This window comes from Malaya genurostris, chromosome 2, assembly GCF_030247185.1.
Source record: "Malaya genurostris strain Urasoe2022 chromosome 2, Malgen_1.1, whole genome shotgun sequence".
NCBI classification, from domain to species: Eukaryota; Metazoa; Arthropoda; class Insecta; order Diptera; family Culicidae; genus Malaya; species Malaya genurostris.
Window position 1 is genome coordinate 195,488,105 of NC_080571.1, and position 72,089 is coordinate 195,560,193.

The window sequence follows — 72,089 nt, forward strand, 5'->3', positions numbered from 1 at the left end:
TGAAAGAAAAACTGTTGTGTCTGCCACCGTTCGGGCTATAATCAATTTGTCTGGGTCACGCATATATGAGTGACTATTGGGAAAACGCATACACAGCTTGCATTTGTTTCTCTTTTAACTTTTATTTTATCGTGTAGAGCGCTAATCGCTGTTTCCGTGGTACGTATACGAATCGTACCCATGTTCCACACCAAGGCCCGTCTATGAAATAAAGTCCCATCACTGCCAAAAAATATCGCAATTCTTCATTCATCGATTAGCTGGAGTGTATCTTTTTTTTTTTTTTTTTTTTTTCTTTGCTATGTCTTATCGACGGCTGAGACCGATTGCGGTCCATCTCGCCATTGTAGTCTGTGTTTGTTCGGTTTAGGTTTTGGATGCTGTGTTGGTCATTCAGAAGCTAGCTCTTATAGCCTTATATATGTACACCGATTTTTTTTAGAAAATGTACCATTTGTTTAAGTTCCATTTCGGCATTTTCTTGCAGTATATTTTTTAGAGGTTTGCAGTATTCTAGCGTTGGATAGTTTACTCGTATGTTGTTATATTTTACACAGAAATATAACAGATGTTCTACGTTTTCTGTTTCTTCGCAAATGTCGCACATTTCGTTGTTTTCCCATCCCCATTTGTATAAGCGGTCCTTTGTTAGGGTATGTCCGGTTCTGATACGGTTAATTTGAATTTTTTCTGCGTTATTTAATGTCAGGCCGTGACTCCAAATCTTACTTCCTGGAGTGGACATGATGCCCAGGTGCCAATTTCCCTTTTGTTCCGAGAGATGTTTGTATTCTCTGGCCCAACTATCTCTTATTTCGAATTTAGCTAGATTTAGGGTGTCCGCTAGTGTGAGTGATGTGAAATCGTTTTGAGCTTCCATGCAAATGTTCCTCGCTTCGATGTCTGCTCGTTCGTTACCAGTAATTCCTTTGTGACTCGGTATCCATTGGATAATTATTCTTTTTTTCTGTGCCAACTTCATGTTTTTGAATATGTTCCATGCGATGAAGTGTTCTCTGATAATGGTGCTGTTTAATAACATATTACACGAGCTTCGTGAGTCGGTAAAAATGATGGCTTTGCTGTAGTTATTCTCGATGATAATATCTACGGCTTTGGCTATTGCAAGCAATTCTGCATTAGTCGTTGAGTAGTTCTCGTTGATTTTGTACGACCATGCTTTGTCGCAGGTTTCGTCGTATATTGCAATCCCGGTTCCGCCGTTCAGTTTTGACGCGTCTGTATAGAGAAAACGGAAATTATGGTATTTGGCTTTAGTCATCTTGAAGTACTGTTGCCAAATTGTTGAACTGAGGTCGTGTTTGGATGATTGCCCCTCGAACAATGATGATTTGATGTTTCGCTCCAAGTTTGGTTCTAGATATTTTCTTCTGTTAAGCCAGGCAATATTTTTATCTTTAGGGTGAATTTGCATCACGACATCAATGTGTTTCGAGGCAATGCTGGTAATAAATGAACCGTTTCCTTTTTCGTTGAGTATTGCTTTTTCGATAAACGGTTGAATTTGATTTGAGTGGAAAGTGCTTTTAGCTACATCCTTCATTGTTAGCCATTCAATTCTATGCCTGATTGGCATTTGCCCTGTTTCTGCGTATACGACATGTACAGGCGTTGTCTTCAAGTAGCGCATTGCGGTTCGTAGTAATGTGTTTTGGAGGGTTTTTAGCTTTTGAATATTGGAATCCGCGGCTCCACCGTAAATTTGGGCCCCGTATTCGAGTCTGCTTCTGACAATTGCATTTCCCACTCTGACCAACGTTTCGGGGCTTGCGTTGTTGTTCCTTTTTCCGAGTAATTTAATGATTTTTAATTTATCTGCACCTTTTTCTCGAACATACTCGATGTGTTTGCGAAAAGTAAGCTGTCTGTCCAAGATGAAACCCAGAAGTTTGTGTGTGTTATTGATTTGTATGATTTTACTTTCTAATCGTAATTTCAAACCATCTGCAGTTCGGTTGGAAAACAGTATTGCTGCACTCTTGCTTGCGTTGGTAGTCAGATTTAGTGCCTTTAGCCGTGCGTTCAGTTTTGACAGAAAGCTGTTCGTTTTTTCTTCAATGTCTTCTAAATTTCTGCCTTCGACTAGCAGTGTGAAATCGTCTGCGAATTGAATGAGTTCGCAATCCTCCTCTACAATGTCATGTAGCGCGCTTGTGTAAAGATTGAATAAGATTGGAGAAAGCGGGCAGCCTTGGGGTAGGCCTTCACTGACCTCGATTTTCACGTCACCTTCTTTTATTTTTAGTTTCATAATTCTGCTGTGCAAGTACGTATGAAGCCATGATAGAATTTTGTTTGGTATCATCAGAGCTCTTAGGCGGAGAAGCAATGTGTAAAGATCGACTGAGTCGAAGGCCTGCGAAACATCTAGGAAGACAGCAAGAGTTAAGTGTCCTTGCTCCTTTACTTTTTTGATTTTGCTTACTACGTAGTTTACGCATGTTACAGATGAGCAGTTTTTCTGGAACCCGAATGATAGTTTGGGAATTAGACCGCGAATTTCTGCGATCTCGGTCAATCGGTCTTTGACCACCGCGTTTATCAGTTTCAGATTAATGTTTTGTAATGAAATAGGTCTTTTCGACGTGGGTTCCGAGGGGTTACCTGTTCGCTTTGGAATCGGTCGCACATCTGAGATACGCCATCTGTCAGGGATGATTTCGGTGACGAACACTTTGCTTAGCATCTCGCAGATTTTGAGCTGCATTCCTCCGTTGAGCGCTTTGAGGATTTGGTAGGACATACCATCCTCCCCTGGTGCAGAATGTTTTTTTTCTTTTCTGGAGTTGCTTTATTAATTCAGAGTCTGTGGGTGCCATTTCGTAGCCTTCAAATTCAGGATCTGTTTCGCCGTTTACTATCGGGACCCTCTTCATTTTGTTTTTGTAGTAGTGCTGCATGAAGTTATTACCTTCTTCCATACTCATGTCATTGTGTTTGGAGTGTATCTTTGAATTTGTTGCAATACAACAACGGAAAACATAAACAAACAAACTTGTTTTGCGCCGTAGCAACTAGCATAAAGCGTTGCCAGAAACGATCTCTTTCCACATTTTCAAACTATCGCAACGAAAGGGAGTAATTAGAGTGACTATAATCAGGGTGGCGACAGCTGTTCGTTTGGAATGACAGCTCCCAGTTCCAAACGAGCAAACGACCTGTCAATTCAATGTAAAGCTAATGGAATGTTTTGAATTGTTGCCAAACTTACGGATGAGATGTCGTCACTCTGGTTATAGGCACTCTAGGAGTAATTTGCTAGGCTTACTTGTTCAGGCTGTGAACCAAACATTGGCGGTTCGTTTGTATGGGACTTAGGGGTATTATTATTTGTATTTGGTCATAGTACAATACTTGTTTTTTTTCTGGAGACCCTTCGAATATATGCGCGGGGTCAAGTTTTTACGCATCAAATTTTACCATATCTATTAGGTACTTTATGGAAAATACGCCATGGGTAAACATACTTTATTTTATATAGAATGCATGAATGCATTGGTAAACAATATAATAAATATGTAGACTATCGAAAACATGACTAAATTGTCGTTTATGTCACACATACCATTATATCACCAAAACCAGAAGTGATAGATGTTTGATATTCAACCTTGATCAATAGCCCAATAGTAGCTTTCAAACGAGCATAAGACTGTTGAAATCGGTTCAGCCATTCGGCAAAATGAGCGGTAAAAAAAGGCCTTTTGTAAGTTACGTAACTTATACCGTTATATCTTCAGAGCCTTAAGTGTCATCTATTTGAACTTCGAACTTGATTAATGATTTAACATAATAGTAGCTTTCAAGCATACTTGAGCTTATTTAAATCGGTTCAGCTATCTCCGCGAAAGTCGAGCGGTAAAACAAGACGGGTGAGTAATGTCACAGACATAACTGGAGGACGTGAATACGAATAAAAATGATAATCGTTCGTATTAGTTGATTGTGTTAATTTCGCAACTTTTTCTGCTTCCAAGATTTCAACACAACAGCACAATTAACATGATATGTTAAATGTGTTGCCATGCGATGGTGTTACTGAACTGAAGTTTGCTTTCGCTTCAATCTGACAGGGTCTGGTAACAAATATTTTCTACCACACAATTAAATAACGCGGAACAAATTAAAGTAAAAAAATAGTAACATACATAATTTTGATGTCGATTATTTCATTTCGGATTCGTTCATGGCATTCAGAAGGGCCAAGGGACTCATTTCTGGCATTCAGATGGGCCAAATTGTGAAATTCTCTACGATATTAAACACTGTTCGGAGCATTTTTCTAGAACGCAAAGCAGTCAAATGCTGGCTTTATTCGCACTCGTTTGGTGCGAATTTCGTATTGCGAAAAGTGCACAAAGCTAATCAAATTATTCCAGATTTGCACTAAATGGATGATTTTTATCTTCGATTTGCAAGGAAGCAATCTTTATAGTTCTAGTTAGAATGAACGAAATATATTATGTGTTAACCTTTTATACCTACCCAGGTACGAGATAGGCGTCATGAGTTTTCTTCTTTGATACATTTCAGAAAACGTTGATTTTGAATTATTTGTGATTATGTCATACAACTGAAAATGTTATCATAAATTGATGATCATATATCCGATGGCATGTGTCAAAAATTATTTTGATACGCTAAATACAACAAGAGATATTCACGATAAAAAATTATCACTCTTACTCTTTCAGTCGTAGACCACGCGGGTCTCTGCTGTATACAGGTAGCTGCGAAGGGTCCGCAGGTCATCCTCAATTTGATCGATCCATTATGCCCGCTGCGCACCTCTTCTTATTCCGGTCGGATCATTTTAACCGGGTTGTTCTCCGACATTCTAACAACATGCCCGGCTTACCATAACCGCCCGACCTTGGCCGTTTGGACGAGGGTTGGTCCTCCCAGCAACTGGCGCATGGTTCATTCGCCTTCTCCACGTACCGTCTTCCATCCGCACTCCGCCAATGATGATTCGCAACACCTTCCATTTGAAAACACCCAGTGCGCGTTTATCCTCCGCAAGCATTGTCCAGGACTCGTCATTATAGGCCAAGTACACGAACTCGTCGACCATTTCGATTTCATCACCGTCAATCAAAACTCGTAATGGGTGGCTAACATTATCTTCTCTCGAGCCCCTGTTTTTCATGTACTTTGTCTTTGACACATTGATGTCTAGTCCGATCCGCTTGGACTCAACTTTTAGTCCGATGTACGTATCTTCCATCTTCTGGACTGATTTTCTGAAAATCGTACCACTCGTGTCTATCCTCGCTCTCCTTATCACATCGTTCAAAGCAATGTTGAATAGCAGACACGAAAGGTCATCACCTTGCCGTAACCCTCTGCGAGTTTCGAAGGGATTCGAGTTTATTCCCGATACTCGAACAACGCACATCACTCGATCCATCGTAGCCTCGACCAATCGTATCAGTTTGTCTGAGAATCCGTAGTCGTGCATGATTTTCCATAGCTAATCTCGATCGATTGTGAGGCTGATTTGAAATCGATGAATAAGTGATATGTGGGCACATTGTATTCATAGGCGGCGTTCAGCAGAGTGATCGCGCGCAATCCAGCTTGTCGCCCTTTTTGTAGATGGGACACACGATTCCTTCCATCCATTCCTCCGGTAAAATCTCGTCCTCCCAGATCTTGGTAACGATCCAGTGCAGTGCTTTCACAGTGCATTACCTCGCTTGGTAGTTGGTCAACGCCAGCGGCCTTATTTTTTTCAACCGGCTCACCTCCTCCTCGACTTCTTGGAGGTCTGGGGCCGGCAGTCTATCGTCCTCCGCACGCGTTCCCAAGTTCGTTACCGCGCCACCACTTTCGTGTTCGGCCACATCGCCTTTAAGGTGCTCGTCGAAATACTGCCGCCACCTCTTGATCACAGTCGTTCGTTAGAAAATTCCCGTTGGTGTCCTTGCAAATATCGGCCTGTCGCACATGGCCTCTGCACTTCCTTGTGTCATTAGCACGGAACAACTGTTCCATTGTTTCGCGATCTCGGTCTTCCTCTTGACGCTTTTTTCTACGAGATACTGAGTTTAATCTGTTCCGTGCCTGTCTGTATCGTTCCTTGTTTACTCTCGTCCCGTGTTGCAGCTTGCTAGCCCAAGGTACTTATCACTCTCTCAGAGGGTAAATTTTGAAAAGGCGAATTTTGAAAAGGCGCACCATAGTAAAGTAAGTCATATTCACGACAAAAACGGGCGTTGTGTCGATTACGTCACTTACGTTCAAAAATCGAATTTTCCAGCAATTCTATTATTCCATAGAGAAAGTCAAATCCCTTAAACAACGAAATCAATTCGTCTCAATCAAAGCTCACTTTGATTGAGCTTAAGTTTTTTTTATTTTTTTTATTCAATAATATAATATATTTTTAGGCACACTGCTTAAGCTCTAAGATGCCAAGGGTATTTTCTCATCTTAATTAACGACTAACTTAACTTAGAATAGTATCATTAGATTATGTCGTCTCGGATTTTCGAAAATCCAGCTTTCAGCTGGCGATCGGCAGTGGTCGGTGAATTGAATATTGCATGAGTCTTCCAGATGGCGTTGTTAAATATCTATGGCCGCATCCTTCGGTTCCTGTGGGTCCGCGGGAAACACTTCCATGCTACGAAGGCCCGCATGCTGGTCTTCGAATGGAACGGTCTTCCGTGGGCGGTGATGGTGATGTTACGGAAGAGAATGAAAAAAAGTAAATATTTTGTAAAGTGAGGTAAAAAGGGGGTATCGAAACAACATGTCTGAAAACTACAGAGATCAATAATCGAAGCTAAAAAACCCTCTCATTCGATTATTGTGTTATTCTGATTTTCGTGAAATTCACAGTATTGATCACCTGATAATTCTTATTCAGCCAACCGCTCTTCCTTACATCTAATAAATAAGTGAAACAAAAAATTTGCCGAAAAGTTCACAGTTCGTTCGATAATTTTATATGAGATTGGGTTTTATTTCATTTAACAGCCGAGAAATTAAACTTACCAAGTATGAAGGTACATTATTTACATGTTTAGTAGATAAGTACCACGATTACCATTGATAACGTTTTAACATTCATGTTTAAGAGTAAAGGCAGTGATATTTCTGTGTCATGAAAAAAACTGGTTATATTTTAATAGCAGGAAAAAATTATATTACAACTCGATAACAATTTTTCTAGAAACATTAAACTAACAAAATAATCTCTTATTAAAATAATTAAAAAATCATCAATTTATCGAAATATAATTTTCTAGTAATTATGCAGAAAACGTATCCATCGCAAATTATACCACAGAAATTCGGGGTCAAGTAAGAGTAAAGGTATCACATTCTATTTTGTCTGAATTATTGGAAAAGTGTTTCATTTGGTGTAATGTAAATCATCATCCAATGATATTGTTCTGGTGTGTGGTGATTTCAATCAGCCTCGCATCGTGTGGACGGAGGGAAGTGATGGAAATATTTACTCTAGCTCCTCTCAGCTCACCGCCGCTAGCACCGCTTTGATCGACGGTATGGATTATTTAAACCTTTTTCAAGCAAACCAACAAAGAAATCACAACGGACGTGTTCTAGATTTAGTGTTTGGTCCTCTCGAGCCACCATTAAGTGTAAAGAATAGCACCGCTCCACTACTACCCGTTGACCTTCATCACCCGCCCTTAACAATATCATTTACAATTGATCATGGTAAAGAGGTTTGCCGAACTGCTGTTTTGAATGAACCTCGAGAGTTGAATTATAGGCAAATAGATTTTGATGCCTTGATAGAATTTCTTCTAAATACGAATTGGGAACCTTTAAAGGTGCTCGACCATGTGGATGATATGGCTGTGCAGTTTATAAACCTATTGTTGGAGTGGTTCAATTCTAATTTGCCTTTCGTGAAGCGTCCCATTTCTCCTCCGTGGGCGAATTCTCGTCTCCGTGCATTGAAACGAGAGCGCAATCATTGGCAGCGAAAACACCGTCGATGGCGTTCTTCTGTAACTAAGCAAAACTTCAAGAAATCCAGTGATGAATATAGGTTATTGAATGCTGGTTTATATAAAACCTATGTAATGCGCATCCAGTTTGATCTACGGCGGAATCCTAAAAAGTTTTGGAGCTTCGTCAATTCGAAACGAAAATGTTCATCAATCCCTCCAAACGTTCGTCTTGATGGGGTAGAATCAACGGGTACATCAGATTCTTGTGAATTGTTCGCGAGATTTTTCGCTTCTGTCTTTGCTGATAGCACCGCATCTGCCAGCCAGGCAGAGACCGCCGCGCTGGATGTTCCTGACAGTTTAGTGGATATAAGTACATTTACAATTACTCCTGATATGATCGTTACCGCCGCAAAAAAGCTAAAAAAGTCATACTCTGTGGGACCTGACGGTATTCCAGCAGTAGTTTATAGCCGTTGCGCCCACGTCCTGACCGATCCTTTATGTGCAATTTTTAATAAGTCGTTTGAGCATGGTATATTCCCGACAATCTGGAAACAGTCTTTTATGTTTCCAGTTTTTAAAAGTGGTGATCGCCTGAATGTTCGAAGCTATCGTGGTATAACTAGTTTGCCAGCAGCGTCGAAATTATTTGAGCTAGTAGTTAGCGCTTCAATATTATCTCAAACGAAGACATACATATCCACCGACCAGCATGGTTTTATGCCTGGACGATCAGTGAATACGAACCTACTGGATTTTACATCGACATGTATTACGCGGATCGAAGAAAAGTCACAAGTTGATGCCATCTACACCGATCTAAAAGCTGCATTTGATCGAATAGATCATGGAATACTAATAGCAAAATTGTCTCGATTAGGCGCTTCGAGAACGTTTGTAAAATGGTTGAGCTCTTATCTATGCGACAGAGTACTACGTGTGCAGCTTGGCTCTTGTACTTCTTCTCCGTTCACGAATAAATCGGGTGTTCCTCAGGGCAGTAACCTTGGTCCACTACTGTTTGTGCTGTTCTTCAACGATGCTGCTTTACTACTTGGCGTCGGATGCAGATTGGTTTACGCTGATGACTTAAAGCTGTACCTGGCAGTCCGTGCTGTTGAAGATTGTGTCCATCTTCAGGAGCTCCTAGATATTTTCGTAGACTGGTGTCGACGAAACTTTTTAATAATCAGTACCGTGAAATGTCAAGTTATAACTTTTCATCGCAAAATAAATCCAATAGTATTTGACTATCAAATTGATGGACAAACGCTTGATAGAGTCGAATTTGTCAATGATCTCGGAGTTTTGTTGGATGCTAAACTCACCTTTAATCTACACCGATCAACTTTAATTTCCAAAGCAACACGGCAACTCGGATTTATTGCAAAAATTAGTCGGGACTTCAAGGATCCGTATTGTTTGAAAGCGTTGTATTGCTCATTGGTGCGTCCACTAGTTGAAAATGCGTGTTTAATTTGGAGTCCTTACCAACTGGTTTGGAATTTACGGATAGAACGTGTACAAAAGAGATTTATTCGATTTGCTTTGCGGGACCTTCCCTGGCGGAACCCACTGGATCTCCCACCGTATCCTGACCGTTGTCGCCTGATTGGACTGGAAACACTAGAGCGACGTAGAAAAATACAGCAAGCGTTACTTGTGGCTAAAGTGATCAATGGCGATATTGATTCACCAAAATTATTATCTCTCCTTGACTTCCGTGCTTCTCAGCGATCTCTACGCTCGACGAGTCTACTTCAACCAAGATTTCATCGTACTACTTTCGGACTACATGAACCAATGACAGAATGTATACGTGCATTTTCCAAAGTTGAGCATCTGTTCGAATTTGGGGAACCATCGCATAAGTTTGCACAAAAGTTATCAAGTGTTTCTTTTTTATAAATTGACCGTTTGTACCTTTTTCCTTTCATTTAGACTATTATTTGTCAGATGAATTATTTTAACAAATAAACAAATAAACAAATAAACAAATAGGCATTTCAATGGTAGGATATTTAACAGTAACGAATTTCATCATATAAAATAGTATAATTACGCGAATCTTATGGAGTTATCGTACTTTAGATCAATTTCTGAAATATACAAAAACTACGTGTCTTTAGTTCCGTCCAGAATTCTAGGCCTCATCAAATGAACTGAACTAGTCATTGGAACCACAGTGGCAAGCTTAACTAAAATCCACTAGATATTGTCATTTAGGTCTACTTGAACATTTGAAAATAATGTAATCTCTTTAAGGATAACTATGTTATCTCATTCCAATCGTAATTCTTTACCTACTTTACCTATAGGCCAAGTACACGAACTCGTCGACCATTTCGATTTCATCACCGTCAATCAAAACTCGTAATGGGTGGCTAACATTATCTTCTCTCGAGCCCCTGTTTTTCATGTACTTTGTCTTTGACACATTGATGTCTAGTCCGATCCGCTTGGACTCAACTTTTAGTCCGATGTACGTATCTTCCATCTTCTGGACTGATTTTCTGAAAATCGTACCACTCGTGTCTATCCTCGCTCTCCTTATCACATCGTTCAAAGCAATGTTGAATAGCAGACACGAAAGGTCATCACCTTGCCGTAACCCTCTGCGAGTTTCGAAGGGATTCGAGTTTATTCCCGATACTCGAACAACGCACATCACTCGATCCATCGTAGCCTCGACCAATCGTATCAGTTTGTCTGAGAATCCGTAGTCGTGCATGATTTTCCATAGCTAATCTCGATCGATTGTGAGGCTGATTTGAAATCGATGAATAAGTGATATGTGGGCACATTGTATTCATAGGCGGCGTTCAGCAGAGTGATCGCGCGCAATCCAGCTTGTCGCCCTTTTTGTAGATGGGACACACGATTCCTTCCATCCATTCCTCCGGTAAAATCTCGTCCTCCCAGATCTTGGTAACGATCCAGTGCAGTGCTTTCACAGTGCATTACCTCGCTTGGTAGTTGGTCAACGCCAGCGGCCTTATTTTTTTCAACCGGCTCACCTCCTCCTCGATCTCGATTAGGCGCTTCGAGAACGTTTGTAAAATGGTTGAGCTCTTATCTATGCGACAGAGTACTACGTGTGCAGCTTGGCTCTTGTACTTCTTCTCCGTTCACGAATAAATCGGGTGTTCCTCAGGGCAGTAACCTTGGTCCACTACTGTTTGTGCTGTTCTTCAACGATGCTGCTTTACTACTTGGCGTCGGATGCAGATTGGTTTACGCTGATGACTTAAAGCTGTACCTGGCAGTCCGTGCTGTTGAAGATTGTGTCCATCTTCAGGAGCTCCTAGATATTTTCGTAGACTGGTGTCGACGAAACTTTTTAATAATCAGTACCGTGAAATGTCAAGTTATAACTTTTCATCGCAAAATAAATCCAATAGTATTTGACTATCAAATTGATGGACAAACGCTTGATAGAGTCGAATTTGTCAATGATCTCGGAGTTTTGTTGGATGCTAAACTCACCTTTAATCTACACCGATCAACTTTAATTTCCAAAGCAACACGGCAACTCGGATTTATTGCAAAAATTAGTCGGGACTTCAAGGATCCGTATTGTTTGAAAGCGTTGTATTGCTCATTGGTGCGTCCACTAGTTGAAAATGCGTGTTTAATTTGGAGTCCTTACCAACTGGTTTGGAATTTACGGATAGAACGTGTACAAAAGAGATTTATTCGATTTGCTTTGCGGGACCTTCCCTGGCGGAACCCACTGGATCTCCCACCGTATCCTGACCGTTGTCGCCTGATTGGACTGGAAACACTAGAGCGACGTAGAAAAATACAGCAAGCGTTACTTGTGGCTAAAGTGATCAATGGCGATATTGATTCACCAAAATTATTATCTCTCCTTGACTTCCGTGCTTCTCAGCGATCTCTACGCTCGACGAGTCTACTTCAACCAAGATTTCATCGTACTACTTTCGGACTACATGAACCAATGACAGAATGTATACGTGCATTTTCCAAAGTTGAGCATCTGTTCGAATTTGGGGAACCATCGCATAAGTTTGCACAAAAGTTATCAAGTGTTTCTTTTTTATAAATTGACCGTTTGTACCTTTTTCCTTTCATTTAGACTATTATTTGTCAGATGAATTATTTTAACAAATAAACAAATAAACAAATAAACAAATAGGCATTTCAATGGTAGGATATTTAACAGTAACGAATTTCATCATATAAAATAGTATAATTACGCGAATCTTATGGAGTTATCGTACTTTAGATCAATTTCTGAAATATACAAAAACTACGTGTCTTTAGTTCCGTCCAGAATTCTAGGCCTCATCAAATGAACTGAACTAGTCATTGGAACCACAGTGGCAAGCTTAACTAAAATCCACTAGATATTGTCATTTAGGTCTACTTGAACATTTGAAAATAATGTAATCTCTTTAAGGATAACTATGTTATCTCATTCCAATCGTAATTCTTTACCTACTTTACCTATAGGCCAAGTACACGAACTCGTCGACCATTTCGATTTCATCACCGTCAATCAAAACTCGTAATGGGTGGCTAACATTATCTTCTCTCGAGCCCCTGTTTTTCATGTACTTTGTCTTTGACACATTGATGTCTAGTCCGATCCGCTTGGACTCAACTTTTAGTCCGATGTACGTATCTTCCATCTTCTGGACTGATTTTCTGAAAATCGTACCACTCGTGTCTATCCTCGCTCTCCTTATCACATCGTTCAAAGCAATGTTGAATAGCAGACACGAAAGGTCATCACCTTGCCGTAACCCTCTGCGAGTTTCGAAGGGATTCGAGTTTATTCCCGATACTCGAACAACGCACATCACTCGATCCATCGTAGCCTCGACCAATCGTATCAGTTTGTCTGAGAATCCGTAGTCGTGCATGATTTTCCATAGCTAATCTCGATCGATTGTGAGGCTGATTTGAAATCGATGAATAAGTGATATGTGGGCACATTGTATTCATAGGCGGCGTTCAGCAGAGTGATCGCGCGCAATCCAGCTTGTCGCCCTTTTTGTAGATGGGACACACGATTCCTTCCATCCATTCCTCCGGTAAAATCTCGTCCTCCCAGATCTTGGTAACGATCCAGTGCAGTGCTTTCACAGTGCATTACCTCGCTTGGTAGTTGGTCAACGCCAGCGGCCTTATTTTTTTCAACCGGCTCACCTCCTCCTCGACTTCTTGGAGGTCTGGGGCCGGCAGTCTATCGTCCTCCGCACGCGTTCCCAAGTTCGTTACCGCGCCACCACTTTCGTGTTCGGCCACATCGCCTTTAAGGTGCTCGTCGAAATACTGCCGCCACCTCTTGATCACAGTCGTTCGTTAGAAAATTCCCGTTGGTGTCCTTGCAAATATCGGCCTGTCGCACATGGCCTCTGCACTTCCTTGTGTCATTAGCACGGAACAACTGTTCCATTGTTTCGCGATCTCGGTCTTCCTCTTGACGCTTTTTTCTACGAGATACTGAGTTTAATCTGTTCCGCGCCTGTCTGTATCGTTCCTTGTTTACTCTCGTCCCGTGTTGCAGCTTGCTAGCCCAAGGTACTTATCACTCTCTCAGAGGGTAAATTTTGAAAAGGCGAATTTTGAAAAGGCGCACCATAGTAAAGTAAGTCATATTCACGACAAAAACGGGCGTTGTGTCGATTACGTCACTTACGTTCAAAAATCGAATTTTCCAGCAATTCTATTATTCCATAGAGAAAGTCAAATCCCTTAAACAACGAAATCAATTCGTCTCAATCAAAGCTCACTTTGATTGAGCTTAAGTTTTTTTTATTTTTTTTATTCAATAATATAATATATTTTTAGGCACACTGCTTAAGCTCTAAGATGCCAAGGGTATTTTCTCATCTTAATTAACGACTAACTTAACTTAGAATAGTATCATTAGATTATGTCGTCTCGGATTTTCGAAAATCCAGCTTTCAGCTGGCGATCGGCAGTGGTCGGTGAATTGAATATTGCATGAGTCTTCCAGATGGCGTTGTTAAATATCTATGGCCGCATCCTTCGGTTCCTGTGGGTCCGCGGGAAACACTTCCATGCTACGAAGGCCCGCATGCTGGTCTTCGAATGGAACGGTCTTCCGTGGGCGGTGATGGTGATGTTACGGAAGAGAATGAAAAAAAGTAAATATTTTGTAAAGTGAGGTAAAAAGGGGGTATCGAAACAACATGTCTGAAAACTACAGAGATCAATAATCGAAGCTAAAAAACCCTCTCATTCGATTATTGTGTTATTCTGATTTTCGTGAAATTCACAGTATTGATCACCTGACAATTCTTATTCAGCCAACTGCTCTTCCTTACATCTAATAAATAAGTGAAACAAAAAATTTGCCGAAAAGTTCACAGTTCGTTCGATAATTTTATATGAGATTGGGTTTTATTTCATTTAACAGCCGAGAAATTAAACTTACCAAGTATGAAGGTACATTATTTACATGTTTAGTAGATAAGTACCACGATTACCATTGATAACGTTTTAACATTCATGTTTAAGAGTAAAGGCAGTGATATTTCTGTGTCATGAAAAAAACTGGTTATATTTTAATAGCAGGAAAAAATTATATTACAACTCGATAACAATTTTTCTAGAAACATTAAACTAACAAAATAATCTCTTATTAAAATAATTAAAAAATCATCAATTTATCGAAATATAATTTTCTAGTAATTATGCAGAAAACGTATCCATCGCAAATTATACCACAGAAATTCGGGGTCAAGTAAGAGTAAAGGTATCACATTCTATTTTGTCTGAATTATTGGAAAAGTGTTTCATTTGGTGTAATGTAAATCATCATCCAATGATATTGTTCTGGTGTGTGGTGATTTCAATCAGCCTCGCATCGTGTGGACGGAGGGAAGTGATGGAAATATTTACTCTAGCTCCTCTCAGCTCACCGCCGCTAGCACCGCTTTGATCGACGGTATGGATTATTTAAACCTTTTTCAAGCAAACCAACAAAGAAATCACAACGGACGTGTTCTAGATTTAGTGTTTGGTCCTCTCGAGCCACCATTAAGTGTAAAGAATAGCACCGCTCCACTACTACCCGTTGACCTTCATCACCCGCCCTTAACAATATCATTTACAATTGATCATGGTAAAGAGGTTTGCCGAACTGCTGTTTTGAATGAACCTCGAGAGTTGAATTATAGGCAAATAGATTTTGATGCCTTGATAGAATTTCTTCTAAATACGAATTGGGAACCTTTAAAGGTGCTCGACCATGTGGATGATATGGCTGTGCAGTTTATAAACCTATTGTTGGAGTGGTTCAATTCTAATTTGCCTTTCGTGAAGCGTCCCATTTCTCCTCCGTGGGCGAATTCTCGTCTCCGTGCATTGAAACGAGAGCGCAATCATTGGCAGCGAAAACACCGTCGATGGCGTTCTTCTGTAACTAAGCAAAACTTCAAGAAATCCAGTGATGAATATAGGTTATTGAATGCTGGTTTATATAAAACCTATGTAATGCGCATCCAGTTTGATCTACGGCGGAATCCTAAAAAGTTTTGGAGCTTCGTCAATTCGAAACGAAAATGTTCATCAATCCCTCCAAACGTTCGTCTTGATGGGGTAGAATCAACGGGTACATCAGATTCTTGTGAATTGTTCGCGAGATTTTTCGCTTCTGTCTTTGCTGATAGCACCGCATCTGCCAGCCAGGCAGAGACCGCCGCGCTGGATGTTCCTGACAGTTTAGTGGATATAAGTACATTTACAATTACTCCTGATATGATCGTTACCGCCGCAAAAAAGCTAAAAAAGTCATACTCTGTGGGACCTGACGGTATTCCAGCAGTAGTTTATAGCCGTTGCGCCCACGTCCTGACCGATCCTTTATGTGCAATTTTTAATAAGTCGTTTGAGCATGGTATATTCCCGACAATCTGGAAACAGTCTTTTATGTTTCCAGTTTTTAAAAGTGGTGATCGCCTGAATGTTCGAAGCTATCGTGGTATAACTAGTTTGCCAGCAGCGTCGAAATTATTTGAGCTAGTAGTTAGCGCTTCAATATTATCTCAAACGAAGACATACATATCCACCGACCAGCATGGTTTTATGCCTGGACGATCAGTGAATACGAACCTACTGGATTTTACATCGACATGTATTACGCGGATCGAAGAAAAGTCACAAGTTGATGCCATCTACACCGATCTAAAAGCTGCATTTGATCGAATAGATCATGGAATACTAATAGCAAAATTGTCTCGATTAGGCGCTTCGAGAACGTTTGTAAAATGGTTGAGCTCTTATCTATGCGACAGAGTACTACGTGTGCAGCTTGGCTCTTGTACTTCTTCTCCGTTCACGAATAAATCGGGTGTTCCTCAGGGCAGTAACCTTGGTCCACTACTGTTTGTGCTGTTCTTCAACGATGCTGCTTTACTACTTGGCGTCGGATGCAGATTGGTTTACGCTGATGACTTAAAGCTGTACCTGGCAGTCCGTGCTGTTGAAGATTGTGTCCATCTTCAGGAGCTCCTAGATATTTTCGTAGACTGGTGTCGACGAAACTTTTTAATAATCAGTACCGTGAAATGTCAAGTTATAACTTTTCATCGCAAAATAAATCCAATAGTATTTGACTATCAAATTGATGGACAAACGCTTGATAGAGTCGAATTTGTCAATGATCTCGGAGTTTTGTTGGATGCTAAACTCACCTTTAATCTACACCGATCAACTTTAATTTCCAAAGCAACACGGCAACTCGGATTTATTGCAAAAATTAGTCGGGACTTCAAGGATCCGTATTGTTTGAAAGCGTTGTATTGCTCATTGGTGCGTCCACTAGTTGAAAATGCGTGTTTAATTTGGAGTCCTTACCAACTGGTTTGGAATTTACGGATAGAACGTGTACAAAAGAGATTTATTCGATTTGCTTTGCGGGACCTTCCCTGGCGGAACCCACTGGATCTCCCACCGTATCCTGACCGTTGTCGCCTGATTGGACTGGAAACACTAGAGCGACGTAGAAAAATACAGCAAGCGTTACTTGTGGCTAAAGTGATCAATGGCGATATTGATTCACCAAAATTATTATCTCTCCTTGACTTCCGTGCTTCTCAGCGATCTCTACGCTCGACGAGTCTACTTCAACCAAGATTTCATCGTACTACTTTCGGACTACATGAACCAATGACAGAATGTATACGTGCATTTTCCAAAGTTGAGCATCTGTTCGAATTTGGGGAACCATCGCATAAGTTTGCACAAAAGTTATCAAGTGTTTCTTTTTTATAAATTGACCGTTTGTACCTTTTTCCTTTCATTTAGACTATTATTTGTCAGATGAATTATTTTAACAAATAAACAAATAAACAAATAGGCATTTCAATGGTAGGATATTTAACAGTAACGAATTTCATCATATAAAATAGTATAATTACGCGAATCTTATGGAGTTATCGTACTTTAGATCAATTTCTGAAATATACAAAAACTACGTGTCTTTAGTTCCGTCCAGAATTCTAGGCCTCATCAAATGAACTGAACTAGTCATTGGAACCACAGTGGCAAGCTTAACTAAAATCCACTAGATATTGTCATTTAGGTCTACTTGAACATTTGAAAATAATGTAATCTCTTTAAGGATAACTATGTTATCTCATTCCAATCGTAATTCTTTACCTACTTCACCGTTATTCGTTGTTAAATTCGCTGTTGACGAGCAAGCTGCATCATTACAATTACCTTTTGCTAAGGTCGAGTTTTGACCAAGAAACTCGTGATGGTTAGTTTGATCAAAACGATTTTCTATGTCGATCTGCTGCAAAACTGCTGCTTGTGATTCGCGAGCGCCCACTAAAAATACACTTTCCTGAAAAGAAGGACAAATTTTGATATATAGCAAGTATATGAATACAAAATAAGAATAACAAGACTACGGAAAAACTCTCATCTAACTAACAAACAACAAAGAAAGGACTGAAGTATCGACATTCGATTGTCATTTTTCGAATTTTCCAGAAACAGTGGAACACAAAAGATTTAAAAAAATCTACCCCTTTTTCGCTTGTCCTCCACAACAAAATCAGGATAATTACGACATATACAACATCAACCGGCACATATATTTGAAATCAGTTGGATTGCTGTCCGGTAATTGCGGTATCACCCTCCACCTGAAATAGCCATTCGTTAAAGAAAGAAAAAAGAAAAGAAAAAATTCGCAAGAAAAAATTTAATTTTTTTTAGTATTTGTTTGTTCAATGATCAACAAATTTCAAAAACTATCTAGTCAATTCAATATATGATATTGAAGAAAAAAAAACGAGTCGGCTTGTGAAAACGTGAATGCTTTTTGATAAAACCAAGCAAAAGAACGGTGATTTTTTTTCACTGATAGATTTATTTTATGTATTCATGCGGGCAGTCAAAACAATAATTCGCTCTATTTCTATGAAATATGACAAATTTTCTATTGCGTACGCAAAGGAAGTGAAAAAATGTAGTGCTCAGGCTATTGCGACTTTGAGATTTCAGCATAACAACTGATGTTCGTCTCAAATTTATCTTTGAAATGTTATGAATATGTCTTTGCAACAGAAATTGGATAACTGATTTCTAAGAGTTGTTCACAGCAATGCGGATAGGAGAAACAGGATGCTGGTGAGATCGTTCCTTAGAGATATTTCACATTTTTTTCTTATTTACAATGTCTTATTAGATTTCTCTTTACTAAAAATCGGGCTAGACTAAACTCTGTCGGTTATTCGGGGAACGTTCGATCAATGGATCTATTTTTATTAGAGTTAAAGGATAAGTTTGAGACGCGCGCGTCAATTTTACAACCGTGCAGATCTTTCTTGTGCTTAACTAGGACGTATATAAATAAAGTTTAGACTGCAAGTAGGATCTATTTGGTATTTCATTATTTTGGTTAGAGAGTAGGCACTACTTCATATCGCGTTGTTGTTCGATTGATTATGATCGAGTGATATCTTGCCAGTATTACGGCTGTCTATTGAAAAAAAAAAACAGAACTCAATGAATTAAAAGTATGAATTGATAGCGAACCTCCCGACAGCCGGCTGTCCGAAGTTTTACGAGTTTCGAAAGAAATTTCGTATTTTAGTACAAAGCTAATATTTATACATAACGTGATAAAATTGCAACGTATTCTCGGTAGCCGGTTACCTAGAGCAATAATCACATGATAATATTATAACTAATAAGTAGATCACATTATCTACCAAGATAAATCCTGATCATTTCCTCGCCCTATTAACACCACTTTTTTCCTGTGACACTTGTAGTGATGCAGAGAATTCCTTGATCACCAGAAGCAACAAGTGTTGAACTAACATTCCTTCCCTTCCCATATTGACCTGCATGGGCGTGGCCATCTACTTTATTGATCAGTCCATGTTCTAAGTCAGTTTAGGTTGTACGTTAAGTATGATTTACGACTTCCCAAGTATCGTGCATTTGGTTCAATATGCAATTTCAACCGATTTCTGACCAATCGCGGGAAACTCACGGGCGACAGACTCTGTCAGCTTGGAGCGAAACCAATCTTCAGTTCAGCAACGCCATCGCACGGCATCACATTCAACATATCATGTCAATTGGATGGGTGCGCAGTGCCGCTATTTCGGCGCGCAGAAAAATTCTCCTCCCTACTTCTATGTACAAGATTCGATGCGGACTCGCCTGAGGGCGCCATGCTCGCAAAAAAGGATGTTGCCAATGATTTGTTATGGAAATGTGAGAGCTGGATATCTTGTTAATATGGTGTCTTTGCGGGTGGTCAACTGAGCTAAACTGTTCCGACATCTCGACATATGATACACATTTTTGATTGAATTAGTATTGTTTATCTGTCTATTGTAGGTCGAAGCTACGAATGGCTTGTTAGCATTCAAAAATATAAGTTACATGATTAAAAGAATGATTTATCCGCTGAATGAAAAGTTCCAAGCCAGATGAAAAATTCAATCTCGTTTGTCAGAGAACAGTTTGTATTACTTGTACTAAAATCTAACGAAGTATTGGTGTTTTTTTTCCGTTGGAGAATTCAGCAAAATAATTTGGAGCCTTGACTAATATGACGACTATTGGTTTAAAATATTAACTATCTTCAATAACTACATGGTGAGATAACTATGTGTCTATGATGACATTTGGTCAACAGAATGGTGTCGACTGAGTGCTATCGTCTTCTGCATTAGTAACGGAGTAAGAGGGTGCGAATTGGGTAGAACGTAACAACTCATTTGAAATGCGAAAATTATTAGAAATACTTCGAATAGGGCGAGTGTTTCGACTTGATGTCCTATTCCTGAAGTGTATGTAAACCCTTAAAAACTGTTTATAATATTCCTTGCATTATTTATAGATTATCATTTTTCATTTATACGTCTTATAAGTACGAATAATTGTTTGGGTATAAATAATCTTTCTATTCTTATCCATAGGGTTTACTATGTTGCAAGGGTGTGATTTGCTGCTTCCGAAGACTAAAGATTTTTCAACGTTGATTCAAACATTGTTCAATGATGATTGAATGAAAATATGAATTAGAACTTCAACAATAGAGTTAGTTGTTTCGAACTATGACTTCGTTGGATTAAATCATATAACAAGTCAACTACCGACAGTTTGTTTTACAATTTGAAAACTTTGAAGAAAAATTTCAATCCGGGGTAAAATTAACGATGTAGTATTTTTTTCAATCTAGGCCTCTAAAACAGATGAATTAGCTGAATGACGAAAGCCAATACAACACTTATCATTGGTGATTGAAATCCATTAAAAAATCGTATGAATAGCAACTATCTATATCGCAAGTTGAATTGTGGCGTTATGTGCGAAACGTGCTTGAAGATGAAAACAAACACAGATATACCAAAACTATGCGAACAGAACAACAAGCAATTCAACATAATTACACGAATGTAGATAACACAAACATTTGAATACTTGAACGTCTTACCTTGACAGCTTTATCAGAATAAATGTCCATCTTGTCGTAGATAATGGCATGGATACCAAGGCTTTTCAAATGTTTTATTGTATCTTTACAATTGTTATCGTCACCCCAACAGAAAACAATCAATCCTTTCTCTGTTGCTAGATTCACCTGTGAAACAAACGTGTTGAGAAATATAAACTCGAAAATCAAAACGGAAACAAACCTGAGTTTGATCTCGCAGTAGATCTTCGGTGTGTGCCACGATGCCCAGCAATTCGGTAGCACATGCATTTTTTACTGCCATCTCAATAGAGTTACAACGCGGATCGTGGTAGCTTGGATATTTACTGGTCACGCCTAGTGTAAGGAACATCACTGGATAAAGATTCTGTTTGAAACGCAGCATTGTGCAAATATCAGCGTCGAAACAGGAGAACACAATCCGACGACTGCCAGCCTTCTCTAGAACGACTTTCAAAATACAATCAACGTATAAGTTCGGATCAAAATGTAATTCTGATTCCATCCTGCCGTCTTTCAGTCTTTGAGACCACTTAATTTCAATATTGAAACCACAGTTAGGATCGATTACTTCCAGCACGTCGGCTAGTTGTGGAAATGGCTGGTGTTCATCAAGATCCTCATCGAAAAATTTTGCTTCTCGATTTCTACCCTCAACGACATGGTACACCTGCACTCGAGGGAGCGTTAATGTTACATGTGTATGCAATACGGTTGATATGAATGCTTTTGGTTTTGGTTTTTTAGAAGTCAAATGATAATCAAGTAATTACCTTCAAATTCTTCAATTGTTCTAGCGTCAATTCGTGCATGGGCAGCTCTAGCATATCGTTTGTCTCTAGATTGGTTTTTCGTTTAAGAGATACATAAATATCGAAATCGTGATAGATAACAGGTACTAGATCTTTGCTAAGCTGCACATCGAATTCAACCATATCAGCACCATGCGCAACGGCTTTCTTCAAAGAAGCTATTGTATTTTCGCGAATCACATTGCCTTCACTGGTTTTAAAACTAGTGCCAGAGCCACGATGACCAACATCCAATCCTGTCCACTGTTTATCCCAATAGCGAACGAACGATCTTTCCAAGTTGCATTTGGATGGCAGTAATGGAGTTACCTTTAAGTAGTCAATGCGCATCATACCTAAAGGTCGATGTTTGCTCGCACATGTTACTGGAAGTTCTAAAGTTCCTTCAGATTTCTTAAGAAAATTTGGCAAAATGTAGTGATAGCCCAGGTGATACGGTGGTTCGTTCTCTTTAAACCGAGAACTGTAAGCATAAAGATCCACTAGATAGGCAACATTCTCTGGTTCGCCAACAGTCACGTTAAAAACAATAAAATCGTCTGGATAATAAGGGCATCCAAACTGGGATTGCTGTTCAAATGTAACGTTCTGATTTCGTAATGAAAGTACTTCTGTAAAGGCATATGCTTGATGATCGGTTCCATTTTCTCGTGTATCATTCGACAGCGATTCCTCAAAGGAACTTGTCACATTTTGGGATTCGGCATTTATGCGCAGGTTCATTGGTGTAATCTACAATTAAATGATAATGTAATAATTTTGAATTAATTAATTCCAATTTTATGATTAGCACTTACCTTTACATGCAACAATCGATTTTTTATGCGTTCTTTCACCAAAAACGGATTATCAAAAAATTTAAACTGTATTATCGTTTCTGTTGTAAGCCACCCTTTATCTAGTTTGATCAATCCATCAATATCTCCCAATGTATCGAATTTCGTACCTTGTTCACTCGTGCTAATAGGACCATCCATAGGAAGGGTCCGTGGAGTGATGTGTGTTTCGAAGCGACGTACATGTACATTCTCACTGCTGGGATCGATTGAACAGATCAAATAACGATAGGAGATAGTAAGGTTCTGAGGTAGATAAATCTCCAACCACCAAACGTTGTTGCTATCTATAAACGAAGAAATGTATATACTAACTAAATTAGAGATTTTGGTTTTGATAATTTGGAAATTTTTTATCAAAATTCGTGCTTTGTGACAAATATGTATAGTAAGTTTATTTTCGGGTCGTCATAATCGCTCAATCGAACAGACTTTTTTTTGCTAATTTTGACAAAATTTGGCAGCAGTTTCATTCTGTTGTTTGTAACAAAGTAAAAATGCATCAACCGAGAGGCGAATTTATCAAGAAAATGCCAAAACGACACTAAATCAGTGAAATTCAAGACATAAATACGAAATTAGAAACAAAACAAACCAAGTACTGTAACAAAGCTGAAATATGTAACTATAGAATCACTTAAAATGTAAATTATATAGAGATGTAAAGAGTAGGAAAATAAAGAAAAAAAACGTGTTTAAACCACCTAATAGTGAGATGATACCTTTTTTAAACAATTCGTCTGTTTTTTTTTGCATGAATATTCTTCGGTGTTTAATTCTCATGGCATTATTTGAAGGCCATCGTCCAAGTACCATTCGCGCGGGTGGTTTTAGGAAATTATCGATGGAAATTTGCTGAAGCGCATCGAATGCTCTCAGAAACTTACGGTGATGCTGTTCTGAGTAAAAGAACGTGTCGGGAGTGGTTTCAACGTTTTAAAAATGGTGATTTCGATGTCGAAGACAAATATGGTGGTGGAAGAGAAAAAACCTTCAAAGATGAACAACTAGAAGCATTGCTTGATGAAGATTCATGCCAAACCCAAGAAGAGCTTGTCGAATCGTTAGGATTGAGTCAGCAAGCTATTTTAATTTTGATAAGACTCGGAAAATCCTCCGAATTTTTCAGCCATTTTTGCCCCGCAGATAGATAAATGCTTTTCGAAAGTCTGTATGTTTTTGGTTTTGGCAAATTTTCCAAAATTTCCATCGAAAATTTCCTAAAACCTCCCGCGCGCATGGTACTTGGACGATGGCCTTAATGACCATCGTTTTAAGCGGCAATTTGAGATTTTAATCACTCATTACCCTGTAACGTGGAAACTGCAAATCGGATCGAGTTTGAATCTAAACGTGTGACAATCGATTGAGATGTAGAAGTAAGTTGCTATTTATAATTGCAATAGTTTTAAGTCTAACTTCTATATCGGTTTGAATTTAAAAAATTCATCACCCTGTAATTTTGTATGGGACCAGTCTTTCAATTCGAATTATTTTTTACGAAATTCGATTTGGCCTTTTTTGAGAAAATGATTGAGCTTTGAGAAACAAATCTGCAAACCCGATGAACCTGATTAATTTATGTGAAATGGACATTGTTATACTAATCAAGTGTCAGTAGAATCGTAGCACTAGCCATGCAATGGTTCTGTACACTCTGAATCGGCTGCGAAGTCTGTTGAAACAGAAGGTCAAATTCCATTACAGGAATGTAACACCAAGGCTTTGCTATACTAATCAACCGGAAGTTGGATCTGACTAAAAAGCAAGACCTTTTATTTGAATCTTAGAGAGTTCTTAGATTTCTTTGATCGGTTCAGCCATCTACGAGAGAAAAATGAGTTACACTATTTTAATTTCGTTTCACCTATCCTGTAGTTCCGGAACCAGAAGTAGGATCCAAACATAATTCAGGAACCTTGTTTGGGAGTATACGACTTTTCATATGAATCTGAGTTTGTAGAAAACGGTTGAGTCATCTCCGAGAAAATTGAGTGAAATTATTTGTCACACACGCGTTTGCTGATCTCGACGAACTGATTCGAATGGTATATGGGTGTTATGTTCTTCCAACATTATTTTCTGTGAGTAGTTTAAATTAACATAATTATGGAATTGCTTTCAACTCGAAAATTCTGCCATCATCTGGTTTACATATGTCATATTCGAACGATTATGTTGCCAAAAACGAACCGTGCTAAAATCGGTCCGAGGCAAAATGTCATGAAAAAGGATGCTGTACACAGTCTTTTTGGTACTTAGAAACAATTGTATGTAACAGTATAAAAAATCGTGTTTCACGTTGCTCCCAAGCATTGCTTTGTCATACAATGCACAAAACTCCTACTGCTGGAATAGGGGGAGTAGTCGCTTAAACAAAAATATGGATATCTTCGTTAAAAATGGACGGATTTTAACAATCGATGGATTGTTAATAGCTATTACCGTGTCTGAAAACATATTCTATGTCTGAAAACATATTCTATTTTCAAGGTCAAGTGTGACAGATATTGTCAAAAACTGAAAATTTTGACATAAAACTTCGTAAAACTCAAAAAGTAAACATCGGATCTCAAAACCATTCAATAGCGTTCTGGGTGACGGGGAGACCTTCCATTTGCGACTTGTTTGATCCAAATCGGTTCAGCCATCTCTGAGATCTCGACCTCTTTGTTGTCATTGGCGTTGTATACTGGCTGAGATGTGCGAAAAACTGCACAAAATTTGACCACCAAAAAGAAACACCTGAAGCGTAGCTGCGATGTGCCATTTTCTTTAAAAAGTAATAAGCAGGGAATAATTTATCGATCAAAACAAAATAAAATAGGTTATATTAAGGATATTATCGCGAGGACTCTACTCGAGTGTTGTAAATTTAAAAATAGTCCCCGGTACAAAAATAAATTTTTTCCTGCTCATAATTTATGAGTTATGTCATAAATATATTGTATGAGTCATAAAATTGAATTTGACTTAAGCCTACGAGCACACTGCCACAACATGTCTCATGACATTTATATTTCAATCTGGGATTACGTACTTTGAATAATATCACGGTACGTAGAACCTACATACATATTTCAAATTTTTCGACAAGAAAACAGCTAACTTTTCGTCTTACAGAGACCGTTTATGGGTTAAGGAAGGCTTGCGAACGTGCTAGGTTTCATGGAAACTGGATTATGCAACTTGTTTGAAAATACCGCAGAAATCTCTAAAAAAATACAAAAGCGTGAAGGGGGCAGTATTTAAAATGCAGCCAGCATCTGATCTCAAAGTACCCGAAATGTTGAGCGTCATTCTTGTTTAACCAGAAACTTGCATCGCACCACCTTGAAACTCTCGAAACAGCTCCATAATATTTATTCATGTTTTCTTCGGCTTTCTTCGCCGGTTAAAGCCTCAAATCATAATGTTTTTTTTTGTGAGAATGTGCAAATGTTTGTTTTCCATTCCAAACATATCTGTCTGAATATGAATTTGCCATAAGATATAATCTTTTTTTGCGAATGCAGTGCTTTTTGGCGTTTATGTAGGTTACTTTTCAGGTAAACACGTCGGTCGGACAGAACCTGACAACTGGATTCTTTTTCCTGGAAAATATTTCTCTTCTTATTCCGGATGCTCCCTCTTGTTATAAATAATACATCCCTCTTGACTACTGTTGCCAGTTATACATTTTGACAAGCTTCTCTTCTTATAACATGTTATTTATCTCTTGAATACATTTAGACAAATATATCATCAGCTAAAAATATAACTCTGAATTAATTTTGATCAGATGTATGTTTTAAGGTAAGTTTAGATGAAATAGTTATTTAATATTCCAGTGATTGTTGAATGTACTCATATACTTTGCATATTGACAGGAATTGAAAACGTATCGAACTTGCATCCAATTGAAATTAATAATTTCAAAAAGATGATTAGTCAGCCCTGTTGGGAAGCCATGTTACTGTGGGAAGCATCTTTCTGTAAATTAAAAACAAAGAAGAACAATGGCTAACAAAAAATCTGTATAAAATGTTCATTACGACCTAAGTAACAAGCGTAAACAAACCGAGATTTTTATTGCATTTTGTTAGGAATGTCCTAATACACGCACTACCCAAACACCGTTTCTCGATTCACTATAGATTCACTAAAAAATCTGTCAACACATTTGACGTATGTCGAACTCAATGAAAAATAATCATTAATGCTACTTTCGTCAATTGGCAATGTTTTGACCAATGTACCAAACCATAAACAAAATTGTATGTGCGGACTTACGACAAAAAAGTTTTCCACGAAAAGCAGATCTAGTGTAATATTATGAAATTGAGACTTGCTGTAGAATTGGAGATATTTAATGGGATCGAGTTGCTATTAAGCTTGTTGAAAAATACGCTGATTAATTTGGAAAGAAACTGATTTGTTTCCAATTGTAGAAACCGTTTTGAATCCTTCGTCAAACAAAAGCGCAAATTATCAAAACACACTAAAAACGAGCCGACTGTTTTTTTTACTTGACATGCAAAACTAGCTCTTACTAATGTTGATCAAATTACAAAACGACGTAAGTGTCGTTTTTGCCTAAAAGTTATCTTTGTAGTTGAAAATTGTGAATTAGTCACTATGATACGTTGCATTGGACGATTTAGTGAAAAGATGAAGCTGTTTCAATTACTCATTTTTAAATAGGATTTAAAATTGTGCGATTATTTTTCAACATCGCTTTTCTCGGTTCAGCTGAAATGTTACATTCGTCGTTTTGAACATTTTATGCAGAAATGTGTTATTAGTAACTAAATATTAATTCAATGACTGGTTACCACACTTCCCACCAAATTATCGATCCGAATATCTTCATTACGATCAACAAATTAGGTCTCTACTCAATTTATTTCGTGTGAGCTGATCGTCCACCGAAAACCCGATATGTTGGCTACGATAGCACTTGCTAGAACGCATTATTCTTGTCACCGGGTTGGTGTTAGTTGGGAAACTAGAAACAATGGAGAAACAAAATTTCGTGTTTTTTATGAAAATTAATAGTGATCAAGAAAAAAATAATGAGCATTATCCGGGCTACTTCAAGCAAATCATTCATTATTGGTTGGTATGCTGAATTCATACGTGGTCGTACGAATACCGATGAATATCGTTATGTAAAATCGAAAAGTAGAGTCAGCTGATATCGTAATGATGACGATCACTTGAATATGAAAAAATTGTTTGCAAAATGGATGTCGCATTTTCTCACAGCTGAATAAAAACAACAACGTAGCTCACATGAGTATTTAGCCATGTATAAGCCTAATAAATCTGGATTTTTGTATCGATATGTTACAACGGATCAAACATGGATCCATTATTATACACCTGAGTCAAATCAACAGTCAGCAGCTGATGAAAACCGACCAAATCGTCTAAACGCTCAACCATCGACAGACAAGGTTATGGCCTCTGCATTTGGGATTGCGAATAATTTTTTTTTCATGGAACATTGAAAAGAGAAAAACGGTCAATAGTGCACAGCATTATCAATTCAAAATTTCATTAGGACAAGTCAAATGAATTGATATTCGAATTGCTACCGAATACATCACACTTGCCAGATGTAGCTCTTAATGGCTTTTTTCTGTTATCAGATTGAAAAAGGAGTTTTTTTTTATTCAATATTGTAATATAATTTTAGGCACACTGCTTAAGCTCTTAGATGCCAAGGGTGTTTTCTAATCCTAATTAACGACTAACTTAAAACTAGAATAGTATCATTAGACTATGTCATCTCGTGTTCTCGTCAATCCAGCTTTCAGCTGGCGATCGGCAGCGGTCGATGAATTGAGTGTTGTTTGAGTCTTCCAGATGGTATTGGTGGGTCCGCGGGAAACACCCCCAGGCTACGAAGGCCCGGCGGGTGGCCCGCATACTGGTTTTCTACTGGAGCAGTCTTCCTTGGGCGGTGATGGTGATGTTACGGAAGAGAATGAAAAAGAAAGTAAATATTGTGGAAACGGGGTAAAAAGTGGAAGTGGGAACAAAATGTCTGAAAACGACAGAGATCTAATTAGTTGCCATCGAGATGGTGAAGAGACAGGGAAGGGGGAACGAAAAAGTTAGTGACAAAAAAAAGATCTTGTTAGTTTCAATGAAGATGGTGGACAGGGACGGGGATCGAGAGAATCGGGCGGATGTTAGTGTCGAACCTGTGGGTGGAGATTATTCTTTCTGAGCGAGGAATAACACATTACACTTGTATATCAATGTGCTTAAGGTACTGGTATATGAGAAGCATATATAAACTATCCCGACTCGCCAACACATCCCGAACCGGAACCTCGGGCGGTCTACCTCGGGCTCTAAGGGATTCCAGTAGCTTGGACCTGGCGTCACGATACTCTACGCACGACCACACGACATGCTCGATGTCCTGATAACCGTCGCCACAGTTGCAGAGACCGCTCTCCGCGAGCCCAACACGCCGGAGATGTGCATTGAAAGTGTAGTGATTTGACATGAGCCACGACATAACACGAATGAAATCGCGACTCACGTTCATCCCCCTGAACCAAGGTTTCGTCGATACCTTAGGGATAATGGAATGTAGCCATCTTCCCAGTTCACCATTGCTCCATGAAGTTTGCCAACTTTCGAGAGTTTTCTGACGAGAGATACTGAAAAATTCATTGAAGCAGATTGGTCTTTCATAAATATCACCTTCTAAAGCGCCCACCTTAGCCAATGAGTCTGCCTTTTCATTGCCCGGAATGGAACAATGCGAAGGGACCCAGGCTAACGATATTGAATAAGACCATTCAGATAAAGTTCGCAAGTGCTCCCGTATTTTCCCCAGGAAATATGGGGGATACTTTCCTGGCTTCATTGCCCGGAGAGCTTCTATTGAGCTTAGAATTTCCGTGACAATGAAGTTGTAGCAATCGTCTTAATTTGATGTACTACGTTCTCACCTGAGAAACCGAGAAGGACCAAAATGTAGCAATCGTCCTAATTTCTATGTACTACGTTCTCATCTGAGAAACCAAGAAGGACCAAAATGTAGCACTGATACACTTCAATACTACTTGTTAAAAAAAAAGAACTCTAATCGTTGAACAGTTTATTTATTTTTGATGAATTTAAATTTACGTCTATCTTTTTATCAATAAAATTTTCTTCTGTCTAAAATTTTCATTCCGTTTCTAGTTGCTTGCTTTGATCATCATTTTTAGGTCGTAACAGAAGTAATGGTCTTTGGGCAAGGTTTCAATGATCTCGAGGGTGTACTGAACAGCAGCTAATTCTGCGACGTAAACTGAAGCCGGATCACTGAGTTTGTACGAAGCGGTGATGTTCTGATTGAAGATGCCGAAGCCTGTGGACCTGTCGATGTTTGATCCATCTGTTTTAAATTTATTATAAAATATATTATGGACCACTCGAGGGCGTACGTGTTCCGGAATTCCACGAATCTCTTCTCTCATGGATATGTCGAAAAACACAGTAGAATCAGAAGTATCCAAGAAATAAGCATGGTTGGAAACAAACGAAGAAGGATTAATATTCTGAGCCATGTAATCAAAATACAAGGACATAAAACGGGTCTGAGAATTGAGCTCGACAAGCCTTTCGAAGTTTTCAATCACCATCGGATTTAAGATGTCGCATCGGATTAGCAATCGATATGAGAGGTCCCAGAATCGGTTTTTCAACGGTAAGACGCCCGCGAGCACTTCGAGACTCATCGTATGAGTCGATTGCATGCAACCTTGGGCAATACGCAAACAACGATACTGAATGAAAAAGGAGATTGTTGGAAAAAACGTGATATAAAAGTGGTATAGCAATGTTGGAACACCGTTGAAACAACTGTATTGTTCTTCAAGAAGAGTGCATTGATTAATCGAAATTTGGAAAACTGTGTTGTTTTATGTCAGACCGGGAACTTTTTAACCAACGTGTTACCTAGTAAGATATGGGTTATATAAAAGAATAGGACAACGCTCATTATTACAAAGCATAACTGCGTGAGGAATGTTCTCTTGCGAATCGATGACACAGAGACGAGATTGATAATTGAATCCAGTACCGGCCGTGACCGGATAAAACCGGCCATGGGTGGGGCGGTAGTCTGGAAGGATTCATGGTGTCGGTAGAGTCTTAGTCCAAACCATGCAATAGTTCTGAATCGCTATGAATCGGCCAAGAATAAATTCGAGTTGTCGCTTTACTTTAAATATCAAAGCTGAATGATGAGGATTGAAAATAAGTTTTAAATCCAATCAAATCAACTCTAGTAAGTTTTTGTCCATCGGATTCATAGTCGAAAAGCATCAAATTGAAATTTGGCAGTTCCAATCATAAGATATTTTGTCGACATCATGCGATCCAGTTGATCCAGAATCTTTTAATGATGAATTCAATCCTTCAATCGATCAATAGACTTTTATATCGATGAACTCCCTTTTTTGAATCCGTGAAACGCTGGCTGATGTGTTAGCCAGCATGTTCAAATATCTCAGGTCCCATGTTAACACGTTGTCAACGAAGGCTTCACACTCATCAGGCTTTCCTAACCAATAATGTGTACCTAAAGAACCAGATGTCTGTAAGCAAATAATCTACTTCCCCTCTGAAACACCATACTCTTTTTTTTGCTTACGATTTGGATATTTTATCGTTTCAAACGATCATCGCAAAAAAAAAGTTTTCCATTTGATTTCACACTACGATCGTGTAGGCTTTTCTATATGTGAAAGGCAAACAGCATAGTAATCAAATAAATTCCGGACAAAGAATAATTGTTTGTTTCCATGCAAATTCCAATTCTATAATTGAATTCTACAACAGGGTTGTCCACTCTTACACTCGCACCTGTTAGTACTGTATTCCACTTACATACTCGAACGGAAGGAAGTTAAATAACACAATACTGACAAAACCAGACAAAACAGTCTACGATTTGAAACAATTCAGTTTTATTTTCTCTCTCCCTCTCTAGTTTGATCTGCCGTACGACCAGATGTGGTATTTTAAACCCTTCCCAGTAATGATGATCATCACTAGTCACGATCGTTAAGTGACAACAAAGTGATCAGCTGGGTAAATCATTTTAAACAAATTGAAGCAATTTGTGTTTCAGACACAATTTAGAGAAGAGTCACTTTTATGTCTAGCCGGCGTTTATCCTCTCACTTAAGCAGTCCATAATAATATGTTGAAATGTTTAAATAAAATCAGCACGTGAGGACATATGCACAAACCAGAGTAAGTGATTTGGAACTCCAATAATAATCACTTGGTTATAATTTGCACGAAAATGTTTCTTGAGAGCTTACTGACTGAGAATTGAATTATCGAAGCACTGGAATTCCCCAGACTCAATGCAGAGTCTCATAGTCATCTAATGAACAACAAACACGAAGCGTAACGGCGAAAAGGAATGAAATTAAGAGGATTATAAATAATAGAAGCATAATTATATACGCAAATTTTTGGTAATTCATATTCGACCTATTAGTTTTGGGTTACATAATTAGTGTTAAGTTTATTTTAGACAAAGAATAAAGTTTTGTCTGTGGGTTAAATATGGACTATATTCAATGTGATTTTTTGATTATAACAGTACAAAATTCAATACGTGTAAGGGGGATAGCTCGAAGCATCGGTACTTTTTAGTTATAATCAGTCTTGGCACTGCCCTCACAGTAATCTTTTAACTTGAGTGAAATCGCTTTGCGTCAGCATCAGTTGAGACCAGTTCATTGGAAGCGCCGTCCGAAGCATTGATTAAACACGAAAAATGAAAACTCTTATTTCACTGATGATGTTTATAACGCTTTCTGTGTGTTTAGAAGTCAATGAATCCTGTATTACACCCTGCAATGCACCTGGAAAGTGTGTTCCTGTGCGAAACTGCGAACATGCACGGAAAATCATACAAAAACCTAACGCGACATATCGGGATTCGCAATACTTGGTTGAGAGTAGATGCGGAACAATGTCTGGGTCCAGACCAATACCATTGGTAAGCCGATAACTACCATTACAAAGAAGAAAAAAATACATTGTAACAAACGACATTACAGATATGCTGCCCAAATTTACTCAATCCCGATCGATGTGGTGCGCTAGATTTTGCAAACCGAATACTTGGAGGAGAAGTCACAGAGATCGGAGAACATCCATGGGCTGCGTTACTTATTTACGATTTGGGAGGGAACCGATTTTCACCAAAGTGTGGAGGATCCCTGCTTAATTCGCGTTACGTGTTAACCGCCGCTCATTGTATTAGGGATGTCCCGAAGAAATGGAAGTTGTAAGCGTTTCTTAAAGTTTCTCGGAGATTTATTTATTGAACTTACTCTTGCGATGTAATTTTAGACATAGAGTTCGACTTAGTGAGTGGAATACCATCAGTAAAGAAAACTGCACTACCGTAAACAATGAGCAAATCTGTCGAAAAGATTTCGAAGTTGAAAAAATCATTGTTCATCCAAATTACGATTTGAAGGTGAGAAACAAGCAACATGACATTACGTTACTAAAGCTAGCTACAGAAGTGGTATTTGACAAGTACGTACGACCTATTTGTTTGCCACTAGATGACACTATCGGAGAAATGCCCATAGACGACGAAGATTTTACGGTTACCGGTTGGGGACAGACTGAAACAGGTGAAATGAATGCTCATAAATGTTACCTCGTTAATCGCTAAACTTACTATACTACTTGCAGAATTCAGGAGTGCTGTTCAGTTGCACGTGGATTTAGTTGGAAGAAATAATGAAGTGTGCGATGAAGCATTTGCCATAGCCAACATCTCACTAGCTGATACGCACATCTGTGTGGGCGGCGAAAAGGGCAAGGATTCATGCAAGGGTGACTCGGGTGGACCATTGATGAGGCTAGTACACGGTGTTTGGTATCAAGTTGGTGTTGTAAGCTTCGGATCCAGGTTTTGCGGTTCGGAAAATTTTCCGGGGATCTATACTAATGTGGCAAAATATCTGAATTGGATAGAAGATACTGTGAATGAGAGTCACTGCGAAACTAGCGAAGAAGATTACTGATTGGATAAAGGTGACGATAGCAGACGGAAATAAACCAACAATAACGACATTATTTTATTCAGAGTTAAGCCCTGTCCGCATTAGGCCGATCCGACCGATCCGAGCTCCCCGGCGTTTACTTTTTCTCTGCTTCGGCTATGGCTGAGCTGCACATGCAGCTGTGTGCATGTGCAGCTCAGCCATAGCCGAAACAGAGAAAAAGTAAACGCCGGAGAGGTCGGATCGGTCGGATCGGCCTAATGCGGATAGCCGTTTAGTGAGTGCTCCAGAGATATAAACCAATCATTACTGGGCAGAACAACTAAACGATTAGTACATAAATCGGATCCAAAAATTGCTTTGGAACATTTCACTGTTCTATTTTATTTTGCATTAAAACGATCCGATCTGCCGTGAAAATGTTTGTATAGCCTTCCCGAATCAACTAGTGTTATATCTATCTGAATCTTGAAAAACTATACATGATGGAATATATGGGTCCTCTACTGCTGATTATCTTCGAATTAATGGAATTAACGATATATGCTTATAACATACTTTTAAGTTTGATCAGTATCCAGTACAGCTGAACATTAGAGATGGTCGGGTATCGGGTATTTTACCCGAAACCCGACCCGTACCCGTACCCGACGGGTTTTTGGTCGGGTACGGGTAAAAATTTTTATTTTCAATCGGGTACGGGTCGGGTACGGGTAAAAAAAATTTACTGCTTACTCGGGTACGGGTCGGGCCGGGTAAAAAAATTTACTACTCACTCGGGTACGAGTCGGGCACGGGTAAATTTTTTTTTCTGATCGATTACCCGACCATTTGTACTTCACATAAATATATTTACACGTTGACGAGAATTTTTTATTGCAAAACAGTTGTTCCGAAAAATAAACAATTTGATTCAAGGGGTTTTGACATTCGCGCCTAGAACCAGACCTGAAAACTGGCATCTTTTTCCAGAAAAAAAAACATTTCTTTTCTTCATTTAAAAAAAAACGATCAATCATAGTTACGTGAAAAGTTATGTGAATATTTTCCACCCTACTTTTTTATAACATATTTAATAAGATACACTGCCTTAGCTCTAAGATGTTGCGGTCAGACCCTACTTTCCACGTAGGTTTTAATGGACTGCCATTTTAAAGCTGTTTAATGCACAATCCAGTAAAAATTATTTGATTAATATATAAAATGTAGTGTAGTATCACATATCACATTCAGATACCAGAAAACTGTTATTTTAAATATGGTTGGAGATTTTCAAAATTTACATATAAATCATTAGGATTCTAACCATAAAAACATGAACATTTATTTCAGAAAATCTGCATAGAAGTTCTTCTTATTCTTCACTTCTGGGTGGTGTCACCTCACTTGAAATGACACCGATTGATGGCACAGCAAGTTGAGCTATATTGCCAGTTCGATGTCAACATTTCATAAGGGCACATAAACCAATGAGAGTTTATCTTTGTTTACTTTCTCTTTTGTGAATATCTCCTTAATTTTCACGTGTACCTACAAAGTATTCGTGTAATATGAAAGATAATATCTCCATGTTTCCAACATTACCAAATATGTAACGAACGTTTGTATAATAACGCAGATATAGTCGAAAGAGAAAGTAAACAAAGAAAATCTGTCAATTGTTTTTAGGCCCTTTTGAAATGTTGACGTCGAGTTAATTTACGTTTCTTTTCACTGAAAATCTGGATGCGTGACAGTCGCAAAAGTACGGGTGAAAATCTTTTTACGCGAAATGCTCAAATTTTCACCGTGTTCACTCGTTGAGGGTTCCAAGGGAGGTGGAACAGAAATTCAATGGCTGTAAAAACCACCAGCTCCCGTTAACATCGTTGGTGTGGGTTTGTGAGGCTTACAAAACGGGCATATTTGACAGATTAATTTAAATCAAAATGATAATTCATTTTGCTTTGTAGTAAAAAAATGTAACCAAAAAAAATTTCTCACAAATGTTCAAACTACTTACACTTGAAGGACTCACAGTTCACCATTACGTGAATTATTTGATGTTTGGTCAATTCACGTAAACGAACCGATGATACTCTATTAATTTTAGGGGATTTTCGTGATTTTTCAAGTGATTCTAATGTGAATTTTTATTTGTGTGTCAAGATAACGAGCACGCTTACTTGTGGTTCTAAAGAATTGGATCAAAAGTCGCACTGTTTCGTAAAAACCATACCTACCCAAAATAGAATACAGCGGGTATTACGGCATTTTGGATAAATATGCTTCTCGAAAAATTTGAGTAGATATTACTCCCTTTTGTTGACATTTGTAAATGAGTATAAAGTACCAAAGACATTGGAAATCTATTCATGCTTCACAGTGTATTTATATATTTAAATGTAAACAAGCATTTTAATGTATTTTACTTTCAAACTAGAGCCTGATACGCTCTATCTAGCTCGCTATCTAAAACACTATTTTTTCCATCCTGAATTTTGGTAAACTTTTTACTACTCATTCGGGTCGGGTACGGGTACAGGTAATTTTTAAACTGGTATGGGTCGGGTACGGGTAATGTTTTTTATTTTTTATCGGGTACGGGTCGGGTACGGGTAATTTTTTTTATTATTGATCGGGTACGGGTCGGGTACGGGTAATTTTTTAAATTTTTAATCGGGTACGGGTCGGGTACGGGTAATTTTTTTTGCTGATCACTCGGGTACGGGTCGGGTTCGGGTATAAGAATTTCTATACCCGACCATCTCTACTGAACATGCAGGGTAGTTTCATTGGCAAAACGATTTCCCTTGATAGGATCTTACTACGGACTCGAGTCTCGTCTCTGCGGTAGCTTTTTCGCGGTTTTCATTTCATAATTGTATTAGCATGTCATTCATCCAATCTGTTTCCCTTGCTAGATACTGATCAAATTTAAAACAAGCACAAGGCGGCTTTACGTCTTAACAAGACTAAAATAAATCGTTGATAACATATACGTTTTTTCTCGTCAACATGTGCAAATTTTGGCATCTCGTAACAGGATATTCTCAGCATGAGCAAAATGTACAGTCAACGTTTTAAAGTCCAGTCAATAACATTCTAGAAAAGGAATTTATAAAATTTCGAAATAAAATTTTTGAAACTTTAGTTTGAACGACCGCCTCAGATGAAATTGAAGATAGATTTTCTAGATGATCAGATATGGAATCAACAAATCATCCTTCAATGTACAACTTCTGGTAACCCAAAAACAGACTTGAACTTTATCTTCACTCTAACGAGAATTAGTGGATTTGGAAAAGTTTAAAAGGGATTGTGTGACATTAACGAGTTCAAGGTAGTTTAAGAGAACGAGTTATAAACAGTTTATTTGTCTGAGTTTGTCCAGAGTTCTGTGTGACTTGACTCTTGAACTGGAACTAATTCATTCAAATGCCTGGGTAAATTTAAAACAAATACGGGACTATCTACAAGCACCTACTCGACTATTACAAAACGTTACCTTTCATTCCGTTACGATAACAAAAATTATCCTGCCTTTAACAGAAATTTTCATGTCATTCGCTTCTTCGATGAAGTCATGTTCTATTACTTTTGGCTTGAAATTATATGTTACTACGTTTTCAAATTCTTTAGAGGTTAATGTGTTTTGTTTATTTTTATAATTATCTGTAGTATCTTTCTACTTGTACAGTTTTTATTTGATAGTTCTTGCTGCAGAAAACGTTCTGGTACACTTCTAAATACTTCCATGATTCGTACGAAACTAACGCAGTGGCACAATAAATGTAGCTTGATTTCAATACTTTTACAGTTTTGATTCAGTTTTTGCTATCACGCGCACAAATTTAACAATAATTCCACACACCTGAATGTACGAGTTGCGATGCGAACACAACTAGGAGCGTCAAACTCGTAAAATGTTCGTGACAAAAGTAAAAAGTGAATTGTTTCTATTATTTCACATTTTATCGGTACAGTAACATGTTTAGCCATTTTCAGTCAATCAAATTTTAGTGCCTAAGATTTTCAGTGCTAATGATTGAATATTGAAAATAAAATCTATTTTAAGAAAACTTTTTTTTTGTTTGGTTGTAGTGAAACAACATACAATTGAAGTAAAAAAATAAAACTTTATGGTAAGCATATTCTAACACTTCAATTAAATGATTGGTCATTACATTAACAACTCAACCATATAGGAATGCACGAAGATGATGATCGTCGAAGATTATTTTTGGTAATAAATCTAAAACTTCGTCTAGTATTAATTGAATAGAAAGAAATATACTCATATAGATATTATTTAATTAAATTCCGGTAAACTTCTGCGAATAAAAATAACGGAATGATACAGGACTTTAGCAGTTTGAATCAATAAAAATTTTATCGACAACCGTAAATTTATTTGGTGTGTAGTAATTTAGAATGAGAAAATTTGATGACCATGGACTTACATTAAGTTTGACTTTCTGATTTACATTGAAAAACTTTTTTGTCTTCGGTGGAATAGACTTTTATCCACTTCTGTTATGTTATGTAATGTTTTATGCCATCGAAAATTTGTCTATCATTTTCTACTCGCGAATTCTAGAATAATTAAGTTCACTGGACATAATTACTCATCGTTGAAGGTTTGAATCACTCACACGACCAGTCGTCGTTTCATCATTATGTTTTCCCTTTTAATCATTTACACCACTATTATCTATCTATATTTGTTGTACCGATCGTATACAAAAACAGAATAATCAACAACCAGTACACTACGAGAGATTCTGTAGGAAAGACACGGTCGTAAATATTTCACGTAATGATGAAGTGGTGGATTTTAATGCTAATTTTAAAGCTACAATTTGATCAAATCCGAACAGAAGCGCATGAAACCTGCACAACATCGTCTCGTCAAATTGGACAATGCAAACTTGTAAAAGATTGTGAATTTGTAAGAAGTATTCTACACAATCCAAACCCTACACATGAAGAGTGGTACTACTTGGATCATAATACATGTGGAAAAGTTCACGCAGATCCTGTTCCAAAACCTCTGGTACAAAGGAAAAAGTTTTGGCTTAGTGAATTATGATGATAACGAATTATCATTATATTTTTAGATATGCTGTCCAGAAATATATAATGTGCCGGAATGTGGAGTAGCCAAAATCGGGAATAGAATTTTCGGAGGCGATGAATCAGTGTTGGGTGAAATTCCCTGGGCTGGTGTTATTGTTTATAGGATCAGTAAAAAACGATTGTCTGTAAAATGTGGTTGCAGTCTCTTGAACTCTAGGTGGGCTCTCACTGCAGCTCATTGCATAAATGATGTTCCCAGTAGCTGGCGGATGTGTGTATTTAAGCATTCTATATTGAGCGAAATGTTAAGTGTCTCGTTTTATGTTTTTTTTTTATAGACACCAAGTGAGGTTCAGTGAATGGAACATTCTTAAAAAACCACGATGCACTGTGCTCGATGGAGTAATGATTTGTAGACAGGAATACGATATTGAGCGATCGGTTGTACATCCATTATATCAAACGAATTCTGCCAGCATGAGACACGATGTAGCTCTACTTAAAACGGTAAAGGAAGTTCAATTTAATGACTACGTTATTCCTATTTGTCTACCATATAGCGAAGAAATTAGAGAAATGCCGATAAACGGGCAAAAATTCATCGTTACCGGTTGGGGACAAACAGATAAAGGTAACACCTTGGATCCAAACGCTCTGTTGCGCTATCAATATAAACCAATTATCTCATTACCCTAGGAAATAAAGCCGGAGTACAACGTCACGTAACCATTGCTGGTCAAGACAACAGTATGTGCAATACAGCATTCTCTCGGCTGAACATAACGCTTACAATTGAACAGATATGTGCAGGAGGTGAATTCGGGGAGGATTCTTGTCGTGGTGATTCTGGTGGTTCCCTGACATTGCAACATGGACTTGTTAATTATCAAATTGGGGTCGTCAGTTTCGGTGCTGTTGAATGTGGAACAAAGAATCATCCAGGAATTTACACCAACGTAATTCAGTATCTGGATTGGATTGAAGATGTAATGATTGATTGAGTACATATGTTTGATTCAAAATATTATATACGGGGTAGTTTATCATGTCTACATACACATATGAAACAAGTTACAAAATATATAAACGCGCATCAATCAAGAATGGCCGCACGGATTAACACAACACTTTTCCGACGTTATCTGCTTCGACTTCCCCCATAATATTGCATAAAACTAATCGAAGAAGTGAAGAAAATCTAGAAAAAATTGTTTGCATGGAATTGGAAATTTCCCACTCAATGCATCCTGGATTTTCGACGACGCGCATTTATTTTTTCTTTGTATTTTCTAAAAGTAAAACATTTCAAGAATGTTTTGTCAAATTTTCAAGCATGTAAGAACAAAACTCTGGAAAATATGGGCCTATGTCATTACTTATCTCATACTGCTAAGAGGCACACAGGTCCAAGAGTTCTACTACGATTTTTGTTAATTTGGGGAGGTTTTACAAATACAATATGGCGTATTTTTTGCGAAAAATCGCAGTTTTAGCTTTAAACCACCACCAAAAATTTAATAAAATTCTAAAAGAATCAAATATAAATGTAGGGATGTAGAAAAACATCTACTACAACTATGTTGCTTTGATTGTTGACTACTGATAATTCTCCGCTGAGATACAGTGGACACCGCAAATCATGATTTCCAAAACGCATCCTCAGAAATGCTTCTTCGCCAACTTATTTCTCAATGTTTTTCGACGAAAATATTACAAATTGTTGTTTGAGTGGAGCTTTGTATTATGCAAAACATTTAAATTTAACGATTTATTAATTTTAGTTGGTTTGACCAGTGGCGTCTCGTCCTCATGTGCACCTCGTGCACTGCACAACCGGTCGAATTGAAGGAATGAACTGCGTCCCCAACCCCAACCAAATTCAATTATTTTTTTTGGAATCTTTATTTATTCGATGAAAGCAGGTTGAATCGCACCGATATTGCGTGTATTTCGTGTATTTCACGCATCTCGTATACATCTGACATAAAATTTCAAGTATCTGTTGTCGCTGTGTTAGTGTCTTTTCCGTGCACATGAGTTACTGCACAGATTCAAGAAGAGAAAGAATTACTCAGCTCAGCTCTGAGATTTGTTTGTTTAATAAAAAATCTCATCCGAAAGTATATCGTTATCTCATTTTATTGAAAAACACAAGCGAATCTCTATTCCTCAATCTTTAATCTTCACTTACAACGAACTGTTACATCTGCTATCATATCACATAAGTAGTGCACAACTAGTCAATTTTGTCACGAGACGCCACTGGGTTTGACATAAGCCGCCATAACTAAGTTCAGTTTTGCAATGATTAAATGGAAACATATATTGGAGAAGCCAAATGAATGAAAAACTAACAGAAAAGATAATTTATTGGAAAAAGATGCGCTCAGAGACAGGACTCGAGCCTGTGTTCTTATGCATTCCGTGAACCCTTGTTATAGACACTCTAAAACGCAGTCAAACACTTTTTTGAATAGCTCTAAAAAAATTCGCAGAAATTGTGTTTTTTTCATTTTTTAGACAAGTATTATATATGAGAACATAAATGATATGAGAAAGGATTTTTGAGTGCTATTTTTTAATGTGGAACACATTTTTGTTTTCTATATAGGGGTGCAAATTAGAAACTCAAGAAAAATACACGTAGAAATGTGGTCAGGTTTAGAACAATTACAGCTCAGTCAATTTTGTATCAATTAATAATATTATGTCACCATTTGATTGGAAATATTTCTACGTATTCATTTAAATGTTCATAGCCATATATTTTTAAATGTATATCATTGAAATGTTGGTTAATAGCTAGCAGTGTCCTATTTTGTCTGCAAAAAATCTCCGGCATACCGGATTTCCCTGCCATAGTCGACGGTTGTGAAGGAGTAAGCGATATATCAAAGGGAAAGCATCACTCTGATTGGTCAATCGATGCAAAAGCGAAAATTTTGGAAGCACGCGAAACTATAAATATAAGCAAAATTATAGCTAACATTTCAGTTCTACGCTTAGCATGCTAGAGGTTGGTTGTTGCTAGACAGCAAGACAAAAAGTGCCATAAAACGATTTGAAGCTTTAATTGGTATGCTCTGAGCTTGTGTCATGCAAGATCGGATGAAATTCCATGTTATGTAGCTTCGCCTGAGAAATTGACAATTACCTCAGGGTAAATTTTGAGTACATAAGATTAATTTCTAATTTATATAAGATGAACTCGATTGATAATGAGAAAAAGTTTATCGCTTCAACCGAAATCGCAGAATGGTAGTAATGGTAGAGAAACGCTATAAAAATAACTCATTGCATACAAAACTTGAACACAAGCTTGGTAAAAAGAAGCTTAAATATCGATATCTGTATCGCAAGCATGTGCAAACATATAATTGCATACATCTGGGCTATTGATGTAATTTCGCCGGCTGAAAACAAATACGAATCATGACAAATATAGTCTATATTCTGGGTTCGTGTGTTCGGTGTTGGTTCATAATAAAGACTAAGCAGACTCTCATGCATTTGCGGATTCAAAACTGTGACGATTAATTGAAAATGTCGATCATTAGAAATTTTGGTTGCCTTGTTCCACATCAATGTCTCGAGCAACCCCATGGGGTCCTTGTAGTTTTTAAATACGCCCCTAGTATTAAATATAGGATTATGAACAATACGCTGATCCACAAGACATTATAAAGGTATGAGCATTTGCTTGATAGAAGATTTATGGTTTTAATTGCCCTTGAAATACGTTTGAAAATCTCATCCACAAATTGTCCAAACGTTCATCGTCAAAACCGACAATACCACACAGCTCAATTTATTCGACCTTTATCCACTAAACTAGCTGTTCAAGATAAAAACTCAGGCTATTTTAAAGGAATTCGAGGTAACAGTACACTGAGAAAATTGAGCATATGAGGTTCAGGACTTATTTCGTATGAATGTTTATTTTGAAAACTCAAACCTGTTTGATACGATGCATTTGACAATCATAGGTTTGTTTAATGAATGCATAAAACTGCGGGGCTTGAATTTCATACGACGTTACAACAAGTCATTCTGTAAAATTTTTTTGCTTGTGGCATATATGGTAAATTTGTTTGTAAAATAGATGCAGCATAAAAATGCATTTGATTTGACGCACTAATGAAAACTACGGTGACTGAACTGATGATATTCATATCGTGTTTCTTATGAACAATTTAGTTTTGTTCGTGCAGTGCAAAGATTTATTGGAAACGAGTGATGTTTATTACCTATAATTGTCATCAACCTGTTTACAAAATTCGTCAGCCTTCGTTATGATTTTCAAACAACGAGCTAATAAACATCATAAGGAACCCTTGCGTAAAAAAAATACACTTATCATTTGAAATGTTTTATAGATGTCTGTCAAACTGAGGAATTTGAATACAATCTATCAATTGACACTGACGAGACCGAGAATTTGAATCTTCAACATCAAAGCGAACAGGAAGCACCTGAATCGGAAATTCATGCGAATGCAGAAATAATCTAATAATTGGATTTAATCATTGGTCAATTTTGAAATCTCTAAAACTTTGCACAATTTAGTCAAATCCCTAAGACTACTTAAAAACAAGAATTAAAATATAATGAAGTTTGAAATTTTTCAATTGGTAATGAACTTTTAACTTTTTTCATTAAATAAACAATAAGTTTGTTTTTTGAAATCGCTTATTTGAAAGCTAAGGAAAAGACGCACATTTCATGTCTTGGACGAATATTTTTATCTTTATTAGATCTCCTTTGTGAAGGCGGAAATTCGACGTATCATATTGACATAAACAAATACGTATCGAATATTTTTTAGTTGTTAACCGAGAAAAAAGTTAGATGGGAAAAAAATTTGTGGCTATTTTTGTGTACAATGCCCCATATGTGCTCACAAAAATTCCTGAACTTTTCTAGAAAAGAAGTATAGCTAAGGTTAAAAGTGAATGAACAAGTAAGAACTCTCCTTCCGTAAAACAAATCCATCTAACATTAAAAACGATATTCTTTCAGAATCGGATTTTAGCGACATACAACAAAAATTTTTAAAAATTCTTTTGAAAAATCATTTATTTTTTTCTATGTAATTTCTTATAGTAAAACATTTCAAGAATATTCTGTGAATTTTTCAAGTCTATCGAAACAAAACTCAGCAAGTTATGGACCTTCATCTTTGTTTATCTCATACTGCGAAGAAGTAAAAGCTCGGCACACAGGTCCACGATTCTGCTTCGATTGACTTAAAAACTTGACAAAACATTCTTTAAATGTTTCATTATAACAAATTATAAAAGAAAATATATGATTTTTTTCAAATATTAGACCCTACGGGCTCTCTTGAGTAATAAATTGTTTCCATTTATTTTATAGACAAAAACTTTAAACGCGTTTTTCTCGAAAGCAGGTTTTGAAAGTCCGTGTCCATCGTCATTCAAAAACTACTACACCAATTTTGTTCAAATTTTGCATACACTTTCTACATATAAAAAACCAGACCCCAACGTTTTCCTTTTCATTGTTTGTTACTTCGGGAAGGTTTTACAGGTACAAAATGACGTTTTTTTCATGAAAAATCATAGTTTTCACTTTAAGTAACCAAAAAATATTCAAAAAATTGAAAATAAATCAAACAGAGACGTTGGGGTCTAGAGAAACTTCTACTCTAACTACTTTGTTTCTTCACTTCTGAGTCTACGCTGAGATACAATTGACACCGCAAATCATGATTTTTAAGAAGTGTTCTCAAAAATATCTCTTCACCGATTTTTTATCAATATTTTTCCACGAAAAAATTATAAAATGTGGTTCGAATGATGCTTTTTATCATGCAGAACATTTGAATTTATTTTGTTGAACGATAATTCTGAAAAAAAAATTCGCGGAAATGATGATTTTTTTTCATCATTTAGACCCAACCCCCCTCTTGCGTTTGTTGCTTTGAAAAACAACAACAAACTATGCCTCCTGTGACTGAGAATATCTCCAAATTCAATGCATTCATACTGAAGTTTTCTTCGTTTCTTCCATAAGTAAAAGTAGAAATTACAGGTCGATGGGAAAATTATAAATGGCTTGATGGCAATGCGAATCTAACTCAATATCGTGACTCTTCTAAGTTACCAATATTTTTTAAAATATTTGTTAATCAACAAACGACAGGTGCATCCATCATGTCATCCCTTTATTGAACTGCGGTGGATGAGCAAAAAAAAAGCGATTTGCAAAAACGCACATCTAAATGCAAGCATCTCTCGTGCACGGAAAGACCGAAATCATCATTTTGGCGAAAAAATTAGTTGATTTTCTGATTTTAGTTAGTTATTTTTTGAGACAACTAAAAAAATCTTACTTTTGCCAATTTAGATTATTTAATGCTAATTCCCTTAATAATAATAAAATATTTGTTGAAATGGCTATATTTTTAGTTGAATTCACCAATTAAACGTGCTGTCATTTCTTAGCTAAGGCACACTTCATTTACAACTAATTTTTTAATTGAATTAGAGAAATAAAATGTTGTTTTCAACCAACATAAATAGTTGAATTGGTTTCTGCAATTTGCAGCTATATGGCGCTCTGTCACCGAAAAAATGGTTAACATCCTAATGACTACTAGCCACTAGATGGCACACTACTATCGAAAAATATTTCAGTCGCGGTTGTCTTTTCTTTATTGGCAGGTATAAATACGATGTTGTATTGGAGAAAAAGACATAAACAAAACATCAACTTCTTTATGAAAATTTTTCTTCTAAGTCGCTGTTTTCTTCATTCGACTTCGCGAAATCGACTCTCTCACTTGAAACTTTAAGCACTCGGAAAACATAAACCGAATACATATATAATTAGAGTGCAACATTCGAGACTCACTTTACTGCTCCGTGTAATAACATTATTACGCACAATCGCTTCAAATGCGCACAAACTCTGAATAAATACACTTTCCACTAATAGTTTACGTCATTTTTACATATCGGTTTAGAAATTTATATATGGATATATCGTAACACATTCGAAGAACATCTAAACAATTTGCAAGCAGTTTCAACAAGACTGTCATTTTTAGCCTTTTAATGGATTGTTTTGCTTTGACACATCTCATAAGTTTTTGGCTAATAAACTTGTTAATAAGACCAATTTCATTTTTGTTTTCTTTGTGCTGTCCTTCAGTAATGATGGTGATAGATAAATAGAAACAAATTTTCTGATTTTAATAACAAAATTAGTTGTCAATGAGAATTTCGTGTTGGATTGAAATATTGCTGGTTTGTGTCCAGGATATGCGCCAACTAAACACATTGTCTAAAAATAAGAGTTTTTTTCAGCAAAGTTATTTTCGAATTTCAACTAATTTTTTAGTTATTTTGGAAATTCTGTTGTTAAAATCAACTAATTAAAAAACAGTAATACGAATTAGGCGCAGAACTAATTTCGGTCGTTCCGTGTGAAGTAATCAGAAAGTACGAGTTTTTCAAAAGCTCAAACTAATTTGAATTCTCTTATCATCGTCAATCTTTGAATTCTCCTTCGTCGACATCAATATTTACATTTCTGTGATCCTACTCTAAAATCCATAGTTGAGGACATTCAAAATGAAATTAAACATTTATTGAACAAATCAAACCATCTTCTACACCTTTCTAAAGTTCTTGACAAACCACAACTATTTCAATTTGGTGAGTCCTATTGAAATCAACATCACAACAAAAGTATTGTCTTAAGATGACATTACAGAGACAAATTATCTTCCCAATGTTACTTTTGTCAACAATTTTGCATACTTATTCTGAAATTTAATGAAAATCATGTTGAGTATTCATTATGCCGTTATTGATAACAACTCTGATGCTTTCTTATTGATTTGAAGCTTAAATTGTTTGATGATTTTTTTTGTTTCAATTATAGAGGTTTTAACACCTTAAGGTCATTCGCCTCTTCGGACCAGAAATTTTTTTTGGCCCTATGTGCGGGGTTGGGAATCGAACCCAGGTGGGCTGCGTGATAGGCAGTTTGATGAAATGTTGGCCCAATTGCCAAGTCTCGCTCAAACACAAACTATGGTATTGCCTCCTACTTTTAACTTGTTGAATTAGTTTTCTGGTAGCCTGTTTACTTATCTCCAAATTAAGCCATTATCTTCAGTAGGCGACTATAACAAGATTAATAAATAATACTATCTCTCTATGTACAAAAAACCTTAAACTCCTCAGATCCTGGAGTCTGATAAAGCATTGCTTCAATTTGAAGATCTGTATTGCCTAGAGCCCTAACAAAAAGTTCCGAGCCAGGTTAAATTAGTCAGCTATGATTATGATATCTGATTTCCATAACCAAAAGTAAGTAATTAAATGCTCACCTTGCTCACGTTGCATTTGTACACAATGTTCTGGTTCCCAGTTTCCCAACGCTTCACAATTCCCAGTAACTGCAATTGTTTCATCCTTCAGTAACTCATCAATCACCAGCACTCGAAATGTTTGCTTTCGATCGCCGGGTGGTTTCAGTGGTTTGGACTTTTTAACGACAGATGTTGCGTTACTCGCAGAGCCATCCTTTTCTTCCAGAAACCACCAACGCTGCATGGCAACTTCAGAGTACTGAGTTATATCTGCAAAATTAAAAATAAATGATAGCCTCGGTCAATACATGTCACACCAATAAAACCAGCTTATCAGTATTGTATTACAAGAGTGCGCAATGTTGACACATTTCGCAAGCGCTACTGATCTTCGTGCATACGATGGAAATCGAATGAAATGCCGTGTTAATATGAAATTAGAACATGTAATCAAGTTTGTTATACGATTTTTCTTTTTTTGGCTTATCTCATTTAGAAATTATTGGCCCGTTATAGGAAATAGTTTCATTAAATCGTTACCGTAAAGTTTGAGATGAACTATATTAGCACTCATCTTTTCTACAATATAAACTCAATATTGTTACCCCTTTTTTAAATTAAATTAATCTTTCGTTCTTGGAATTGGTGTCGTAACTAGTCAAATGATTATCGAAGGTAAAGGCTTTTTCATAGCCTTTGTAATAATGTTACAGACATTTTTTAATACACAACCTATATTTACTGATCATGAAGCTAATATTATTCATCTTTGTCAGGGCCGGAGTTTCAATTGGTTTGGCCTAGGGACAATTTTTAGGAATCATATACTTGACAACGAAGTCGACTCTGTTGACTTTGTACCAGGCTACAGTGTCCTTTGCGTAATGCACTGAAGTAAATCCTCCCAAAACTATACTGGACTAGGATATTTTCGGATCATGAGGAGTCGGTGCCGCTAAAAGCATTCCCGAACGTAAACACCCGCAGTCATAGTAGTTTCTGGGACACCCTATAGTCATAGTGATGTCATTTGCGAAAAAAGAATAATGCAGTTTCCATGTCTATAATTTTAGAAGAGATCGCAGAAATAAACCAACGATTGAAAAGCTCTGTTTGTTCGTAGTTTCTACTGATGATTACGTTTCCATAGATGTCATTCCGAAGCACCAGCATGGATATTCACTAAATTTTAATATTTTTTGTGCACCATTTGTCAGAAAAGCACATGAATTTCTCGCATGGCGGCTTGTCAAAGCCAACAGAGAAATTTTTTTCTCCGAACAATGACATGATCTAGGTGAGATGCTCACCCAGAAGATATTCTGATTATATGTAAGAAAATATTTACCCTCTAACATTTACTCTAGAATTGTCTGTATCCTAGATTCTCCCAAATCAACTTTTTTTTCTTTTCGACTCATTTATGTTAGACGAAACTAGATTTTCAAATAAGAGCTCGAATGTAGGTTTTGCAAAAATATTCTACACTGATGGGTGACACATTTTATTTCTTACTGGATTTAGTATTTGCATCAATACTTTATTCTTCTCCTTTAAGCTAGCAATGACTGAGCGGAAAGACAAATTGAGAAGTTAAATGAATGAAACCTTATAGAGGAGATATTTTATTTTGGAAAATAGATACTCAGAGGCAGGATTCGAACCAGCGTTCTTATGCATTCCGTGCATACGCGTTTATCTAACTTAGCTTAGCTTAATTACTTAGTTTAGCTGTAGTAGACACCAACGTTATCAGGGACATGGATACAAATCCATTACCGGTACCATGAATAAGACATCATGAGAATCATGAAACATGAATGGCATGAACATGAACAAGAGATCATGCCTGTTACTGAAGATGTTATGAGCAAAATGATTCATATCATGAGTAATAACCAATATCACATGAAAATATTCATGATTAATTTTGCTTCTAATATCATTAATAATAGGGGGTTGTGGTTTTTGGGTACAAATGGGATCGAATGGGTATTCAGGAACGATTGTGTTTTTTGGCGCAATGTGATGACGCTTTATCCGGCCAAAACATGTATTGTCCATGTTTTTGAAAAAACGGGATCAAAACTTTCTACAAACATTCGTTCTGGTACACATCTTGATTGATTGCCAACCCAGATGGCTTGAACCATGGCTTAGAAATGCCTTTCTCGGAAATGACAATGTACAGCATCACTTTCTGTTCAAACTTATGTTTAAACTAATATTTTATGTTCGGATGTACAGTAGTACTACCCGTTGAATAGTATCTATCGTTTGCGGGAATCTGCGTCTTCGCACTTTCGTCGTTCAAAACAAAACTTTTTCCGGAAAATTTTTTAATCAACCAGCGACATTAGGAATTCAGCGTTGAAATCTGTGCGACAGTATATCCCGGGGCTCGTGTTTTCTTTCGGTACTTTATTCCGAGTCTTTTCAATGTTTTGCAGATGTACTGGTGAGAACAGTTGAACTTTTTTGCGGCATCTCTTTGACTCAGTGAATCCTTGTTGTTGAAGGCACGAGAAAGAAAACGAAGTCCTTTTGCGTCCATAATTTTGGCTGGTCTTCCACTACCTTCCTTATGAGCAGTTGTTGGGCATCTTAGGATATTGTAAACTGTCGAAGCCGCAACATTTTTGCTTTTAAAATGTTGTACCGTATATACTTTTCAATGCGCTCGTGATATACTTCTTGTTTCGACGGCATTTTGAGCAAAACTGAACAAGCATGAACAAAACAGAAAATACTAGCAGAAAGAGGAGACATTTAGCATGTCATGAATTGCACGAACTGTAAAAACTGGCACACAGCTACTACCTCATGCAGATAATCTTTGTAATGAAGACGTTTAAAAATGTGTTCAATATGGGTAGAGTCCTCATGATCTCTCAGAGAAATCTGACTCAGGAAAATAGTGAAGGTACATCGTTTGTCACTTCCTCAAGGGTTAGTTAAGAGAAATAAATCCTTCTCCTAATTACCCAAAAAGGAATCTAACATTTCAACATCAAAACCAACATCTGTGCATCCAGGATTGGAAAATTCACAAACCAATCCAGGAAATAGTACAAAAAAAAATGCAATAATCAAGTGGGTTCCATTTCACAGCCACTAACAGGATTACTGAAGTATTCGGAAATTGTAGATTGGATTTTATAAGATCATTATATATTAACTTCTTAAGATTCCGGTATTCTTTCCAATAGCTAGAATTTATTTGAAGCAATTATCAGCTCAATGGTCAATTTACATAGGATTTGTAAAATTTGATTGATAATTTATCATTTGCCGCAAATGATACAATTACTGTCCTGCCGGGGAATTGTCGAAAGATCATGCCAAAACTTGATTCATTCAAAGTTTTATTGCATAGTCAAAAATGTTATATATTTGCTTTGTGCTAAACATGGCTTTAAATTAACGACTTTACGTCTCGATAGAGACTCTCCGTATGATGGAGTGCTTTTAGGAATTAAGAAATGTTATTCCTTTTATAGATTAAACACTCCTTCTACTTCTAGTACAGAAATTGTTGCTTGTCAAATAAACACGAAAGGAAAAGACATTTTCTGATTTGATTCTGGGAGATTTCAATTCGCACGGAATGGGTTCCGTTTACAATGATAGCAGATCATCTTTAATATATAATATTTGCGACAATTTTAGCATGACGATATTAAAAATGGGTAGCATGACACGGATCCCACGGAAATTTATGAGCGACCGATTCCTTGAAACGAATACTATTCATTGTACTTGTGGTGAAGGTTATTACGATATTGATCATGTCGTTTGGACATGCGTGGAGTATCGTGATGTCAGGTCTCAACTAATAAATTCTTCGCGTACTCAAGGTAGACTATCCAATGTCCCAGTTCGCGACATTCTTGCTTGTCGTGACCTTCCATACATGAGGCTTCTTTATCATTTTATTAAAACGCTGTTCCAAGAAATTTCTTTCACCCATGCACTACCCGTAGATGATGTTTTGCCCGTGAGACTTCAATTTTCCCAAAATAAAATGGAAGATAGGTTCCGGTAGTTTCTTCTTTCCTGATCCGGCGCTCTACACTTTCCACACTGCCATTACAACCATGCTCGACAGCTACAACCTCAGCCTTCTTTGACAGTCGAATCCTGTCGTTAATGAAAATAATCGGAGATTGAATCTTTACTTTTTAAATAGAGAAGATGTTGCACCAAAGATTAGCGCTCCACCGGTCCCTCTGGTTAATGCATCATCCTCCATTACGTATTGTGTCCGATTTGAATCGCTTACAGAATACCTGCATTACAATAAATATCATCTGCTATAGTTTTAAGAAAGCCGATTACACCAACATGACCGACCTTTTGACGCAAATCGACTGGAATAAAGTTCTCGACAATGATGATGTCAATGCTGCTGTGCAGACGTTCTCTAATGTAATGAGCTACCCAATCGACTACTTTGTACCGAAACGATCGAGTCGGCATTACAATAAATATCATCTGCTATAGTTTTAAGAAAGCCGATTACACCAACATGACCGACCTTTTGACGCAAATCGACTGGAATAAAGTTCTCGACAATGATGATGTCAATGCTGCTGTGCAGACGTTCTCTAATGTAATGAGCTACCCAATCGACTACTTTGTACCGAAACGATCGAGTCGGCAGACCCGGTATTCATCATGGTAGACCGCCAAATTGAGACATTTGAAAACGACCAATAGAGCCACTCTAAAGAGATACTCTAAACATGGAGGATTTTTAGTGCGTAATTGTTATGTGCAGATAAATCAGCTGTACTAGAAAACTGTTAGGCGCTGCCATGTCTACTACTTGAACGATGTACAACGTAAACTGCAATCAAATCCAAGGTATTTCTGGAAAAATGTGAATGAGCAGAGGAAAGAATTGGGGTTGCTATCATTAATGAAATTTGGAGAACGTACTGGTTCGTGCACACAAGAAATCTGCCAGATGTTTACGGAAAAGTGTTTTGTTTTTTTTTTCATATGAAATCTTGGATCAGCAGCAAATAGCAACCGCAGCACTTAACGTTTATCTTTCTAATAACTCATTAACTTATTACGAACGGCAATCGTAAGAATACCGGCTTTTAAAAAGTGCTACCGTGGAGTAATCGCTCCCCTCTGCAAAATAATTTAGAATGTCTCAGTGATATACCAAAGCTGTTCGAAAAGGTTATACTGACACCAATTTTCAATTATTGCAAGCAACATATCGTCGATACTCAACACGGTTTCATGTTTACTAAAGTTTTTTTTCTTATGTGACTAGTGCAATATCTAACGGTTTACAAACGACGTTATCTATACAGATCTTACTGTTGTTAAATTGTACAGACTTGGATTTAGTTCAAACATTCTTCATTTGCTACAGTCATACCTCAGGAATCGTCGTTTAGCAGTTAAAATCACGATCAAACTTCCGAAGAGTTCCTCGCATCATCCTGAATACCACAGGGAAGTCATCTCGAACCGTTAATATTTTTACTGTATTTCAATGATGTCTGTTTTGCTCTCAGTCAGTCCTCGTTTATGGTTTGCATAGAATCGAGGCGATACAACGCAGATTTGTTCACTTCGCTCTTAGCCGATGGCCGTGGAACGATTATGAGTTATTAATCGGTCTCGATACATCATTAGGAGTTATCATTAGGACCAAATTGTGTATGTTGAAAGATTGTAAATAAATAATTAAACCCCTCCAAAATTTGAGATAAGATGTACTATAACGTACTATGAGATAAGATGTACTATAACCGTAGTTTATGAACCGAACCAGAATGCATAGGGCGGCAAAAAAATCTGTTGCCTTACACGAACAACGTCTTCGTTTTACTAATATAGAACATTGATTTGTCAAATAGTGTTTCCCATATCTTTTGAATGAATTGCAATATAAAGTTACGTGTATTTTGTTTCCTATGAGAAGCACGTTACATTCAAGTTCTTTCGAATCCATTGTGTTTTCAATGTACCTCAGACAAAGACATTGCGATAAATATGTTGTCCTTATTTTTTCCAAGCGAAATGTAATCAATAATTGTGAATTCGAGGCCACTAGAACATTTTGAATTTATAATTATAAAACCGTTGTGCTGGAATTCTAGCTCTATGAAATGAGATTGTATTACAACAGCGAAATCTTAATTCTGAAAAGTTGTGTGTTGTTATAGTATGTACACATTTGCGAACTTACTCTGATATTTCTATCGAATCCGATGATGTCCTCCAATTGTTTATCCTATTTGAATACCGATATGTTTTCTGGGATATATTGAATGATCACAAAACAAAATGGTTAATTTTGTATTTTAGCACTGATAGTACGCTATTTTTGTTGAATACTGTGTTATCGCATAATTATTGAACACTTTCCACGACTGTACAAATATCAAATAGGAAAAATATGTAAAAACCAGAATATCTCAGACTATGAATACCGTTTATAACTAGTAAACACAAACTAGAAAATTCACACTACGAAACTTGGCACAAAATCGAAATGCTGACGCAAACGAATAACTTACACAAATCACTCACCCACTGTTTACGACATCAGGATTAAAACTGAAGCACAACAGTTTTATTATTTTAGTACAGAGATGCCAGGTCTGCAGATTTGTCTGTAAATCTGCAGATTTGGGGTATAGTGCTGCAGACATTTTTTGTTGTGCAGACTTTTGCAGACTTTTGAAATTCTCGCAGATTTTTACAGACTTTTGAAATTCTCGCTGACTTTCATCTATATTTACAGAAAAATTTGAAATTTCCGCGACCTTTTTTTTTTTTTTTGCTCGCCAAGTCAGTTTTGCATGTCATACTTTATAGAGAAATTGCTGCCAGCAAGCCATACTTGCTGACTGCAGATTTTTTTTCAGATTTACAGACCCTGTCTGCAGACATTTGAAATTTTTACCTGGCATCTCTGTTTTAGTATCCGAGACAGAGATGCCAAATATTTTCATTCGCACGCTCAATGTTACACGCTTAAAAATAGTTACTTAAACTGAGTAGGAGATCACTCATCGACAGAAAATGTGGAACAACTCTAATTTAGAGTAACTCCTTAGTTACTTAAATTTGAGTACTTCCACTGGAAACGATGTCTGAGAAAAATCTACTCATTTATTGAGTAATGCTTTATTTGTACATGAGCCAAAAATTGAGTGATTAGTACTCAAATTTCGGGTGAAATTTTTTTCACATATATCAAATTTGCGTAAAAAATGCTCCTTGTTTCGAGTATATAGTATTCAAAAATTAAGAAATTTACACTCAATACCTAAAAATACCCTACAGTGTTTACTTATTATTCCGTTTACGATTGATTTCTAACTTCGAGACATTATATCAAGTGGCGGTCGCTTGGAGTAGTGTGTCAATCGAACCTTTACACATATGCACAACCAAGAGCATAGTTTATCTTTTCGGGTTTTGCAAACACAAAACCGTTTGTGTTAAGTGACACACCCTTGCAACAGATACAGATGAACAGCTAAATAAAAATACGTGATCCCACTAACATAAAATGGCGCCTGTTGCTACAAATGGTTATTACGACTCATTACTCACATATTATTGTACTCATTATCATTTATGGTAATTACTAAATTTTTGACGTTTTCAAGTATCTTTTGAAAATGAGTAACTAGTACTCAAACTCTCAGTAACTTTTACTAAGCGTGCTGGGTAGATTTCGGCACTACGTCTTATCACAATTCTCGGTTGATTTTTCATTAGGGCGTATAAGCAAGTGACAGTTTATCCGACGGCACGACCTGCCACTCACTATTCAAAACTGTATCGCAAATTTAACTACCCCTCAGTAACTGGTAATGTCAAAACGAAATCTCTTGAACAAAAAATTTAACTGGCAACACAGGTTGATAAGTTGTTGATTTTGAATAACAGTTACTATAACCTTGGTTACTATATATAAGAGACATGAGAAATGTAAACAAAAAACAACTCCGAATAGTAATGTAAATCGCGGAAAATTAAAATTTGGCTAACAGCCTCTAATGGAAGGTCTTATCGCAGTAAATTTGCAAATGATCCAGCATCGTTATGTATCAGAGCAGTAAATCGATAAGTTTATCGATACTGTAAAGATATCATCATACGAACTTCGCTTATCTTAGTTAGTGGAGATGGAACCCGTTTGTGGTCAAAACCCAAACACTGAGAACACCCAAACCACTGACGAAATATGCTAATCAAACAGATTCTTTTTCAAATAAATGGAGTATTTTCAAGTAACGTTGCTAAATCAAAAATGACGATTTCCTGATAAGTATGAATAATGTCACCTTTGGCAAGTTTAAATGTTCTCATTTTAAAGTTCAACGGTTTCCTATAAATCCATAAAAAAAACGCCATCAGAAGCTCTTTACGAAATTAAGCACATGAATCTCCATATTAACTACTGTATGATCGTTGTTTCTAGACCCGATTAATAAAACAATACTACTGAAATTCTGAGATGAGAACCCAAATAAACAAATAAAAAAATCAATATCCTTGGTTTGAAATCTAATGCGTCGAAAATATTTTGTTAACAATAAGTGTCATTTAAGTTATGTTTTATTTTTCGTTTTAACCACTTGACTTCGTGGTAGCTTTCTCGTGCAGAACTTTTATCATTCATCATTTGTCTGGATTATTTCTCCGATTCGCTGAGAATTTTAAATTACAATTTTTTTTTCTTGGTATGAAACTGAAATTAACAAAAAGATTGGTAAATCAATTACTTAATTTAGCGATTATTCATGCAATACAAATCTTATCGCTCTTTATTCAGCATCGCCTATTGTGCCAAATGCAACAGATGGTGCACTCCACTGATTACTTGTTCTTCATCAAAGTCCAAAGGGCATTCTGATTGAAATAAGTTTTTAATTTTCTAGTCACTAAATATGTCGAGTGAATCTTACCATACCAACGAATCCAGATGTTTTCATTTTTTACACGATCCTATCATGAGGTCTCATTCAGCAGTCCAACGTATATGTCGTTTCTCTTGCCTGAAACACGTCCTAATCAATAGTTTCCACAATATTTTGAACATTCTGAACTATTATGCTTCCCCGTATGTTTTGCGATCAAGGAATGTTTGTTTATTTATTCTGGAGCTCCTTGGTAACTAGTTCGTAGCAACTTGAACAGTGTTGCTTGAGAAGATTATTTTTATCATTTTCAAGGGGTCGCTATATTTGTGGTAACTGACGGTAAATCGTCAACAAACAATTTTAGTATCGATTTTTCTTCGGAGTGCCTGGTCGTGTCGTCGGTTTATCTTTAATCTTTCTCTCTTTCGATTATTGTGATGTGATTAAAAAGATTTTCTTTGATATCACTGTTCTGTTTGAAAGTCGAAAGTTTCGGGTATCATTTCATGCAAAGAGTTGAGTGATAAACGTGGAAACCGCTTGGTAATTAATAGAAAAGAAAGTAAACAACGAGAAACTGTCACTTGCTTACACGCCCTTTTGACAAATTAACCGAGAATTTTGCAGGCGAAATAGTGTCATTCTCTCGCCACGTGACGTCTTGCAAGATCGCTCTTCCTTCCCGCTTGTGAGGAATTCTGGTAACCGTCAGAAGGCTGGCTGCATTCTGGCTGCTGTCAAAATTGTCCAGGCGAAATTGCGTGATTATCTCGTCGTACGTGTCTTGTTCATTTCCCTCCTCTTTCTTTATTCTTTTTTTTATTCGACTTCATTTGATCTTCGTCAATCCCGCATGTACGTTCCAAAAACGAATCTTGAGACGAGGTAGATGAGAATGGAATATGGGTTTGTTTGGTAGTGAGAAAGTAATGTTATTGGCAATAACATTTTCCATAATTAGTATATATGAAGGACAATAAATCATAACCTTTCATATGTATCTTCTACTGAAAAAATAAAACCAAGACGCTTAAAATGTAGAACCGATTCAAAACGGTTCTGCCAATCTTGTATGGCAAGAATCCGACAGAAAAGAACCGTTAATAACCGCTAGGCGAAATTCTCTGCCGGAAACGGTTGTTGCATTGTTGCCAGACTTTTGACGGAATTCTGCCAGCCGTCTGGGGGGAAATCTGCCCGCCGCTTACAAGTGGGTTCTTTTTTTTTATTTAAAAAATATTTTATTCAGGCCTATTTGCGTACAAGCTTTACGTGGCCGATTTAGCTGAGTTTTCAGATTTTTTTTTGTATTGGATCTCGTTGTCACCCTTTTTCTAGGGGGAGAGGAGCTTCCATTTTCCTCCTGCGAGGATTGAGGGGCAATTTGTTCGTGGTTCGTCTCGTCATCCATTGCCGTGGTATTGTTGTTGATTTCGTTGCTAGTTGCTGTAGATGCGCCTTGTTGTACATTGTTTGCAGTTGCTGGTTGGTGAAATGGTAAGCTGTTAACTGCAGCTGGTGTACTTTGTTTTATAGGGGTTACGTTGGATGGATTCGTTGAAGGGGATACTTCCCTGTTGTTGGTGACTGTCACAGGTGTACTGGGGTTGTTTCGGGTTGATGTGAAGGAAACACCGTTGTCCTTTGGCACAGTTGTCTCCTTGTCTGGTTTATCACAAGGCTTACCGTAGTGAACAGCTTTTTGGGAATATTGACATGTGGCCATCTGATTGTCATAGGTGACAAGTGGTTTGCACGGTATTCTTGTATCCTGACCGAATGTCACACAAGAAGCTAAAGATCTCCTCAAGCGCATGCGTAACAAACGTACGCCATTTAGAATACCGGGGAAAAATTCTTCCACTTTTCTTTTTCGATAGAGAGAATCTCTCCGTATTGGGACGTAGTTGCGCGAACATAAGGATCAATGACGCTTGAGGGAAGATCATGCATACGCACTTCTATAGCACTATCTTCCATATATACTGGAATATTGTACTTGATATTTTCATGCTCCACATAGTCCACATTATTATTGTCTTTAGCGAATTGAATTGCATCCAACTCTATAGAACTGGATATAAACAACATTATTGGTCTCATTGCATTGAAGTAAATGCACACGTTCAATGTCAAGATGCATTTGCTCCTTAAGCAAACCTTCAAGTTCTCGTATCGAAGGTCGAATTTTGCACTGTCTGGAGTCAACAATAATTGTATTCTTTCGTACCGGCGGTGGCTTTTGTTCGTTTGGTTCACTCATTTTCGAGGTCTATTGTTCACTACACAATACTGTACTTGGTTTGTTCTGTTCCCAACGTAAGTGGTTTTGTTTTATCGACTGACTTGGATGAGATGTAAACCCGAACTGAAGTGGGTTCTTTTTTCTATTTCTCGGTTAATTTTTCAAAAGGGCGTATAAGCAAATGACAGTTTCTCTTTAATCACTCTCTCTTTCGATTATTGTGATGTGATTAAAAAGATTTTCTTTGATATCACTATTCTGTTTGAAAGTCGAAAGTTTCGGGTATCATTTCATGCAAAGAGTTGAGTGATAAACGCGGAAACCGCTTGGTAATTAATAGAAGAGAATGTAAACAAAGAGAAACTGTCACTTGCTTATACGCTCTTTTGAAAAATTAACCGAGATTTGACTTTATTTGATTGACATATTGTCGCAAAACTGAAATGTAGAGGCGCTGCTTGTTTAGTGATAATACTTTCAGTAAATGCTGTCACATCGGTAGGAAAATTTCTAATTACTCCACCTTTTCAACGATTTCTTATGAAAACGGGCAAATTCATTTGAAAAATCATGGTAGAAGTTGGAGAAAAAGTTTTTACTCAATAAATAAAAAAAACTACGTGAAATCATCAGCTTGGAATGCCACGCGATAAAGACAGGCTTCCTTAAAATGAATAATCAGTGCCGGTAGATGTTTGATAGTTTTTATAATTGGACATACTAAAATAATCTGTATAAATGATGCGACAATATTCAAGCATTTTCCGTGCATATCTTGGAAAAAATGTATTTTTTCAAATAATGAAAAATCCGTAGATTTTTAAAGGTCCATCCGTACACTCTCATTGAACATAACTCAAAATTGAGTGACACATCACTCATATTCATAAAAAGTGCACGTACTCTAAACTTGAGTTACCAGTTATCTACTCATTTTTGCGTTAAGGGACGAAACTGTCAAAACTTGAGTAAAAAATATTTTGTTCAAAATTTGATTAAATTCAACTCAAAATTTGAGTTCCTTGCTCTCATAATGAAGAAATTTTTCTTTGTTAATTTTTATATACAAAGTTATTCTTCTTGCTGTTGAATGCGCAAAGTAGTGATTCAAAACCGTTTCCTTTTGAACGGTTTGGAGTACAAATTGAATTGTTTTGATATCCTTATGTTGTGCTTTTCACTAAGCTTATTTGAAACCACAAAACATCTATGATTGACGTTGATTCATGTTTTTAAAATCGGATCTAGAAACGGCAATGGAAAACGACGTATTCTTGCATTCTTTATTTCTATAAGAATATTCCGAGAATGAAAACGCACTGAACTGCAAGAAATATTTTTTTCACTCAAATGTTTAAAAACTCAACGCTTACTCTAATGTATGAATAAATGCGAGAGAACTCATGGCAACGAGTTTACTTTACTCAAATCCATACTCAAATTTTGACATATTGTTCCAGCTTTTGAATTTGAGTAATCGCAACTCAAACCATGAGTTACGTTCAAAGAGCGTGTAGATCCGTAGAAAAGACAAAAATCCGTAGATCTATGTATAAATCCGTAGGGTTGGCATCGCTGGTTATAAGCTAATCGATTAAATATTACTCAATTATATTATCAATCGATTACTCGAATAATCGATCGATATTACGACATTTCTAGCTGAAACCAGCGTTGCCACATATACAGATTAATCTGCATTTTACAGATTTTTCAGATACATTTGTGACCAAGATTCTGTATATGCAGATTACAGATTTTTGACAAACAATACAGATTTGTACAGATTTTTGATAGTGTGGATTGAAAATTCAATAAAGATCAAGTTAAAATATATTAAATAATGGTATTGATTATTTTTTTAAAGTGAAAACATTATCATGATTGTGTTTTAATTCTGAAAAGAGGATAAAACTAAATATAAAAGAGTATGTTAAGGACAATGTTAAGGACAGTAAACACAGATGTTCTATCTGTTAATAAAGATTTGTTTATGCGTACTTTTATTTACAACTAGTGTAGCGTAATTGCTTATGCTTTCAAAAATTGCTTCTGATAAGATGAAAAGATGATTGCCTCGGCCATAACGTAAGGTAGTAAAGAAGAAAGATTGCCAATTGATCAATCAGATTAAGTTTCACTTTCAGATTGGATTTTAAAAGTTTTTCGTCAAATCATTATTTCGAGAGGCTCCAACGCAAAAACAACTTCCAGCGTTTTTTCAACTCCAAAATCATAAAATTCAGACTAAGAAAAATTTTGGTTTCTTTAAATTTGGACTCTAAAGACTTTTTCATTCCGTTATGCTTCGATTTCTTATCACTTCTATATACAGATTTTCAATACAGGTTTTTGAGCTCCCGATACAGATTTACAGATTTTTCTTTTGAAAAATGCAGATTTAAATGTGGCAACCCTGGCTGAAACCTGATTAATGTACGATTCAGACGATCCGGCTTCTTCCGTCACCGTCACCGGAACGTCAGCCTCCGTCAAAATTATGTACGATTCAGACGATCCGGCTTCTTCCGTCACCGGAACGTCAGCCTCCGTCAAAATTAGTCAAATGAGTTTTCCCTTTCCGCATTCACACGATCCAGCAGAGATCCGGAACGTCAACGTCCGTCAACGGCAAGCTCCGTCAACATTTCTCCGAAAGAATATTTGACGGACTGTTATTATCGCACACATGCACGATTCATATGATTACGGTATTGAGCTGACGTTTGTTATGTATGTATTCGGTGTCAAGATCCCACTCTTAAATGAAGTATATCACTTACAAGTAATTAAACTTATCAGTAGATTTGCAAAGTACGTTACGTTGTTGAGTGGAACTCATTGTTTTGTTTTTTCCTATCTCTAGTTACTTTTGAAAGTTATTTATTCGACTAAACGGTAGGAAAACAATAGATCGATTGGCTTCAAAAGCTCCCAGATGTTGTATTAGTGGAATAAAATTGTGCGAAACTAAGCTCTTCAAATTCTGTGTGTAAGAAAATGACATGACGGACACGGATAGGAAACCGGATCGTGTGAATCAGAATGACGGTGACGGACGTTGACGTTCCGGTGACGGTGACGGAAGAAGCCGGACCGTCTGAATCGTACTTTAGTCAAATGAGTTTTCCCTTTGCGCATTCACACGATCCAGCAGAGATCCGGAACGTTAACGTCCGTCAACGGCAAGCTCCGTCAACATTTCTCCGAAAGAATATTTGACGGACTGTGATTATCGCACACATGCACGATTCATATGATTACGGTATGGAGCTGACGTTTGTTATGTGTGTATTCGGTGTCAAGATCCCACTCTTAAACAAAATATACCACATATAGGTAATTCAATTTATCAGTAGATTTGCAAAGTACGTTACGTTGGTGAGTGGAACTGTTTGTTTTGTTTTTTCCTCTTTCTAGCTAATTTTGAAAGTTATTTATTCGATTAAAAGGTAGGAAAACAACAGATCGATTGGCTTCAAAAGCTCCCAGATTTTGTATTAGTGGAATAAAATTGTGCGAAACTAAGTTCTTCAAATTCTGCGTGTAAGAAAATGACATGACGGACACGGATAGGAAACCGGATCGTGTGAATCAGAATGACGGTGACGGACGCTGACGTTCCAGTGACGGTGACGGAAGAAGCCGGACGGTCTTAAATCTCTTTAAGATGTCAGGGTCTGATTGTAGCAACAATGTTTCACTGCGGATTTTTTAAAGCATAGTATATAATAGTAAATGTTTATTGCAAATATTATTTATTAAGCAATTTTGTCTATTAACTAATATATCTATTGAAATAGATTGCACGAACGTACAGTAAATATTTCGATACTTTCACGTATCTTTTGTACTCTTAGTTCCTTTTATTTGTTCGGTTGTCAGTTGTTCTGCGTCGCACAAGGCACAAGCTTCGTTAACTAACCTGTTAAAAGTGCCTGCATCGTCCGCATATACATGATGTCCAGCGTTCTCTATAGAATGCATCTTAATGTAATCATGTTGCTGAAGTTGCCTAATCGTGTCGGCAGCATTATTGTAAACCCAGGAACGCGAACCATACAAAAACGTTATCGGAACGTTATTCTTCAATTGTGTTATTCGCCTAATCATGGGATTTTTGGCCCAACCTAAGCCCTGCATCATTGTGTGAAAAGCACTCTCGCCGCTAAAATGGAAATATTTTAAATATTTTAACTAGCTTCGGATCATTTGGAAAAGTTACGTTGGTTTTTGTGCGTTGCATTGATGAATATAGTTTGGGATATCATCTGGATTTGTAACCACTCCAGAAAATTTCCTAAGAATATCAGGACGAGTCTTTCCAATCAGCCATGATCCTAAAGGTCCAAAAAAACGAACAATCCAAAGAGGATTTGTTGATTTTGCTAAGGCCACCAAAGGTTTTCCCCACCAACTTATTTTAAATCGTTTTTCATGATCAGGTGGTTCTTCGGAGAACCCCCAAGGGTCCGCCAGTATAAGATGTTTTACTCTGAAATAAAATTGAGTTGCATTATAATTATTTAATTACAGTGTGTTAATGGACAACTCATTTTAATGAGTTGAGAAAAATGATCTTTTCAAATCAATATTTCTGAAAAGATCTGTCAAAATAGATTTTGTTAAGTACAGAATCGAAAAGGTGTTGATGCGTTGATAGTTATTTGCTATTTAGATTGAGATTCTACTTACAATCTTGGAAAAAAACAGGCATTGCCCAAAAACACAAAAGCAGTTTTCTCCGTTTTTTCCTTCTTGAAGAAATTTCAAGGAAAGAACATAAGTTTATTTAGAAAAACTAACCAAAGTGATATTTCTCTTTTAAATTTACGCTCAACGACATCAAAGAAAACTGCCCATTTTCCTAAGATTGTAAATTGCCCCTAAGGTTTCATGGAAAGTTTTATTTTCTGTTAGCGCTATCGAACCAATTTAACGCCTCATGTTAGAACAATGTATTACCATAAATCAAATAAACATAGATTTCTCACTGTACGGTGACACTAACAGCACCTCTAGTGACAAACGGGTGTACTTTTTTCCGTTAGCTACTGTGGTTGTGTTAAATGCGCAGGCAACTTTTTGCATGCATTTTAGGAGCATTTACGCACCCATTCTTCACCAGACGGTGCTTTTGGTGTCACAGGTTGCTCAACTACATTACTATTACACTGAGAAATCTATGTTTATTTGATTTATGGTATTACCCAATCTGCTTACGCATTTGAGTTACATTACATATATTCACAAATTAAAATCCAGAATACTTGAAACGTTATTTCGAAAGCAGCCGCACTTTTGCGGGCATTGGATTGAATTAATTTATACAAAATCATAATACCGTATGACCATTTAAAAATCATTCTGAATGTTATGTTAGCTTGAGCAATATTTTCAGACAAAAATAAAATAGATGTATGCTTACCGATCAGGATATGACAAGGTATAACTAGTTGCCAAGAAACCTCCTAAAGAATGGCCAAGAACGATCATTTCTTTTAATCCCATTTCTTTACGCCATTCATCTATAGATTTCACCAATTGTTTTTCGGCTACCATAGCATCTTCTGCGAACATTGGACGAGAGCTCCTACCAAATCCAAGAATGTCAATAGCGTAAAGTGGCCTTTGTTTGGCAATTTCATCCAGATTGAGCACCCAAAGAGCAACGCCTGCACCTAGACCGTGTAGCATGAGTATCGGTGTTCGGTTTGACTCACTATTCATTGAAATCGTCCATATTTTATCAGCCTCTCCGACACAAGGCCCAATGTCCACAAACATACCCCGGTACGGAAGTCGTAGATCTGATGAAACGTAGCCAATTGACACTTGATTAATTGATACGCTCATTTTTGTCAAATGTATTGCATTTTATTCAGATATCATGATGATAAGGCAAAATTTAAAGTGCTCGTTACTTGAAAGAATAGTTACTTACGTGCTAAAATCGACTTTTCAATTGATCGCAGCAGCATGTGTGAATATTTTGTCCAATTAAACCAACTGTTAAAATTATATGGTAACGTTAAGCTGTTCCAATGACTTGAGTTTATCAAACCTTTCGTGCGATGCAATCTCTATTTCTGCCATTATTACATGTACAGCGCAATTTCTTTTCTACTTGAGAGTAACAAACTGATTCTGTTATGAAATAAAACTGTCGCGCTTGACGTCTAACTACATAATAATACATCTTTGAATCATTTGATATGAATGATATCATTTTTGAATATATTAGTTGCAATGACGAAATGAGCTTATTCCCCTCTGAGACAATCGACTTAACACCAGTGCTGTCAACTTTTTTTTCTCCAAAAATCTGTGTTTGACGGAAATATCTATCTGTACAATATCTTTCTCGAAAAATCAAGCATCGATTGATTGCGGAAACTGATTTTGCGACCAAAAAAAAACGTCGCTCGCCCTGGTTTACCCCTATGGAATCCAACACAAAAACTGAAAATCGGTATTTATCTGTATGAAAATTGAAATATCGGTATTTTGAGAGAGCATATCTGTATTCCTGTATCGAGTCCAAAAATCGGTATAAATACCGAGATATCGGTTAAGTTGGCAGCGCTGCTTGACACATTCGTTAGCAGAGATGCCGGTATTTTTTTTAAGGAGTGTTCTAGTTCTTGATGCATAATTTATATCAGTTTTAAAATTTAAACCTAGAAATTATAACAAAATAAACTGGCATCCCCAACAGCGTTTTATCTGTGTTTGAAATTAGAGTGACTATAATCAGAGTGGCGACAGCTGTTCGTTTGGAATGACAGCTCCCAGTTCCAAACGAGCAAACGACCTGTCAATTCAATGTAAAGCTAATGGAATGTTTTGAATTGTTGCCAGCATTACGGATGAGATGTCGTCACTCTGGTTATAGGCACTCTATTTGAAATATAGAAAAAATAGAACGGCAATGTATACCAGTAGAACTGGTCGAATAAATAAAACTAAAACGGATTGCTGGGGTTACGTTTGTTTCAGTTTCATTTACCTTATAGACCACCCATATGAATCTTGCAGCTGCTGAATTTGCTCTAAATACCTGGAAAATGCTACTCACACTACATTCTTACCAGCCGCTACCTAATTTTGGGTCAAAACCTATCCAAAATCAACTAAAATGCATCTCTCCAATTTTAGGTAACGAATGATGACTTCAAAATTTAGGTAAATGCAGTAGCGTACCTAAAGGGGGGGGGGGGGGGGACATTCGCCCGAAGGGGGCGACAAAGCAATCTTTGGGACCTTTTTTGTTTTTTTTTTGCTCGTCGAAGATCTTTGCGGATTTCCCGATTTTGGTTCACCTTTCTTTTGCTCTCCAAAGATCTTTGCAGATTTCCGGATTTTTGTTTTTTGGTCACTAATCCAACGATGTGGCCGGCAAAACTCTTATTTTGCCCCGGGCGCCAAATTTCCTCGGTACGCCACTGGGTAAATGTAAGTTTAGTCAAAGTGTTATCAAAGATAAATAATAAAGACATGTAAGTGCTTATAAATATTTTTAAAAAATGTGGTTCGTTCCCGGTACCTTCTGAAATGACCGCACTCACCGCTTGGTGGAGCGCGAGATTAATTGTGTGCCATAAAATCTCAATATATACAAATGAGCTACCGAATCGAAAGGGTTCTCACGGTTTGACATTTGCATTATGAATGTATGATGGGAACTCAGCAGTGCAACCAATTTATCACCATTGGTGCCAGTTTCACGGAGGACCATCGATGTGCGCCAAAAAAAGATCGTGACTGTCATGTCTGGAAATTCGTTTGTGGTGTTATGCAATAATAAAGCACGCTACCCATTTTTTACGATCAAGTCAAAGTTTGAGTAGATAACGACCTAATTTTGAGAAGCTTATAGAAGAACTCGACATTGAGTGATTTCTCCTAAAAAAAAATAGGTAAACATGACTTGCAGTGTAGGACAGGACCAGACAACTGGCTTCTTTTCGCAGGAAAATATTCCTTTTCTTATTGCGGCTGATCCCTGTTATAAATAATACATTCCTCGCGATCACTATTGTCAGTAGAGATATTTATTCATTTTGAAGGGCTTCTCCCCTTATAACAAGCGATTATTTTTTCGAAACACTTGTACTAATGTTATATCAGTCAAAAATATAGCTCTGAATTCATTTCGATCAGATGCTTGTTTAGAAGACAATTTTTAGTTGAAACAGTTTAATAAAGAATTTCTAAAACATTTGGGTAATCAATTTTTGCAGCTTTTTTAACTATACTATCCAACATATTCAATTTGAGAAAAATACTAACAAACAGAAGTATACAAAGATTTGTTGCTATTCTCAAGTACACTGAGCAAAATACCATAGTAACCGTAGCCTGTTTTCCATCGTCATTTCAACTATATGCTTAAATAGTAGCAACAATCATGATATATGACTATTCACCATCTGTATTGTATAAATTACTAGACAACAAAGACAACGACTTGACTAAACTATTTGTATTAATGACTTTTCTGGCATAGTCATCCTGACAATGGTAGTCATCTCAAATATAAGAACAAATATTTAAAATCACAATTTCTAGTAAGGTGAAATTGCTCTCGAGCCTTGATATATGAGGAGCTAAATAGTTATCGCTACCATGTAAATATGTTCACAATATAATAATGTTACCATAAATAGATACATGGTTTAAAAGATGATTATGAAGTTTGAAAACACTATTCATGTAGTCCATATCAACAGAATTTATGTAGGAAGCACATTATCGTATAGTGTTTTTCAACCTACTATGTATTACATTTGTGCTGACTATACAAATTGTCAATGAACGGGTGTACTGTTATTGTCACATACAGTTACAATTTAGCAGAAAATTTCGAACATGGGTAACACATCAGTGATGGATTTGAACAAAATATTCTATATTGTGACTGTGTACTTTGGTAGGTCTTACAGGTAGGTAAAGTTTGTAGCCTTACTAGTTTCCGTCGTTGAAATTTAATTTTTCAACAATTTTCCGGCAACGGTTATGTTTTCCAGTGAAATCAACATCTCGTATACGGTTTATTATTCATTATCGGTCGCTGTAGAAACAACATCAAGCGATTGATGAAAAGGAAGATTATCATTTGATTCCCGTATTCAATTCGCTCGAATCCGACGGAAAATCGCAGGTGGGCATCGAGGTTTGCATCTGGACTTGGCTAATAATTTCTTTCCTGCTGCCAATTCCTGCTTCAGGAAAAACTCCACCGGACAGAGCCTTGGATCAACTGATGCTATCAAGCAATGCTAAGCAATATTTCACCAGGTATATTATCATTTGATTTGATGCGAAAATAAAATAGAGTTTAATGAAATTATTTTGTTGTTCTTATTTTAGAATTTAAATTCATAAAACTTTTCAACATTAGCTCATGTTTTGCTGATCTTCAGCATTGTTGAATCAACCACTGCTTTTAGTTTCAAAATAACTAGAAGTGAAATGTCAAAAATACCATGACTCTGGTTATAGCAAAAACTACAATGTAAAAAAAATATTCGGTCATGGTTAGGCTAACCATCTCAATCGTATTAGTTATTCATACAATACACTGTTCAATATTACTATTCTAGAGCCGATACCATTCATAGTAAACATAAACTTGACTATTGTTGAAATCATCTGATTTCATAGTCGGCTGAAAGCCACTATACGCTCATGGTCAAGTTGGCCCTCTATATAGTAACAGTTACCATACTATTTTTCTGAGTGTACAATCAACATAATCAATATTCTCGTCCATATCACACTTCGTGATTTCAAGCTTTCTTTTTGTAGCATCCAGTGATTGTTAAATGTACTCGTATACTTTCCACATTGACAGGACAATGACAGTAAAGCTAACTTTCATCACAGATAACAGATATACAGGCTCACATATGAACTGTGTGTAAATTTGATCAATCAGCGTGGCGAACGCTTGCAGATGTCACCATGACCGATACAAGGAGCCACCACGATTTGGGTGGCTCTTTCACATGAGCCACAATTTTAGGTGCAACGTTCAATTCACGCTAGAATCGGAAGGGAAATCGTGTGAGAAGTGTTAAAATTGTTGTAGTTGGAATATTTCTATAACAGGCAGGAGAATTTTGTTATCGTTCCGGAACGTAGTGGAACGTTTTGAAAAATCGCGGCGAACAGTCGACTAGGTGGCAGTAGTGTTTCCAACGTATAGCAAACTTGAAATTTACACAGGATTTTGAAAAAAAATTTTCGAGCCCGTATATCTGTTATTTGTGCTTTCATGTCCAATTTCAAGTGCATTTCAGGAGGTTGTGACCTATAAGAAATAGAGCCCCGTATTAAATGAATGAAACGGAGGAAGAGGGAACTGTTTCGAATACTATCAGGAGCCCCATACCTCATGTTTTGCATTCAACGAAACATAATTTTATCTTTACAGACAACACAATTTTGAGCACTTACTTTTTTTTCTAACACTGATGATGACTGTCATTTTGCTATCGCGATGCTCTCTGGAATTTTTTTTTCTTTCGCAACGATTAACGCTGATTCCGCAATAAATAACTGAAAATGTTTTCATAAATTTCTGAACCGTTTATTTATTTATAATTGGGTATTGTGATTTTCACTGTTTTATGTATGTATGTATGTATGTATGTATGTATGTATGTATATATGAATGTATGTATGTATGTATGTATGTATGAATGTACACACTTAAATTTTTTAGCTGAGTCTCGGCAAAAAAATGCCGAGATTCGCACAGCCGAGTAATCAGCAATCATCTCGGCAAAAATAAAATTACTGAGCGTCTCGGCACCCTCAAATTTGACAAACGTCAAATATTGCCGAAATCGTCAGCACAAGATTTACTGTTTGCTCAGTGAAACGTTCACTGAATATTCGGCAATCCAATAAAACGAAAAATGAAAAAATAAATTACCGAATCATCAGTAATTAAAAATCTAGTCAATTAATTTTGTTTGTAATTTCTCAACATTATAAACACGCCATTCAGGATCAAAAATTCATTTTAATAACACTTAAAGGAGGCTTACAAATTTGTTGCCAGTTGTGTTTAAAGCCTTTACCTGAAAACATGTAGCATAAAAAAGCGGCGTTTCCAGATGCGACCACCTTGAGTCGAGCTGGAAATATGAAAATAAAAATATATATTGATTTTTGCCTTACAAAAATGTTCAATATTTAATGATGCATATACGGTATTGTTCAAAAAATAAACTTACTTTGATCTATTGAATTATTCCATGCATTGGGTTATTTTTTCGCATATCCTCCAAAGTTTTGTCTCGAGGACGCTTTGAGCCCCGTGTTGGGTGTTTTTCCCTTATAATCGCGAGTGCTCTGATAAAGCGAAACATATCACTATATTTATTCAATATTTTTACTTGTAAGTGGTTCCACGCTTCTTCGACGATTATCCATTTTTTCACTCGAGAATTTCATCAAAAAATAATCGCACAATGCGAAGCGAAAATGTAACGCGGCAATAAATGACAGCTGTCGTGCTGAATCTCGGCAACAGCTAGCGCATATTCCGAAATCTCGGCAAACGTCTCTGCTGATGTCGGCATATCTGTTGTTTACTGATAAATTCAGCAAGCAATTATGCCAAATTTCGGCAAAGTGAAGCATTTTACCGAAATATCAGTGAACGCATTTAACGAAGTTCAGAAACATGCGTATTGATTACTGAGCAATCAGCAAATTTACGTGTTGCTGATCAGTTTCGGCATTTTATTATGCCGAGCTCAAGAAATGGTTTTAAGTGTGTATGTATTTATGTGTGAAGCCACCATCAGTTCAAGGCATTACTAGTGTATGCGGGTAGACTTACAGTAGATCCGAATTTGATTATCAGATAGCTTTCATATAATTACTGTTAAGAAGGCCAAAATGGGTTTTGAGGACCCGGCGCCTTCCAGCAAGAACCGTTTATTTATTTATAATTGGGTATTGTTATTTTCACTGTTTTATGTATGTATGTTTGTAAGTATGTATTTGTGTGTGAAGCCACCATCAGTTCAAGGCATTACCAGTGTATGCGGGTAGACTTACAGTAGATCCGAATTTGATTATCAGATAGCTTTCATATAATTACTGTTAAGAAGGCCAAAATGGGTTTTGAGGACCCGGTGCCTTCCGGCAAGAACATCCGGCCATATAATAAAGAGTTTCCCTGTACCAGCTTAAATCCGCCTGATGGTTTGTTTGTTAAAAGGGTGCGTCTGACGGTTGCCAGAATTTCTCACGAGCGGGCCATAGGGTGCAAGTGGGTTTTCTTGGAGTAAAACTAACAACAACCCGTTCCTGCAAACTGAATGATTATTTCGTTCTATGCCGTTCAACAAATGCTCAACGACCAACAAAATATAATCGCTTGCTAAGTGGCCCGCTTGTGAGGAATTCTGGCAACCGTCAGAAGGCTGGCTGCATTCCGGCTGCTGTCAAAATTGTCCAGGCGAAATTGCGTCATTATGTCACCGTACGAGTCTTGTTTATTTCCCTCCTCTTTCTTTTTTCTTTTTTTTTTATTCGACTTCATTTGATATTCGTCAATTCTGCATGTACGTACAAAAAACGAATCTTGAGACGAGGTAAATGAGATTGAAATATGGGTATGTTTGGTAGTGAGAATATAATGTTATTGGCAATAGCATTTTCCATGATTAGTATATATGAAGGGCAATAACTTATTGCCTTTCATATGTATCTTTTATTGAAAAAATAAAACCAAGACGCTTAAAATGTAGCACCGATTCAAAACGGTTCTGCCAATCTTGTATGGCAAGAATCCGACAGAAATGAACCGTTAATAACCGCTAGGCGAAAATCTCTGCCGGAAACGGTTGTTGCATTGTTGCCAGACTTTTGCCGGAATTCTGGCAGAATTCCGGCAAAAATGGCTGGCAGACATAGCCAGCTGTCTGGGGGGAAATCTGCCCGCCGGGGGGGATTATGTATATTTTCTCCATTTCTCGGTTGATTTTTCATTAGGGCGTATAAGCAAGTGACAGTTTCTCTTTAATCACTCTCTCTTTCGATTATTGTGATGTGATTAAAAAGATATTCTTTGATATCACTATTGCGTTTGAAAGTCGAAAGTTTCGGGTATAGTTGAGTCGACGACACGACCTGCCACTCGTTTTTAAAACTGTATCGTAAATCGAGCTACCCCTCAGTAACTGGTAATGTCAAAATGGAATCGCTTGAAAAAATGTTGGAACTGGCAACACAAGTTGGTAAATTATTGATTTTAAAAAACAGTTACCAGTAGCCTTGGTAACCACAAAAGAAATGTAAACAAAAACAAGAGATTCTCACTTAAAACGAAACCACTAAGTGTAGTTGGCCCGCTGGCAGGTATTAAATTTATTCTTTCAGAGATCTGTCATAGCTGCATAATCTGCCATAGCGATTGTGTCGTATGCCGCTTTGAAGTCAATGGCGCGTTGTATTCTCGACACTTTTGGAGTACTTGTCTCATAACGAATATGTAATTCGTAGTGGCGTACCGTACCGGCAACGCAACCCGTAAAAAAATATACCATTAATTTTACAACATAAACAATTAATTCACATTTAGATCTATTGGTTACAATACATTTTATTGTATCTTGACAAGATTTTTTTCATTTCCAACGATTCAATATATTGTTTCTTCGATTCCACAGTTGAATTTATTGTACACGTGGTGTTTCAAACGATATGCAAACTGTACATTTAATTGTTTTACAAGAAAACATGCATGAAAAATTTGTATGATTTGAATTGTTACGATACTTAACAACCTATACATTCGATTGTAAAAAGCATGTTCACAATTAATTGAATAGTGTATAACAATTCATTAAAATATTTTTCAATGGTCAAAGCAAAATTGTGGAGGGTTTTGTAACAGCTAATCGTATTGTTT

General features: G+C 37.0%; 4 protein-coding genes and 2 long non-coding RNA genes across 11 annotated transcripts; 3 read left to right on the forward strand and 3 right to left on the reverse strand.

Annotated features, from left to right (window-relative positions):
* Nucleotides 1-17,305: 17,305 nt before the first annotated feature.
* Nucleotides 17,306-53,623, reverse strand: LOC131433133 (glycerophosphocholine phosphodiesterase GPCPD1). Of its 6 annotated transcripts, none has more exons than XM_058599965.1 (8): nt 53,561-53,623; nt 53,217-53,284; nt 47,021-47,272; nt 22,529-22,854; nt 21,693-22,463; nt 21,122-21,589; nt 20,920-21,066; nt 17,306-17,802 (listed from the first exon to the last, which is right to left on the reverse strand). In XM_058599965.1, the coding sequence occupies exons 3-8, from the start codon at nt 47,244-47,246 to the stop codon at nt 17,590-17,592; spliced, it is 2,151 nt and encodes a 716-aa protein (XP_058455948.1). In that variant the 5' UTR covers nt 47,247-47,272; nt 53,217-53,284; nt 53,561-53,623; the 3' UTR covers nt 17,306-17,589. The 6 variants fall into 6 exon arrangements, with proteins under 6 accessions (XP_058455948.1, XP_058455949.1, XP_058455947.1 ...); XM_058599966.1 differs by having other exon boundaries at nt 53,548-53,589; XM_058599964.1 differs by having other exon boundaries at nt 53,217-53,400; nt 53,561-53,576.
* Nucleotides 32,138-33,728, forward strand: LOC131433139 (CLIP domain-containing serine protease B15-like). The gene is made up of 4 exons (XM_058599981.1): nt 32,138-32,576; nt 32,638-32,867; nt 32,933-33,225; nt 33,287-33,728. Exons 1-4 carry the CDS (start codon nt 32,352-32,354, stop codon nt 33,619-33,621), a joined length of 1,083 nt encoding a protein of 360 aa, XP_058455964.1. The 5' UTR covers nt 32,138-32,351; the 3' UTR covers nt 33,622-33,728.
* LOC131433142 (CLIP domain-containing serine protease B15-like) lies at nt 37,645-39,762 on the forward strand. Its single transcript, XM_058599983.1, has 5 exons — nt 37,645-37,724; nt 38,332-38,635; nt 38,700-38,929; nt 38,997-39,289; nt 39,355-39,762. Exons 2-5 carry the CDS (start codon nt 38,399-38,401, stop codon nt 39,657-39,659), a joined length of 1,065 nt encoding a protein of 354 aa, XP_058455966.1. The 5' UTR covers nt 37,645-37,724; nt 38,332-38,398; the 3' UTR covers nt 39,660-39,762.
* Nucleotides 53,624-55,545: 1,922 nt separating the features above from the next.
* LOC131433149 (uncharacterized) lies at nt 55,546-56,113 on the reverse strand. The gene is made up of 3 exons (XR_009230027.1): nt 55,954-56,113; nt 55,798-55,897; nt 55,546-55,736 (listed from the first exon to the last, which is right to left on the reverse strand). It is a non-coding gene; the product is annotated as an uncharacterized LOC131433149 (long non-coding RNA).
* A 5,775-nt stretch (nt 56,114-61,888) lies between these two features.
* Nucleotides 61,889-64,434, reverse strand: LOC131433140 ((Lyso)-N-acylphosphatidylethanolamine lipase). The gene is made up of 5 exons (XM_058599982.1): nt 64,218-64,434; nt 64,098-64,162; nt 63,582-63,963; nt 62,379-62,648; nt 61,889-62,321 (listed from the first exon to the last, which is right to left on the reverse strand). The coding sequence occupies exons 1-5, from the start codon at nt 64,247-64,249 to the stop codon at nt 61,991-61,993; spliced, it is 1,080 nt and encodes a 359-aa protein (XP_058455965.1). The 5' UTR covers nt 64,250-64,434; the 3' UTR covers nt 61,889-61,990.
* A 2,056-nt stretch (nt 64,435-66,490) lies between these two features.
* On the forward strand, nt 66,491-67,502 carry LOC131433147 (uncharacterized). The gene is made up of 2 exons (XR_009230025.1): nt 66,491-67,316; nt 67,384-67,502. It is a non-coding gene; the product is annotated as an uncharacterized LOC131433147 (long non-coding RNA).
* The last annotated feature ends 4,587 nt before the right edge of the window (nt 67,503-72,089 follow it).

What these genes read in the sequence shown, in the direction of transcription:
- LOC131433139 (XM_058599981.1), top strand. Translation starts at nt 32,352, where the DNA reads ATGAAAACTCTTATTTCACTGATGATGTTTATAACGCTTTCTGTGTGT. An exon ending in GTCCCGAAGAAATGGAAGTT is followed by an intron (nt 32,868 to 32,932) that starts GTAAGCGTTTCT and finishes ATGTAATTTTAG; the next exon opens with ACATAGAGTTCGACTTAGTG. An exon ending in TTGGGGACAGACTGAAACAG is followed by an intron (nt 33,226 to 33,286) that starts GTGAAATGAATG and finishes TACTACTTGCAG; the next exon opens with AATTCAGGAGTGCTGTTCAG.
- LOC131433142 (XM_058599983.1), top strand. Translation starts at nt 38,399, where the DNA reads ATGATGAAGTGGTGGATTTTAATGCTAATTTTAAAGCTACAATTTGAT. An exon ending in ATCCTGTTCCAAAACCTCTG is followed by an intron (nt 38,636 to 38,699) that starts GTACAAAGGAAA and finishes TTATATTTTTAG; the next exon opens with ATATGCTGTCCAGAAATATA. An exon ending in GTTCCCAGTAGCTGGCGGAT is followed by an intron (nt 38,930 to 38,996) that starts GTGTGTATTTAA and finishes TTTTTTTTATAG; the next exon opens with ACACCAAGTGAGGTTCAGTG.
- LOC131433133 (XM_058599965.1), bottom strand. Translation starts at nt 47,246, where the DNA reads ATGCAGCGTTGGTGGTTTCTGGAAGAAAAGGATGGCTCTGCGAGTAAC. An exon ending in ACAAATGCAACGTGAGCAAG is followed by an intron (nt 22,855 to 47,020) that starts GTGAGCATTTAA and finishes CTTCGTTTATAG; the next exon opens with ATAGCAACAACGTTTGGTGG. An exon ending in ATTCTGATAAAGCTGTCAAG is followed by an intron (nt 17,803 to 20,919) that starts GTAAGACGTTCA and finishes CCTTCTTTTCAG; the next exon opens with GAAAGTGTATTTTTAGTGGG.
- LOC131433140 (XM_058599982.1), bottom strand. Translation starts at nt 64,249, where the DNA reads ATGGCAGAAATAGAGATTGCATCGCACGAAAG. An exon ending in GAGATTGCATCGCACGAAAG is followed by an intron (nt 64,163 to 64,217) that starts GTTTGATAAACT and finishes TAATTTTAACAG; the next exon opens with TTGGTTTAATTGGACAAAAT. An exon ending in TGCAACGCACAAAAACCAAC is followed by an intron (nt 62,322 to 62,378) that starts GTAACTTTTCCA and finishes TTTCCATTTTAG; the next exon opens with CGGCGAGAGTGCTTTTCACA.